This window comes from Dromiciops gliroides, chromosome 4, assembly GCF_019393635.1.
Source record: "Dromiciops gliroides isolate mDroGli1 chromosome 4, mDroGli1.pri, whole genome shotgun sequence".
NCBI lineage: Eukaryota > Metazoa > Chordata > Mammalia > Microbiotheria > Microbiotheriidae > Dromiciops > Dromiciops gliroides.
In genome coordinates this window covers 304504745-304576833 of record NC_057864.1, presented here as the reverse complement: position 1 = coordinate 304576833, position 72089 = coordinate 304504745, and positions in this window count along the sequence as shown.

Below are 72089 nucleotides of genomic sequence, written 5' to 3'. Positions count from 1 at the left end.
TCTTATGTTGTATTGTACATGGCAATTTTTTTCTTTTCTCATTTTGTATTTAAGTATAAAATAAATTTTAATATTTATAAAAACAATGAATTTATATTCTGTAGTCTTCAGCCTGACATTGTTAATAAGTGTAGAGGGAAAGGGGCAGCTAGGTGGCGCAGTGGATAAAGCACCGGCCCTGGATTCAGGAGGACCTGAGTTCAAATCCGGCCTCAGACACTTGATACTTACTAGCTGTTTGACCCTGGGCAAGTCACTTAACCCTCATTCCCCTATTGCCCTGAAAAAAAAATAAAAAAAGGACAAACAAAATACGTGTAGTGGGGCTTGGGGAATAGGGCTGGGCAATTATTAAGCATTTACTATGTGCCAGACACTGGGCTAAATGCTTTTACAAGTATTATCTCATTAGATTCTCACAACTTTGTCTGGCAAGTGCTATTATTAACTTTTTAAAAAAAATAATTGATGAGACTGAGGTTAAATGACTTGTCCAAGGTCACAGTGATAATAAATGTCTGAAGCTAGATTTGAATTTTAGTTTTTCTGACTCCAGGGCTAGTACTCTATCCAGCATGCCATATACTTGCCTCAATGAACCTTTTATTTTTCGATTGTATTTTTACATGAATTTTCAAATGTAAGCCAAGTTTCTTATTCTTTTCCTTTCTCTTTTCATCTTCCCTACTCCCTCATATAGCCATCTCTGAAAACAGGCATTGAGGGGTGCTGAGTCAGTGAACAAGGTTTTATTAAGTGCTCATTATATACCTGGGGCTATGCTAAATTCTGGCAAAAACAGTCCCTTACCCTCAGGGAGTTCTAGTGGGGGAGACAATATACAAATAACTGTGTTTATTTTTTAATTATGTCTATATAAATATATGCAAATAAAACCATATATGTATGTGTGTATAGGTATAAAGGCATGTCATTTCAGTCATTTCCAACTCTTCATGATCCTTTTTTGGGGTTTTCTTGGCAAAGATACAGGAGTGGTTTGCCATTTCCATCTCCAGCTCATTTTACATATGAAGAAACTGAAGCAAACAGGGTCAAGTGACCCCTACAGTGACACAGGTAGTAAGTGTATAAGGCTGGATTTGAACTCAGGGAAGTGAAGCTTCCTGACTTCAGGTCTGACACTATCCACTGTGCTACCTAGCTTCCCATTATACACACATATATGTACAACATACATATATACACATATATGTATGTGTATATACATACACATATATGTATGTGTGTATAGATACACATATACTATATGTGTATGTATACAAAATATGCACATATGCACACATGCATAAATATGTACAAATATACAGGTATTGTATAGATTATATTGTAGAAATTTATTTTGATTTGGGGATCCTACCTTTGGGCTGAGATTGGAAAGCCTTAGACCCTCAGGGTCTCTTCTGTGTGGAAGGGGCTGGTGCCCTTCCCCCTCGGCTTCAGCTGAACCAAAGAGCCCCGTGGGCTGTACAAGATGCCAGGTCAGACAGCTGGGGGAAAAAAAAAGCCCCCAGCTCCCTCCAACCTGAGCGGAGCTATCCAAAAGATCCTGGATAGCCTGTGCTGAGAGATGGGATGCTTGAGCACCCCTTCCCCCCCCAACCAGCCACAGCCCTGGCTGGAGGATTAGCTTGGTCTGTGGGGGCGCAGGAACCCCCGGGATTTGAGTGGAGAGAAGAAAAGGTATATATAGACCTGGGAGTTAGACAGCAAGGGGGGCGATTTGGTCTGACGAGACAGGGTGGAGAAGAGGTCAAGCGACAGACTAGAGACAGGGCTACAAGGATGCAGGACAAGACTAGGAGCAGGGAAAAGAGAGGATGAAAGGCAGACTGATGGAGCAGACAGACAGAAGGTCGGTGAGAGAGAAACACAGGGGTTCAGCGGTGGCAGTAAGGAGAGGAAAGTTAAAAGCAGGGGGATTTACAAAGTGAAAGGGGCTCGGAGTGCCCCCTTTAGAATAAAGGACCTGAGTGCCCTGAGGCGAGGCGTGGCTAAGGCCCTTATTGTATTAAAAAGGTTACAGGCCTTATTACAAACAAGGGAAAGTGTAACGTGCCCTGAGGCAGGTGGCAGCTAAGGCCCTTATTAAAAAGTTCTAAGTGATGCAGGTGGGAAAGAGACACACCACAATGCAGTCAGGTTGTACGTTTTATTTCCCTGTATTCATAATTTTAAATAGTATCCCATAAATAAACTCTGCTTTGATTATTTAGTTAAGAGGCTTCTTAATCTTTAGTTTATCAATTTGGGAGCAGTGTGGTGGAACTTTATAAACTGCTCACATTAAATTAATAGCAGTCAGATAGCCAGTTAGTCAAGAGTCCCCAGATTAGTCCCCCAGTCAGATTAGCCCCCCCAAATTAGGCTAGTCAAGATATATAGATAGATAGATAGATAGATAGATAGATAGATAGATAGATAGATAGATAGATAGATAGATAGATAGATAGATATGAAATGTAACATAATCTTGGGGCAGCTAGGAGGTACAGTGGATAGAGTGTTGGACCTGGAATCAAGAAGACCTGAGTTCAAATCCTCCTTCAGATACTTACTAGCTATGTGACCTTGGGCAAATCGCTTAACCTTTTGCTGCAGTTTCCTCATTTTTTTTTAAAAGCTAGAGAAGGAAATGGCAAACTACTCCAGTATCTTCGCCAACAAAACCCCAAATGGGGTCACAAAGAGGCAGATACATATGAAAAAGAACTGAAAAAAACATTATCTTAGGAGGAAGGGAAGGAGGGTAGCAGAACAGGAAAGTTCTCTTACATATATCAATATTTGAGCTGAGTCTTGATGGACACCAGAGGCATGACTTTTGGGCAAGAAAGGAGAACATTCCCAACATGAGGAATAGCCAGTATAAATACATTGACTGGGAAGATTGAGTGCCATGTGTGAGGAACAATAAGATGGCTATTGGAGCTGAATTGTAGAGTGTGTGGATGAGAATAAAGTATAAGAAGACTAGAAAGATAGGAAGGGACAGGTTGTTAAAGGCTTCCAGTATCAAAGAATAATTGTATATTTGACCTTGATGGTAATTGGAAGAACTATTGAGTCTTGGGGGTGACAGCCAGAACTGTGCTGTTTGTCACCTCAATGGAGGTTGGAGATGGAAGTAAGGAAAGATTTAAGGTAGGGATACCAATGAGAATGCTATTGCAATAGTACATGTGTGGGGAAGCTTTGTGGCACAGTGGATAAAGCATGGGGCCTGGATTCAGGAAGACCTGAGTTCAAATCCGACCTTAGACACTTGACACTTACTTGCTGTGTGACCCATGGCAAGTCATTTAACCCTCATTGCCCTGCAAAAAAACCAATAGTACATGTGAAGGATGATTAGGGCCTGAACTAGAGTGGTGGCTATGTGAATTATGTCAATGGAGGGAAGGTAATATAAATCAGAGTTGCTGAAAAGTCAAATTAATCATGTTGTTTTTTGCTTGATCTGAGAAAGACCTGAACTTGAACTGTAAGAATGTTATTACTAGAGGTTAAATATATCAGAGTTCCTTCTCAAGGCTCTTATTACCTTGACTATGATTTTTGGTTCACAACCTCAGCGTTAGACTTGACTCTTCAACTATCTCCCACAGATCCAACCAGGTGCTACACCATTCCATTTCTATCTCCATAATATGTGTTTACTCTGTTTGAATATAACTATTTTCCTTTGTAATCCTATGTATTTTACTTCATGCAAGTAAAAACATTATTTTGAGAAGAGGTCCATTGGCTTTTCCAGATCATCAATGGTATCCATGCCACACAAAAAAGGCTAAAACCCCCTGCTCTTGAGATACTTGTATTTTATCCTAAGACATGAATATATAAGATTTCTTATTTTCTTTGGTGAGGCAATTGGGGTTAAGCGACTTGCCCAGGATCACAGAGCTAGTAAGTGTCAAGTGTCTGAGGCCGGATTTGAACTCAGGTCCTCCTGAACCCAGGGCCAGTGCTCTATCCATTGCGCCACCTAGCTGCCCCTATATAAGATCTTAAGACAAAGCCAATCTTAGGTCTTGTTGGTAGAGTTTCAGAAGCAGAAGAAGAGATATTATTTTGGGTTAAAGAGGTCTTGGGTACATCTGTTGGCTTGTACCATATGGTAGTCACAGTGTTTGTGGACAGATTTGAATTCAGGTCTTCCTGACTCTAGGAATATGTATGTATAAAACATAATATATATGTGAATTTATGTAGACATGTATATGCATATATCACACATGTACATACTCACATATAAACATATGTGTATATATGCATATATTAGTTTGGCAAGGTAGTACCAGGCTGCTCTATTTTGACTCTTCTTGTACTTCTCCTTCTTTCATTTGTGCAACTTTTAAAATACTTTATTGATGCTATTCCCTCCCCCATCTACCATTCTCTATTTTTTTTTTTTTGCGGGGCAATGGGGGTTAAGTGACTTGCCCAGGGTCACACAGCTAGTAAGTGTCAAGTGTCTGAGACTGGATGTGAACTCAGGTACTCCTGAATCCAGGGTCAGTGCTTTATCCACTGCACCATCTAGCCACCCCCCCCATCTACCATTCTCAATCAATCCCTCCTCCTAAGAATAAGCCTTCCTGTATAACAAATATAAAGAGTCAAGCAAAACAGATCAAGATATTGCTCATAGATTAGAATGAATCTCTACAAATATGTATATTCTCTTTTTGCTATTTTTGGATGGAATGACACTTAACTAAACACGATGAATATGGTGCTTAGCATTTTTTTTTTTTAAAGTTGGCATGCCTAGTGAGGAATTGCATAGAGAAGTCTGCTCTCACATCATAGGTCACATTCCCCACATTTTACTTTAAGTGGATTTCAGCCTAGCTAGTCTGTCTGAGTATTTTGCTTGACATGAACCATACTCTATTCCTTGACAAAAAGCAAAGTGCCAGCTGGAATTAACTTCTTCTTTGTCCATTAGAAAATCATCAGCAATATGATCTGATCTTGCATTCACATTGTAGGGAGGTACAAAGAAATACTGGCTCTAGGGTCAGAGGATGGTGAAATGAATCCTGCCTTGGGTGCTTACTCCCTGTGTGAATCATTCAGATCATTTAAACTCTCTGGGCTTCAGTTTCCTCATGTGCAAAAGGGGTGACTTGGACAAGATGATCTCTGGAGAGCTCAATCATGGGATAGCTAGGTGGCACAGTGGATGCAGCACTTGGCTTGAAGTCAGAAAGACCAGAGTTCTAATCTGACCTCAGATACTGGCTGTGTGAGCTGGGCAAGTGACTTAACTTAAATTGAGTTACCTCAATTTTCTCATCTGTAAAATGAGCTGGAGAAGAAGATATAGCAAACCACTCTAGTATCTTTGCCAAGAAAACCCCAAATGAGGTCATGAAGAGGTGGACACAACAACAACAAAGAGATCTGGATGGAACCTAGAGATTAATTTCAGCTCTAGATTGATGATATGAAGAACCACACTTTATTCCTAAACAAATAAGAAAACACTGGACCATTTTTTGCTAGAGTAATCTTTCAGCATATGATATGGTGCTGGATATGTACTGTAGAAAAAGAGGTAGAATGACATTGTGGAAGGAATGTCAGCTCTGGCATGAGAAAACAGGGATTAAAACACTATCTCTGACATAACCTTTGTGACTTTGGGCAAATGCCCTATTTATACCTGGACCTCATATTCCCCATCTGTAAAATGAAGGTGTTTTTTTAAGGAGTTCTTCACCTTTTCTTTTGGCAATCTGAGAATATGGACTCCTCAGAATAATTTATTAAGTTCAGAAAATAAAATATGTAACACAACAAAAGAATAAAGTATATTAAATTACTTTTAATATATTTAAATTTCATGGATGTCAGGTTAGGAACTCCTAGACTAGATGATCATGGGGGAAACTAATTCTAAATCCTATGACTATTATATTCAGAGTAAAAGTTCATCTCCTAGAAGACAAGGTAAAGGGGGTTGAAGCATGTCTCTCCATTCTTTAGGTTGTCAGGGAGAACGACATGTTTCCACCCACCCACCACTACCACTACCACCACCACAACAACCCACAATCACAATAAAAATAAAAACAGAAGAGCTTTGATATAAAAATTAAAAAGAAAAATGAAAGGATCTGAAAATCTAGAGGGGAATCTTGTTCTTTGTTACCTGGATGGAATGTCAGAAGAAAATGTGAAGAGGGAGAAAAAACCCAAACTACTGCACAGTTGGAATTAAGCTGCACATAACAGGGTCTTCTCTAAGAGGAGGGAGCTGAGTCCACTGAAGAAGAGGCAAATGGCAGCTTATCTTTCAAAGAAGTTATGTGGATACATATGTGCTTTTAGGTGAGAGGTAGTTCAGTAAGCAACATAGATAAGTAGTGGTGGGTGGTAACTCTGCTGAGGGCTTCTTGGGATAGCAATTTGTCAGCCTGATTGAGTTTCACTGTCTCTATGACATGGCCCAGGAATTTGAGCAATAATTTATTTGGATCCTTACTTTATTCTAATGAGTATTAATAACTTTGACATGCCTCCATAGAGGTAGTGATTATAAGTTCTATATATTAGGCCCCAGAGCTGCGAACTACAGGTTGTAAATTCACTTGCTTCATCATAGGAAGCTAACTAAAAGTCGTATACCCTTGCTTTTCCTTGTAATGGTGAACAAGCCCAATGTGGCAGAGGTGACTGAATTACATAGAAAGTCCTCCAGCTTATTTTTGTACCTCCTGTCCACTCTCTTTTGTCCAACATGAGCAAGTGATCATCTCATGACCATCTAGTCAGCAGAGATACTCCCTGCTTCACCAAACCCATGACCCTGCTGACATTTTTGCTTATTTTAGGTTTTGCATCATATGTCAATCAATGGAATTCTGTACTTAATATAGCCACTTAAGCAATCCAGGTAACAGATCTGGTATCAAGCCTTAGAAAGATAAGGCCCTGGAAGAAGGGGGTATTTCAGATCATGAGGAGGATCTGAGGTCCACTTCATTAGAAGGGACCATGGACCCTTTAATAAAGTGCCATTGGCTCAGAGGTCTGCATCAATCTCTTTTATTGTAGGGTAGGCGATTTTAATTCCCCCAGGACTTCTTAAGACTTGTCAAACTGGAATAATACCCCTTATTTCTGATGATTCATGTGGTCAAAAAATGGTGCTAAGAAGAACCTAGAAAGCAATATTAAAATCATTAATTTGAGGGTGGGAAGGGATTAGAGTTGTTCGTTTGGTTTCTCAGGACAGAATAAGGGTAGAAGGTGGATATAGAAAAGAATTAAATTTAGGATTGATATGATTTAAGAAAGAAATAAACAATTTAAAAGTGTCAACAGGGGCAGCTAGGTGGCACAGTGGATAAAGCACCGGCCCTGAATTCAGGAGGACCTGAGTTCAAATCCGGCCTCAGACACTTGCTAGCTGTGTGACTCTGGGCAAGTCACTTAACCCTAATTGCCTCACAAAACAAAAACAAACAAACAAACAAAAAGTGTAAACAGATATCATGAAGGCACCCCATTGTAGTTCTTCAGGCACAAAGATAGATTGATAGATAGATAGATGAGGAAAGCTGGGAGCTTTACTGTCTGAAGTCCAGCTAGATTACCATAATTCTGGCTTTGGAATTGAACCTAAAAAAATCTATACCAGGATTCATAATTTTTCTTTCAACCCAGACGAAGGTAGTTCTGGGGGTTTAAATACCTTTCCTTTCTTTTCTCTTTGTCTTACCTCTCAGGATAATAGTACTAGGCTAATCATAATAATAATTATTATTACCTAGAGACCTTATATTAGTTTCTATGGTTTTCCTTTCAGATTAAAAAAAAAGAACATTCTCAGATTCTAAATGCCCTTCTACAGATTTTCTCTATGTAGCAAGTTTTAGTTACAGAAAACTTCCAAGCCTTTTTGTGTTCTCTTGTTGTGTTCATGGTGATACCACTTATTTTTTCTGTGTGAGGGAGACAAGAAGAATGAGGATTTGGGCAAACAGTTAATTTGACTAATGGGAAATATTTCAAGAAACAACTCCTCCCTTATTGCCTAATATAATTTCCTATTGAGGTTTTTCTTATTTTTCTTGAGGATATAGAGACCCATATCATATGAGAAAAAAAGTATTAATCTCATACATGGGTTGACAAGTCATGGTACATTAGATATATGTTTTAGTTATAGTGCATGTGGATTTCAGTAAGGCATTTAAGGAAATTTTTCATGATATCTTTAGGGACAATAAAGAAATGAGAGCTAGATGACAGTTCAGTTGTTAGTTCAGACTTGGTTAAGTAACTCACCCCAGAGCATAATAGATTTATGTTAACGTGGAAGGAGGTGTAGAGTATGATATAGTGCATAGAATGAGAGATTTGCTACCAGGAAACCCTTGGTTCAAATCCTGCCTCAGATATTCATAGCTTTTTGCAACTCATTTTACTTCTCAGACTCAGTTTCCTCTATATTATTATCTTTAAGATAGCAATATTAATATTTACAGAAATTGTCTCACAAGATTATTAAGGCCAAATAAATTAATGGATGCAATGCATGTTCCAAAATTTAAACCACTTTACAAATGTGAATGATTATTTTGTTTTAGAGCTCTGCAGTAGATCCTATTCTAGTCAACATTTTGATAAACATTTAGGTGGTGCAGTGGATATAATGCTGGATCTGGAGTTAGGAAGACCTGAGTTTAAATCTCCCCTCAGATACTTGCTATGTAGACTTGGGCGATCCACTTCCTTAGTTTCCACATGTGTAAAATGGAAATAACAATATTATCTACCTCTTAGTCCTAAGAAAAAAATGAGATAATACATTGTGTCCCAAAAGTCCTAGTGCAATTTAAGTGCTTTGCAAACCATAAAGTGTTATATATAAATGCTTGCTACTATAATTATTGGATAAAGAACCAGTTGGAACACTGATCACATTTGCAAATGACTGACAGGAAACCAGAAGCAAGCTTGGCTGGTACAATTTAGATAGGCCATCCTAGCCTGGAGTTAGCAACTTTCATGAGCATTTCTTTCTTCTCCTGTTTTAGTTATCACTGCACTGGGGAGCTAGAGCAGCATACATCATGACTTCATAATGAAATAGTCACCTGTGAAGAGATCCCATTTACCTTAATGACTTCAGTACTGAAGGGAAGAAGACAATAGACTACTTCTGTAGGCAATTTACTTCAATGCCTCAGCCTTTTAACCACCCTTTTTCAAGCAATTTTCTGACACTTAGGCCTAGTAGCAATTTACACCCACTCCATACTAACAGAAAAAAACCATTTTTTTCATGTACCAAGTCTTTTTGTACAACATCTCCTTTTCTGCTATTTACAACATTTAAATTCCCTAATATAAGTAACAGCACAATCCCTCACTCCTTACAACTTATTTTATGGTGAAGTCAGATAGTTGTAACTCTCTATTCTCCCTCACCAAAATTCTTCATAGAACCACACCTGCACTTACCTCTATTTCCCAAATCCACAGTCTCACATCATCCTGAAAACTGGGAGAAATAGTTAATCTTTTGGACAACAGAATAAGAATTCCCAAAGATCTGAATTGACTGGAATAATAGTCTAAACTAAAGATGAAATTTAATAGGCATAAATGCTAAATCATGCATGCAGGTTTGAAAATTAATTGCACAAGTACTAGATGGGAAAACGTGAAAAAAGACTTGGGATTTTAATTGATTGCATGCTTACTATGAGTCAACAGTGTGATATTACTGCCAAAAAGCTAATGCTAATGCAATTTTAGTCTCTGTTAATAGAAGCATAGTGTCCAGAACAATGGAAGTAATAGTCCCATTGGACTCTACCCTGGTCAGATGACATCTGGAGTACTGTGTTCAGTTCTGGGCATCACATCTAAAGAGGGAAATTGACAAGCCAGAACACATCCAGAGAACAATGACCTGAACCTTAAGAGAATTTTAAAATATGTTATAGGGGGGAAGATAGAAAGAACTGGGGTTATATACCATGGAAGATGGAAGACATCAGGGAGGCAGAGTAGTAGAAGAAGGACTGGATTTGAAATCGTAGTAGATAGGTTCAGGTGCTGGTTCTGTTTTTTACTGTGTATGACTTTGAGAGATTAATCATCTCACTTTTGTATGCCTCAGTTTCCTCATATATGAAATAAATGAGTTGGACTGAATGGATTTTAAAGTCCCTTTCAATTTTAAATCTCTAATGTTATTATTATAGTTCTTTTCAAAATTTGAAGGGTCATAAAATCAAAGAGAGACTGACCTTATTGTGTTTGATTTCAAAGGGCCCTCATGGTATTGTAAGAAAGGTAAGGGACTGAAAATCAGGAAACTTTAGTTTAAATCCTAGCCTAGAAAAGTTGCTTAACCTTAGCTTCTTCAACTGAAAAATGAGTGAGGTTGTCTGATCAAAGTTTTCCAAATGGGAGCATATGTCCCACTTGGTAGTTTGGCAGATTCTTTAAGGGTAGGAGTAGGAATATGGTTCACAGATATAATCAAAATTATTGGAACTTTTCTAATCTAATTAGTGCTTAAATTTATTCATTTTAATAAAAAGAAAGTTACATTGAAATCAATAAAAATAAGATTAATACAATGAATTCTCTTTGACAGGAAATTCATTATAGTCATTAAACATGATGCACACACCATCTGTCATCAAAGAGAATTGGTAGTGACTCATAACAAAGAAGAGTTGTAATATCATCTCATTTAATGCACTTAAATGTGAGATATATAAACCCAAAGTTAAACAATCTTTGGAAGTTAAAAGTAACATAATATGTGTTGAGTTTTTAATCTTATTCATTTAGCTTAGTACAACATAATTTTCTGATTTCAAAAAAAACCCTGTGACTTTGAAAATATTGAAATAACTTGAGACTAGTAATATATACCTGCTCAAAATTTAAGAGAATTAAAATGAAATGTAATTTTCTTGATTATTTTTGTCTCTCTCTTTTTTTTTTATGGGGCAATGAGTGTTAAGTGACTTGCCCAGGGCCACACAGCCTGTAAGTGTCAAGTGTCCGAGGCTGGATTTGAACTCAGGTCCTCCTGAATCCAGGGCTGGTGCTTTATCCACTGCACCACCTAGCTGCCTCTGCCTCTAATTTTTTTAAAGGTGAGATGATATTCATTCATTATGGATAACTATGCAATTGTTTTGAAAAAAAATCCACTGAAATAATCAGTCATTAAATATTTATTAATAACCTATTCTATGCCAGGTATCATGCTAAGTACTAGTGAAGCTATTACTAGCAGAACAAGTTAGTACAAAGGCAATAGAAATAGTTTAAGTAGCAGAAGTAGAAAAACACAAATTTAAAATGAACAAATCCAGAAAATGTAATCTACTGTATTTATTATTTGATTTCATAAGCTCTGTTGGTCTTGTAGAAGAAAGATCACTATGTTGTTTTATGAATGTTTTACCTGCAGATAGCATAAAACCTTAAGAAATTATAGTACATAGAATATATTGGCAAGACAAATTTTCCAAACAAAACTAAATGCTTTTGATAAATAAAAATGAGCTTTCCAAAACATGGTGTCTATGACATCAAAAAGAATTCCTGAAACATAAAAGGTTGCTATAATACTAAGTGTAAAAACCTTTTTTGCTTAGAAGAAATGGTGCCAGATCATGATGATGAATGATTGGTAAATAGTATGAAAAACAATTTTAAATCTTACCCCAAGAAGATAATGAATTTCATTGTTTGGTTGTTTCAGTCGTATCCAGCTCTTTGTGATTTCATTTGGAGTTTTCTTGGCAAAGACACTGGGGTGCTTTGCCATTTCCTTCTCAATATAATTTTAAAGGTGAGGAAACAGGCAAACAGAGTTAGGTGATTTGCCCAAGGTCACACAGCTAGCAAGTGTCTGAGGCCAGATTTGTACTCAGGAAGATGAGTCTTTCTGACTCCAGGCCTGGAACTCTGTACATTGTAAATAGATGTGTCCATATGTTGGAAGAAAATTGCAATCAGTTGAAAAATTAAAATCTTCCTATTTTGCATTTCAAGGGGATGAAGCAACAGATGTCATTAAAATGCTCTTTTGATGATATGTATGGTATATGGTTGAAACTGGTAGGGAATGGAAATGTGATTTCATTGGTATAGGAATCTCCTAGATAAGGAAATTTCTTCTTGCTGCAGGTTGGTGATTTCTCTGCAATTTATAATCTCAGAGACTTGCTTAGATAAATCAGGGATGGAATGACTTGCTCAGGGTCACATGAACAATATGTGTTAGAGGTAGAACTTTTGCCTCAGTCTTCTTTTAGCTCTGTTTTCTATGCTATGCTGCCTCTGTTAAAACAGATGCTAGGGAAAAATTGTTACTTTCTTAATCTATTGATGGAAATGCCAAATCAAGTAAAATTTTCAATATAATTGATGGATTTAAAAAAATTGAAAATTCATGTGAAAATTCCATATGACTATACATACAGAACTGAATCTCAATTATTAAACAGGAACAAATGAAGATATATAGATACTAGGTTAAAATGTGTCTGTCCCCTTGTCAAATTTATACCCATACTCTTCCTAGATAGTTACATATTGAGAAGCATGAATAAGGAGTTAAATATAATTTTTCAGATCATTCGAAGAGTAATTAACTTTAAAAATCTAAGCTTAAAATACATTGTAAAAATCCTTTATAAACCGTATCTAAAAAGAAAACTGTACAATCTCATGACAATATAGCTGCATACTACAGGATATTTTTGTACTATTGTGACACCCACTGACTCTCTATTGCCAAGTACTTCCAAAGGTGTTTTAGTGAAAAGAAGAAATGGCTACTTTTCATTCTGATAGTAATAAATATGAAAGAAATTTATTTTAATAAAAATTTCCTCCTGAAGCTTGCATATGTGATAGATTTTTTTTGGGGGGGAGGGGCAAAATTGAGCACTTTAAATCAATCAATATATGCTTCTCAAATACATGGGGAGTTCTGATTCAGACAGGTCAAATGACTACATACATACATGAAAAAGTTAGAACTATGGAATATATATACCTCCAAAATATTTTTATATGTTTCCCAATTTAAAAAAGAAAAATTTGCTGAGCAAATGAAATAAAAGGTGAAAGAAAGTGAATAAGAATTTGTAAAGGGACTACTATGTGCCAGGCACTATGCTAAGTGCTACTGATACCTCATTTGATTGTCCCAACAATTCTGTATGGTAGGTGCTATGATTATCCCTGTTTTACAGTTTATGAAAATGTGGCAAACAGAAGTTCAATATTTTGTCCAGTGTCACATAGTTAGTACATATTTGCAGCCATCTTTAAACTTAGGTCTTCTTGACTCCAGAGCTAGCACTCTACTGTGCCATCTAGCTACCTAGAGAGAGTGAAGGTTTGATTATTAATTATGTAACTGGTCTACAAAATAATTTTTTATTTCATTTCAGGAACTATTGTAAAAACTCAGATATTTCTTTTTTTTTTTTTTTTTTTAGTGAGGCAATTGGGGTTAAGTGACTTGCCCAGGGTCACACAGCTAGTAAGTGTTAAGTGTCTGAGGCCGGATTTGAACTCAGGTACTCCTGACTCCAGGGCCGGTGCTCTATCCACTGCGCCATCTAGCTGCCCCAGATATTTCTAAATATGAATGGATGAGGATCCAATTGGCTATGGATAAGTAGAATATATTCAACTTTACTCCTTTTGAATAGGAATGGTGAATTATACCGTTTTTTTTTTGTTTGTTTATTTGTTTGTTTTGGCAGGGTAATGAGGGTTAAGCAACTTGCTTGTGACACAGCTAGTAGGTGTCAAGTGTTTGAGGTCAGATTTGAACTCAGGTCCTCCTGAATCCAGGGCTGGTGCTTTATCCATTGTGCCACCTAGCTGCCCCGAATTATATTGTTTTTAATAGTACATTGCAATGTATATTTGAACCTGAAAGTCATATCATGTTTTGACTCTGAGTGAATTAGGATTTTTCTGGTTTGTGAAATAAAATTATAATAATTTTGCAACTATTCATAGCATATTTTTGAAAATGTGGTTTTCTTAGGTATTATAAAAACAAAAATATTAATTGAATAGTATCTGAAAAAGAATTATATGCAGCAATAGCATCAATAACAACCCATCTTGAGATACTTCACATTTAGAAACAAGCTTATTTATTATTATTATTGATGATGATTATGATGAAACCATAAGTGATTCCACAAATTAACAAATTGTTCCATACATGCTAGTCTATTTCTGTTTATTTTTAAGCTTTGTTTGTGAGATGTAATGAAATTATAATTATATTTTAATAAAATATGAGAGGCAGCTGTTGTCTGTTAGAGAGCAGGCCTTAGAACTGGGAAGATATGGGTTCAAGTCCCATTTCCGATATATTATTGCTTTTTGTAGGAAGACAGATTTGGGCTCAATATTAAAAAGCCATTTAATTATTAAAGCTGTTAAGAAATTAAATGGGCCTTTTCAGGAGTTGTGAATTTCCTACCACTAGAGTTAGTTAAAACAGGTGCTGAAATTATTATGTAGACATTACAAATATAGTTTATAAAAATCTGTTAACATGGACTGCTCTTTTGTCATCAGGCAGGCTGTGCTCAGCTGATCATCTTGCTTCCTTTGGCTTTGGCCCACTATCCTTCTAGCCTTTATGGTTAGCAACAAGTGTTAAATCATTTCCCATTGGCTTCTTTATTCATTTTTCTCCTTTTCAATTTAGATCTTTGAATTTTCCTTTTTATTCAATTGTTACTTATCCCAGGACCCTATCCAGAGTACTTCTGAATCTTATACATAGCTCCCTGAGTGTCCCTGAGGACACTCCCTGTCCTCAGCTTTCCAAATGTCTAACTTTTACCTTTTGAAAAATGCAAACTATAGAATCATATATTCATGGACATAAAAGGAAACCTAGAAATCAATTAGTAGGACATTTATTCAAAATATAGTCATGCCCACATCCTTAGGAAGTGGTCATCCATAAGACCTTTAATGTGGGACATTCACTGCACTCTGAGCCAACTCATTCCATTTTTGGACAGTTCAAATGTTAGTTCATATAGTAATTTTATGGACTTTAAAACCCCCTATAAGAGATTGTATTTTTGATAGGCAGTCTATGTTGAGGTGCCATTCTATATTAGGCTACATTATACACATTTTTAAGAACTTGGGAGAATTCACTCCTGTGAATAAAGACAGGCATCTGTTCTCATAGAATCGTATGGCAATCATTGATGGAAGTCAGAATTTCCTTCTCACAAACTGAATGAAAAGGAGTCAGTCTTGCCAAAGGCACAGTAGAAAATCAGAGTCTGTTCTTGATATAAACTGAAATCCTGTGATTCTGGTGACAAACTGTAGTCTTTCTCCAACCTGGACATAATTATGGAGCTGGATTTTGGTCATAACGTGCAAACAGAACTTTTCGCATTCATTTCCAGTTGCTTGTAACAGCTGTGTTAAGTGCCATTTGTACTCAAAGCCCCAGAACTGTCCTTATCCTTTATCCTCCAAGTGAAAATAGGAATTTATTGGGAATTTGGACTTGGGGATGCTATTGTGCAAGTCATCCTCCAAACCCACTTAGCAAAACATGCAGAATCTGAGAGAACCCATGAGAGTTGCCTTTGAGGAGAAAGCACTAGAGAGTTTTAAACAGCACCTGCATTCATGGTCAGTAATGTTATTCTCTTATTTCTGCCTTGCCCACTGCATACTTCAGGTTCTCATCCATAAATCTTCTGTATGGAACCAATAAACAACTCCTTTCATTGAAGGAGTGAAGACTGGCTCCGCTGGTTACATTGCTGTGAGGGTTTGAGGCATGTACTGATAGAAAGACCTACGAAAAAGAGCTGAATGAGGGCTTGTGCCTGAGAGGAAGTGAGGCTATTAAGGCAAGACTCAAATTAGATTTGGAATGATGACAAAAGGCAAAACTCAAGTTCAGGGAGTCTTAAATATGTTTACATTTAATTACTAATTATTTAAGAAGACCACTGATGAATGCCAGCCAGAAATTTCAGACAGTGACTAACTGTAGAGGAATATGAATAAACTGCTAAATATTTAAGAACAGACATCAAAGTCAGAGTGGGAAATGACCTAAGGAAAACAGTAATAGGAATGCTAATTAACAGTCTGATATTTGAGGTGAGAAAATACTCATTTTTCAGCAATTAGCAGAGCATATTATTTGCTAAGAGACTTGAAGCCTCTATGTTGTTTTGCAACAGAAGTAGAATGTGGTGCCTATGCAAGGAAAAGGATAATGAGAGTTTATTTAGATGATTATCAGGATAACTTGAGGTGCCCCAATAAATCTATCAACATCATTTGATCTAACTCCTCCAAAAAGGGCTTCTTTATCAATGGGATCACCAATCCATTCTCCACTTGATTTTGTTCAAGCAAACACATGAAGGCAGGATCAATTCTCAAGTCTAGAGAATAACAATAACTAACAACTCATATGCTTATTATCCCTGCTGTATATATTATGAGAATTATCTATGCATACAGTGAGAGAATACTTGGTGGTAGCAATGGAAAGGTAGAGAAAGGCTTTCAGAAACTATAATCCAACAGATCACATCTTTACAATCACACAATTGATTGAAAGGTATAGCAGATTGAAAATTCCGCTGTACTTAATTTGTTGATTATAAAAAAATAATTTGATACAGTAAAATACTGTCTTAAAGGCTTTCCTCCAACAAAGTACCTTCCATCAATATGCTGTACTCATATAGATACCTTGAAAGAAATAATAATGTAGATAATTCTGTCTTATGACCCTCAGATAATTAATATTGAAATCATAATAAAACCAGAAATCATATACTTTCCCCAAGTCTTCACAAACTGTCATGGAAGAAGTCTAAGACAGAGTCCTAGTTGAAGAGGAAATCCCTGTATGGGGAAAGGTCCTCCAAATGCATCTATTTATATAGCTTTCTAAGTTACCTCTGTAATTTTCTAATAGTTTCATACAAAACAAAACAAGTAGATGATGAATTCCCATTTTTCTGTTAGAGGGGAACCCCATACTGATTTTCTGAGTCCATACCACTCAGTCACATACTTTAAATGGACAGTGACCTGAGCAGAATATTGAATAAGACAAGATGAGTGATTTAAAGACCCCTAAGTCTTTGCTTGAAACAAAGGCCCTGATTTTTTTTTAATGCTAATATTCATTCAGTGATAATGTATGACTTCAAGACATGGGATATTTTAATTTCTAAAGAATTGAAATTGAGGGGGGCAGCTAGAGGGTGGCACAGTGGACAAAGCACTGGCCCTGGATTCAGGACAATCTGAGTTCAAATCCAGCCTCTAACCCTCACTGCCCCACCAAAAAAAAAAAAAAGAAAGAAAGAAAGAAAAAAAGAAAAAGAAAAAGAAAAAAAAAAGAATTGAAGTTGAGGACTATCCAAAAGTAAATGGTAACATAAAGTGAGTGCAAGTAGTTTATAACACATTAATAGTGAGGAATTAGGCTGGAGAAGTTCCATAAAGAATTTCATTAGGTGTATGATTAGAAATGCATTATACATATTTGTAGGAAGGGAGCTTCTACTTAGGCAGATGATAAAGAGAAGGTGGTGATAGTGGGTAGTGATGGATGCAAAACAGAATATCAATAGAACTTTGATTTAAAATGAAGAAGAAACAAAAAGGCACTTAGAAAGTGGCATACCGCAACTGAAGAATTTTTTCCTACCTCACTGAATTATAGTGTATCTAAATATATATGCATATATAGGCATACATATATAAACTTCTTAAAAACAATCTAAACATAGTAGAATTTTATAATAATTTCTAATATAGTCCTTTTGGGGGGATATTTTTAGACGTTTGTGTTTTCTGATAATCATTAAATTAATGGAAAAAATTCTGATTATTATGGGAAAAAAGTTTAGTTGCTAATTTAGTGAGACTGAGAGAGGAGAAAAAAACAATGGATAGCATATTTGCTCCACTGGAATATATGAGTTATTAAGAAAATATGAGGATGGCGTTTATAATAATGGATGAATCCTCTGTGGTGATTTTATGGGGAGACATGAATGAGAGTTTCATGGGATAGGCAATTGTGAATGTATTGTAATATGCAGCATTGGAGAGAATGCCTATATTGAGAATAGATTCCATATCCATTGGACTATTGGGGTATTGTAGAATCATAGCCTGTGACATGGAGATTATTGATAAAAGCTCACATTTCTATTGTGTTTTAAGATTTTTTTCAAAGTACTTTCCTTATAACAACCTTGTCAAGATATCAAAAGACAGTAATGATGACTATTTGAGGAATAATGGAAAGATAGGCACAGTAATTCACTATTGGTGAAACCATAGATTGCTCTAGACATAAATTTGGAATTTTGCTGAAAGTGACATTGACCCAGAGATTCTACCACTTGGCATATTCTTCAAGGATATCATGATTTAAAAAATGTTCTATATGCACCAAAATATGGAAGCACTTTATTTTTGGTATCAAAAAACTGGAAACTAACTGGAAACTTTGGGAAGTGACTAAATGTAGTTACATGTCTAGAATTCATGTGCATTAAGGACTCTTGTGTTATCTTTCACCTTTGTGTGGAAGTTTCTGCTCTTTCTCAGATTTTACTTTCTTTTTAGAACATTCTAGTGTCTGTTTCCTTTGTGGATGGTTTTCCTTCGGGACCTGTATCAGGGAAACACACACATACATACACACACTCCCACACATATACAATGGTAAAAGGAAACTGCTTAAAGAAAAGTGGGAACAAGCATTTTTAAGCACCTACTAAGTACCAAGAACTGTGATAAGCACTTTATAAATATTTCATTTGATTGTCTTGATCCAGTCACCTCATAAATTCAATTCTTAGCTTGATCTTAATCTCACCAAACTTTTAATCTCACTAATAGGAGTCCAAAACTGAGTTGTTTTCCTCTGTTTTTGAGCTTCTATTTCAGAAGCTCTTAGCAGTTATAAAAACCTCTTCCATTCTCATCCCTGAGTCAATTCTCTCTTGTCTGTCCCCCTACAAGCTCTTCAAAATAGGGGTTGGAAAACAAGCTCATTTCCTTCTCGATGGAGAGAAAGTAGAAATGAAACAAAAGAAGAGAAATTGAAAATTCACCATTCCTCATTCTAAGGACAGAAGCATTCCAGGTACTCCATATCTGTTACATGTGGCTTCCACATAGATTTACTAAAATCTTTGTCATATTATTTCAGGTATTTGTCTCTTGATGGTTTACTTGAGGTCTTGGTGACATTAGCAGTGGCAGAAATTACATGCCCAAATCATATCCTGCTTCCATTACAGCTCTCTTTCTTGCTATGTCTCAAATAGTTTCCTTGTCTGGTATATTATACTACATATCTTGTTCTCACTTCATCTCTACTATATGTGGAGTCTTACTCCTTCTGTGGGGTCTCTTGTCTTTCCATTAGGATAGGCTAAATGTTAATCTGTTAGTCACAATTTCACAGTTCTTCAAGGCCTCAATTATATAAATATTGGGGAATTTCTGTCTTCCAGTAGACATAGGTCTCTAATGTCCTTGAACACACGAATGTAATGGAATTTTACTATGCTGTAAACAATGATAGATATGATGGGTACCACTAGAAGACTCATGAGCTAATAAAAAGTGAAGTCAAAAGAAAGATTAAAACGATCTATACTAATGCCATAAGGACAGAAGTTGCAAAAGTAATGAAGTTGAATGCTGTGAAGTTGAAATGATGAAGTGAGAGTCCTTGGAAGAGTTCTGAGAATATATTTCTCTCATTTCTTTACATAGGATTATGGATATATATATATAATTTAGTCAATGTGTTGCTTAATTTTGCAGAATATTTTTCTTTTTATTCTTTGTTGTAAGTAATGGCTCTCTTGGAGAAAAAAAGGAGAGGAACATATTAGGAAATACAAAAACAAATAATAAAATGTTTTAAAAAATACTGTAGAATCATGTGAACAAAAGACTGAAGGAGATAAGATCTTGAAGGAGCTGACTAGCTACAGTTATAATACAAATGAGAATTTAGCAAAGTGAAAAATTAAATTTAATATTAATTTAATTATATTACAATATCAATGTATTGATAAAGATATTATTTTACATCTATAAATATAATCACTACCATGTTAAATTTGTTCTCTGATTATCATAGTTTTGAATAACAGAGAGGCATTACATAATTATGCTACAAAAATGCATACTTTTAAAAATGCCAAGTATTCATTCATTTTTAAACAAACATATTAAAACCATAGTAGTCTTTAGTGAAGGCCCAAAACTAAATAACACAGTGGTTAAAAAAATTATAGCTCTACAGTGGATGTGTCACATATTTACAAAATATATTATTTATCTTAATAAAATATTTTAAAAATTAATCTCATCAGAAATCTAGTTGAAGCAACATTATCCTTTTTATAAAGGTAAGAAAACAGAGGGTGAGAAGCAAAATAATACTATTCTGGAAAATGATAAGTGTCAGAAAAGGGAATGGAATCTGTCTAATGGCACCAAATCTAGCACATATTTTCCTCTGCCATTTTGGTAAATTCATTATAACATTACATCTACCTTTGACAATAACAGTAACACAGGTGGATTTTACACAATTGTAAAATTCATTAATAAAATCCACAGAAGCTACATAACTCTAACCATGTGCATGAAGTGATCTTTACAAATTTTCAAATTCTTATTTGGCATCATGTAGAACAACAACAAAAAAGATGTCTAATTGAAAGTTTGGACTGCTTTGCCTACATGAACAGGTGTTGTGTATACTAAGCCTGGGTCAGATCCAGGATCAAAATTCTGAATTGTGGCATTATTTGCTAGTTTTGAAAGAATTTCACTGTTTTACATTGTGCATTTAACTTTTATACTGTAGATCCACCCCATGATGAGGGGGGAAAAACAACATTGAATGATGAAGTGATCCCATGAAGATTGGGAAGAAAAAAGCAAGTAAACAAAACCCCCTTTTCATTGTAATGAAGGAAGACTGCACATGACTTTCCACATAGCCTGGGAGGATAATAATTCTTTAAAAGTTGAAGAGGACTTATAACTGCACAATATCATATATAGATTTAATATTTAGCATCTGAGTGGTCACTGACCAGGTTGCTGCCAAAAGAAGTCTCTTGTGTTTGTGTAGGCTCAGAAATGTTTTTTTCATTATCACACAATTTATGTTCCAATAAATGTTAAACTAATTGAAATCCCCATGATCAATGTCAGAGCCTTTCACAAGACTTCCTTTGGTACATAAACACTTCCTGTTCTATCTCTTAATCCTGCCCTAGAGATCTCTAACCACTTCCTATGATTGTTGATTTTTCCACTATTTCCATTTCTCTGTCCATCCCAAGCTATCCCAGCTGTGGTTAGAAGGCTCTACTCATAAAGTTTTTCTCCTCAGAGATAAGACCCTGTTTTACTTTTTTTTCTTTTGGACTTGAATCTTACTAAAATACAGCATCCCAGTGTTTCATAATGTTTTAAAACTTTTTCTAAAAATGTTTTCAATTAATAAGGATAAGAAATAAGGAATGGGCTGGTGATTTCATTAATATAGGGAACTGTTGAATGAGGGAACTCCTTCTACCAATGCAGGTAAACACCTTCTCTAAAACTTAGATGTTCTGGGTTTTGAGGTTAAATTTTTATCTACTATCTCATAATGTCTTTCAATTATTTTAAATAATGAGTTTATTATCTTCACTTAATAACTCTATAGCCCCATTTTGACAGCACAGTAAATCAAAAGTATAACAAAGTAAGGGGGAATGTATATGCCTTAAACTTCAAGGAATATTCTTTTCAAAGCCCAAATCACGTATTTCTCTCTCTCTCTCTCTGTCTCTGCACATATGTCTATATTGATATATATGTACACATATATGTATCTATATATACGGATATTTATATATATGTACATATATACCTATATGTAGTCAACTTGAAAATTTTTTAAACAATCATTATAACAAAATTAACATCTTTAATTGCAGCAGAGAAACTATAACTCAGAGTATAGAATAGCAGATTCTAGGAATTACCCAAAGATGGGAACTAGGGACAGGGTATATATATTGTTAACAGAACAGAGAGACCAACAGATTGCCTTTAAGTTTCTCATAGTTTCTGATAGCTTCATTTTGCATAACAAGCTGAAGATCAGGAAGAAATGAGGAATCTGAGGAAGAAGAGAATTTTGGGGGCGATTTACAAAATAATCAGAAGCTTGGATCGGCAAACACTGGTCACCCCAAGGCAATTCATTGGCCTGAGAGTGAAACTAGATAAAGTCAGTCAGTTCTCAGTCTTTTGTGTATCTATGTATATATTTACAGTATAATATGCAAATGAGAAAACTGAGGTTCTCACAGAGGTAAAATGATTAATCTTAAAATCAAAACCAGCTCCATTAACAAATTAGTTCCAAATTGTGAGAAAGGAGAAAGATTGACAGCATATAGAGGATGTTGGGTATATAATAGGATTCTTCCTGAAAAAGATAGAAGATTCTGTTCTAGAGTTGAATGAAAGATAGGGTCAGAAGACCTGTATTTGAATCCAAAGTTGTGCCACTTCCTAGGTGTATGATCTTAAGTCAATTATTTAACCTCTCTAATACTTCTAATCTAATCTAATCTGTCATATATCTCCCTGTCAAAATTGGTGTAAATATCAGTGTACACATACACACAAATATAGACATATACACATTTATACCAAAAAATGTATCTACATCTTGATGTGTATATGCAAGCACATACATATTTTTATGATGAATGTATGGAGCTGTCTTATTATCCAAAAGGATTTTCACAAAACCCTAGATTAGTAAGAGAAAAATGCCCTCCAACTGAATTCTAAAATGAACCCAGATAGCTAGCAGATAAGTCTACTGACTTCTTTCCCAAGGATCATATGTCTATCTTGTAAAAACATCTGGGCAGGGGCAGCTAGGTGGCACAGTGGATAGAGCACTGGCCCTGGAGTCAGGAGTACCTGAGTTCAAGTCTGGCCTCAGACACTTAACACTTACTAGCTGTGTGACCCTGGGCAAGTCACTTAATCTCGATTGCCTCACTAAAAACAAAAACAAACAAAAACAAACAAAAAAACCAAAAACATATAGGCATCTGTATCCTTGACAACCCCCTTTCAGAATCATATAATCGTATCATAATTTTTCCTTTAAGTAAAACTTTCAAACTGATTGGCATTTCATGTGTTCTTGTTATAGCTGAAATTGTTAAACTGATTCATATTTCATAGATCCTTGTCATAATGTTTGCTTTTAAGTTGATTTGTATCATGCCGATGAAACCAATAACACCTTGTTTATATACCTTCACTAAAAGGTGTCTTTGAGCTCCTTCTTTGGAAGGGGTCTCCAGATGATTCATGTCTGTTTGTTCTTTGGAAAAATGAACTGGCATTTGTTCCCCTGTCTGTCTCTGATCTGCTTTTTCCTGGAGAAGTTATGAAAATAATAATTTCTCTTATCTGTTTTCTATAAGAGACAGGTATGAAAAACAAAATGTTATTGCCATACACATAAATCTATATTTATCTACATATATATATATATATATATATATATATATATATATATATATATATATATATATATATATATATATCTCTGTAAACTTTAAAATACTATGAATGAACTATCATTATATTATTCTGCATTTATATAGTACCTAATATGCATATTCTCATTTGCTACATAGAATAGAATTATGATTTAATCAAGGCAATGTCACAATCCTTATTTTGTAGGAAAAATAACTAAGATTAAGATCAAGAGATATCCCCAAGGTAACAGGTGACAAAACATAACACTGTACTTTTTTTTTTTTTTTTGCAGGGCAATGGGAGTTAAGTGACTTGCCCAGGGTCACCCAGCTAGTAAGTGTCAAGTGTCTGAGACTGGATTTGAACTCAGGTACTCCTGAATCCAGGGCCAGTGCTTTATCCACTTCGCCACCTAGCCTCCCCAACACTGTACTTTTAACAAAAGTCTTCTAGCTTTAATTTTATGCTGTCTTTTGGAAGAATGTAAGAGAAATACATGACAAAGAAAGGGTAAGTTAAGAATACTTGTTGAAAGATCCATGGATTGCTATATACTTCTCACAATGATGACTCCATTGCTCAAGATGAACTATTATTTACTTTTTCAGAATTCCATCTAGACTTATTTGATCAGCTACATAAGAAAACCAAAATCCTTTTTAAAAAATGGGGACACTTAAATACAATCCAAAGTATTCAGCATAATCACCTAAAATAGTATCCAGATTTGGTTCCAAGAGCCTCCAAAAAGGGCATAGAATTGTCATGATTCAAGATGCTAACCTGAGAGTTTCTGAAGACAATTATAAAATGGTTCTTGGTTTTTTTTGAACAATGACAATATGGTCTGCTGGTTCAGGCTTCAGATTGGAACTAAATGAGAAAAATAATAGATATCTAAAATTTAACAAAAAAGGCTTTATGTAAAAAAATTATGGAAAGGGCCTTAAAAAAACACCATGGTGGGGCAGCTAGGTGGCACAGTGGATAGAGCACTGGCCCTGGAGTCAGGAGTACCTGAGTTCAAATCCAGCCTCAGACACTTAACACTTACTAGCTGTGTGACCCTGGGCAAGTCATTTAACCCCAATTGCCTCACTTAAAAAACAAAACAAAAAATAAAACACCCCACCATGGCACTGATTCAGTGGAACTTTTCTTCCTCATCTTCATGCAACAGGTCAGGTATTTTGATATCGAGGACTATACTTGTGGGCCAGGATTTTTATGCTTTATGTTAGAAGGAAGCTATTTCAATGCTTTTTTTAGGGGAAAAACTAGCCTAACTTAGAAGGAGGAGATATTACTTTCTGCATCATTTGTAATAAGTGTGTATGTGGTGGGATGTGGGACCCGAAGAAACCAGAAGACCCTAACCCCTGAGGAATCCCTAAGCTTTAGACACTAAAACCAAAGAATCCAGAAGTAAAACTCATCTTTGCCTCCCACCTGAGGAATGCAATGGCTGGAGCACAAAGACCCTGGTATGGTATAAACATTGGTAAGCATACCAAGATCTGAGAGGAACAAAGATGCTATGCAAGTTTCATACATTTGAGATATGGGCCCCTTGTATACCAGCAGGATGAGTGCTGCATACCTTACTGTTAACCCATTACTCAAACTCCAGGCACCCCTTCCCCAGTTGTTTTGTAATACCTTTACTCAGCAGATATTGTTCTTTGTCTGTAAATGTATTTAAGGTCAGTTCTTTTTCTACTCTGGGAGTCAGTCAACATTGTGACTCTATCTCCTGGCCATATATTCCTTTCTCCTAACAAATCTTTTTTTATTTTACAAACTTTGGGAGCCTCTAATTTTCTGGGTGAGTTAGCCCTCTCCAACCAGGTGGATATCCCCCCCCTCTGCCACAACATTCAGACTGTAGGGGAGTGCTGGAGCTAGCTCAGCTGGGCTCATGAGAATGTAAGCATTTATATCTTAGAAATTGGCAAATAATACAAATCAAGTCTTGATGTATTATTTTCATGATTGCCTCAATGTAAGAAAATAATGGAGAAAAAGTTACTAATGAAGATTGAATTTCAACATGTGCAGTGCATACATTTCTCCCCTGAAAGCTGATTCTGAAACATTTACCAGCATTCTGCCAAGCTTCTCAAGTATAAAGCACTATCAAGGCGACTAGACTTGAAAGGGCAATATTCATTTGGAAGAAAAGTCTGATTTGTTTATTTTTTAATCAGTCATATGACTTTATGACAGTCACACCTTAGACCTCCCCCCTAACATCATTTATTTAACAAGCATTAATTATTTACTATGTACTGTGCTAGAGACTGAGGGTTGGGTAAAGGTGAACACCAAAGGTGGATGAGCAGCCCTGAAAAGGGCTCAACAAGCCCTTTACAATGATGGAAATGAGCTTCTGCCCTGAATATATTTTGATTATCTGGTACTAAGAAACAGAAAGTTATATCAATGGAACAGAGTAGATATACAATTTACTACAGCAAATAAATATAATATCCTTATATTTGACAAATGTACAGAGAAAATTTTTGGATAAGAATTCATTATTTGGTAAAAATTATTGGGAAAACTGGAAAGCAGTATGGCAGAAATGGAATAGACTAGTATCTTACCCCATTTACCAATATAAGGCCAAAATGGATGCATAACCTAGATATAAAGACATTTTATAAGAAAATGCGAAGAACATGGAACACATTATTTATGGATAGGTAAACAAATTATGAACAAAAAAGAGATAGAGTTAGGTGTAAAATGAATAATTTTTATTATATCAAATTAAATGTACATATAGTATAAATATGCATACATGCTATATGTATACATATATACATACATGTACATGTGTATGTATGTTTCTGTGAAGTTTATGAAATATTGAAGGTGTTTATAACATATTAGAACCTGGGTAACATGTAATATAGAAAATTATATTGCCCATATCTTCCCAAAGGTATATTTGATCCAATGTTTTTAGTTGATAAAATATTTTGAAAATAGTAAAGCCATGGAAATACCTCATTTTCATTTATTTTCTCACCCTCTGCCACTACTTGCAATAAGACTTCAGCATTCCTTTCTTATCCCATTGGGTATTTAAGATACGGGGCCTTTATTTTAGTATTATTAAGGGAAATTCTAAAGGTGTAGAAAGAATGACATTGAATAGAAGGTGTTTATTTAACAAAATTCTCATTACAAAAGGGACAAATTGGACCCAGATGAGTTATAATTTTCTGTTAAGGAACAAGCAGTGTTCACTCCCTTGAGTTCATGGCACTTTAACTGAATTGGCATAACATGTGTTTTGAGTGACATCAGTGAAAGCAGACTTGCATGGTTTTTCTTTCTGCCCCAGAGATTTTGAACACACCATCTGCCAGGGAGCCACACATGTGCAGCATGTGAGCAGGTGAAAATGTGATTGCATGACTGTTTCTTTGCCTCTGCTCTATTTCTCTCATTGTACACCGGAACATATGTTTAAAGATTTATTTTTTTAATTACATTTACATAGTACCAAATAGACACATAAACCTATGATTCCGATTATGGGCTCCATCAGTCATAGAGTTATAATAACTATATCTTTTTCAGATCTAAAATAAATAAAGCTACTTTTATCAATGCAGCCAGTTTGGTTAGGGAAACCTCTTGGAGTGCACCCAGTCATCTTGATGAGTTTATAGGACATGGACCTTTGTCAAAAGGGGGCACATTCCATTGAGCTAGAAGTGTAATACCCTAGCTCCTTAATGAGAAGCATGCACCCTAGCTCCCTGCCAGTAAGACAGAGAGGTCATCTCTGATTGTTCACCAGTGATTGAGTCTGCTTCAAAGATGATTGGTAAATTAGAGTCAGGGGGGAATGGAATCTGGGGAAGAATAACCTCTATTACCAAGAAGAATGAACATGGGTCTACCCCATTTTTACTCTAGAATTCTAAGGGGTTAAAGGGGCAAAAAAAGGGAGATGGAACTATTTTATTATTCCCACTTATAGAACAAAGGGAATGTTTCTCCTCTGACAATAGTCCATCGACTCTGATTCTTAGTATTCAATCATTTTTGAGGCAGCCCTATTCATTAGGGACCAATAAAAGGACTTCCCTGTATACTTCCATCAAGGGGCTATGGCTTATTTTAGCAAGTCTTAGGGCACATACCTAGCTCCATGTAAAGTGCTTCCTTCTCCTTAATCTCATATTGTTTGGGGAGAATTCATCAGACTGATCATAAACTCACTTGATCAGTCCTGCATAATGTCATATTCATCAAGGGCATCATATTGATTTAAATTTAATACAATAGTTATAGTAGACATAAAACAAAATGTATATATGAGAGATGGGGCAGTTGGGGGTTCAGTAGATAGAGCACTAGACCAAAAGTCATTTTCTTGAGTTCAAATCTGGTCTCAGAGTAGACGCCACAGACAAGTCACTTAACTCTGTTTTAGTTCCTCATATGTAAAAATGAACTGGAGAAGGAAATGGCAAACAAGTTCAGGTATCTTTGCCAAGAAAACTCCAAATGGGGTTACAGAATCTGACATGAGGGAACAACAATTTTGGATGCACATGTACTACCTTCTCTATGGAGCTCTAAGCTCCTTTTAGTGAAGAGATTGTTTTCCCCATCTTTGCATGTTCTCAAGGGATCACAGTGCTTGTATGTAATATCCACTTTAAAATATTTTTTGAATGTCATGGAATTCAATTAGAAATTGATTTGATTCTTGACAACCATGGATAGATTTTGGTTCCTAAAATAAAGTTCAAGCTTTCTTCTAGGTCACTGAGGTTCTGCTTGACTAAGAATGTGTATTTTCCTTCTTTCCCCAAGTTGCTTCAGCTTTCTGACTCTGTTTCCTCATGTGAAGCATGACTCTTCTAACTCTAAATATTAAGACCTTCGATTTTGTCGGTAGAGGACAACAATGGTAATACTGAAGCTTTTTGTTTACAGATGGGGACAAGGGCATAAATTTTTTCACTTTAAAAAAAAAAGTTATTGGGGGCAGCTAGGTGGTGCAGTGGATAGAGCAATTGGCCCTGGATTCAGGAGTACCTGAGTTCAAATCCTGCCTCAGACACTTAACACTTACTAGCTGTGTGACCCTGGGCAAGTCACTTAACCCCAATTGCCTCACTAAAAAAAAAAATAAAATAAAAAAAAAAATAAATAAAAATAAATAAAAAAAGTTATTGCTATTCTGAGAATTAGGAGTAGAACTCAGGTAACTCAATTCTGTTTTGTTGTGTCTTTATGTATAATATTCTCTTTGGTTTGATAATTTTTATAGGATTATCCAGATGGTTACTATTATAGTATAATTATCAAGTCAATATGGGTATTTACTGTGTATTCAGCACTGTGCTGGGCACTGTAGGGGCATCCAAAATTGGAGATGTCTGCTGTTGAGAGGGGTTATTTGTTGAGGAATCTGCTTGGGCCCAATCAGGTTTAAGATAATCTAAACAAAAATAAATCTTGGGAGAAAATGAAACAACTCATCAATAATAAATTAGAAAATAAATGACAATGGAAGTGCCAAGTTCAAATGCCAGAAATGTGCTAACTCACTTATTAGGAGAAAGATCTGAAAAGAGAGCAGTGTTTATAGAGGGTCCCAAATGACTGCATGTCCTAGCTTATTCCATCCAGAACTTAGGCTGGGATTCATTATCATCCAGCCTTGACTTCATTAAAAGAGCTCTTCCATGAAAGTCCATTGGTTCTCTTTAGTTGGAGCTAGCTCTTCCTCAAAGGATTTGGCAACTTCAATTTAATTCCTGTGTGGTTATTATTTGAGGCTCTTGGATAGCCACTGTGGTGTTCTCCCTGGCCTTGTTCCCCTCACCTACCCCTAAGCAATACTTGGTTATTAAGCAAGAGTCCTTTAAATCCTAGAGATATTTGTGGGATATATCTAATTCCATCCCAATCCCTGTACACGGTCAAGAAAAGAAAATAAATTATTTAATTCTTAAATCAGCTAAGTAGTATACTGTATAAGTACTGGCCCTCAGAGAGACCTGAATTGTAATCCTTAGATATTTACTACCCACATGACCATAGTGAAGTCATCTAATTTCTTTCAGCCTTTGTTTCCACACCTGCACAATAATGATACTAAACAGTTCCAAACAGCTTCAATAGCTGAAAACAACTCTGTGAGAAATGGCACTATTGCTATTGTTCCCATTTTATAGATGAGGAAAATGATGCTTAGTTTTTCCATGTTTACATAGCTAGTGTCACAAAAAAGATTCAGACTCAGTTCTCTCCAGACTCCATATCCCTAACTTTTTCTATTAAATAATCCTACCTCCCTGTAATTGTATATGCCATAATGTCTTTGTTTTTATTTTATTTTATTTTTTTACTTTTGGAGGGGATTAGGGGCATGATCATTATCCAGCTGCCAGGCAATAACTGTTATGCTAATATATTTAATCATCATCTGGTTTCTATTAGAGACTTTGGTTTTCTATTATAGTCAATGCAAAGAAAACATCTTTACCTTAAGAAATATCAAAGATGATTCTGTTTCTTACTGATCTAGCACTTAGCATATTGCTTGCCACATAACATTCAATAAATGTTTATTGACTTATTATTGGTTGTTTGATGCCAATCTGAGAGAATTACAACTCATGCTTTATTAGGATTCCAACTAAATTTTTCTGGTGCTATAAGGTACATTAAAAAAAAAGTATTGGATTTGGAATTGAAGGACCTGTATTGGAGTCTTAGCCATTTTGCTTATTACCCTGTGACCTTGAATAAGCACTTAACCTTCCTGTGCCTCTGTTTCCTGATGTGTAAAATGAGGTAATTAGATTAGATAACCTCAGAGATCCATTCTAGCTCTAAATCTATGAACCTATGAATTCCCCCTTACTTGCACAAGCATCCCAGCTTTATTCCTCAGGTTAAAAAAATCCTGATATTGTAATAAGACATTTTTTCTCTTTTCCTTTTTTAATCAAGCCTTCAAATAGGAAAAAAAATACTTAGATGTTACATGTGTCTTTGGGACCTGAGAGCTGGTAGGAGTGGTGGTGAAATTTGAAGACCTGTGATTATAAATATCTAGGAACTTCCTGATGTGGAAGATACTTTCACAAATAGAAAAGATCAACAACTCATATATGAGTTAGAGTTTTAGAGAGTTGTTTGGGAGGTTCTGAGAGGTTTTGACTTGATTTTCTATGTATCACATTCAGGTCTTGAACTAAGACCTTCTTGACTATAGCCCTTCTTCTGTCTACTGTGTCACATTGTTTCTGGATCTCTCTCTCTCTCTCTCTCTCTCTCTCTCTCTCTCTCTCTCTCTCTCTCTCTCTCTCTCTCTCTCCCCCCACATCCACATCCTCACATCCTCACATCCTCACATCCACACATCCACATCCACATCCACATCCACATCCACATCCACATCCACATCCATATCCACATCCATATCCATATCCATATCCATATCCATATCCATATCCATATCCATATCCATATCCATATCCATATCCATATCCATATCCATATCCATATACAAATAAACACACATACATACATAATATACATGTATTGTATGCCTATATGTACACAAACATATATATTTGGGTATATGTGTATTCATATACACACATATATTGATACATATACAATATAATTAAGTTTTCCTACCAGACTGGTTCTCTGGGCTTTTTTGGGGGGGGGGGGGCTCTATTAGCATTTGTTGGTTTGACATTGGACAAATAAGTAAGCAAATGTTTCTTCTCTTCTGCTTTGTTAAGCATAAAGGGAAATAAGAAAATGTATCCTCAGTGCTGTTAAGTCAATAAGTAATGTCCTCAGGCATAAGAACACAATTTTGAGATATTTAATTATATGATTAAATCTGGAAGAAAGTGGGAAAAGCACTCAAGGAAAGGCTCGGGGAGGGCTAAGCATTATCAAGTTATCTCCACCTACTCATGACCTTCTAGTTTTATACTAAAGTTAGGACACCAGCTGAAGGGGCACAGACTCAAAATTCTCCCATTATCTTTTGCAGTTCTCAAGGAAATGACTTGAGAACAAAAGATTTTGGCAGAGGAAAAAATGTCTGCGTGCGAAAGCCAACACATACTTCCGTGCCTTTGGTCCACAGAGAGTTTTAAGATTCCAGGAGGATTAACTGAGAGAAGTTCTAAGTATGCTTGATAATTCTGTACCTAGTTCAAGTATTTGAGTACATAATCAGAGCCCTTGAATTAGACATGGTTTAAGATGACAATCCAGTTTAGTGGATAAATCACTCTTCCTTGGAATCCTCTTGTAAACTGTATAACATATGAATTGTGAAAGATGAATACAACTTTATGATGCTGAATGAGAATTTGAAGGACCCTATCATATAAGGACAGTTAAGTGGTGTAGAGGCCTGGAGTCAGAAAGACTCCTCTTACTGAGTTCAAATCTGGCCTCAGATACTTACTAGTTATGTGACCCTGGACAAGTTACAACTTTATTTGCCTCAGTTTCCTCATCTGTAACATGAGTTAGAGAAAAATGAAAGGCAAATCATCCCAGTATCTTTGCCAAGAAAATCTCAAATGGGGTCATGAAGAGTTGGGCATGACTCAAAAAATGACTGAACATGATAAAAATTGAATAAAGCTAGCTAGAAAACATTCTAGATGACTCATTTTCCTAATTTGGTACATTAGTACAAAATTGCTTTTAAGTTAAGCAAAGATTCAGATTACACAATTAGCAAAATATTCAATTTTCTGGTTTTGAAAGAGAAGGAAAAGGAAAGTGAAGATGATCCTCCATGTAGGTGCCAGATTATCTCTCTGTATTTTAGGAAAGCTACTTTATCTCACAGGTAGTTTCTTTGGTCATGCCATTTGGTTTGGAAAGTACAGCTATGACATGTTATGTTGGCACAAGAAAGCTAACAAGGAAGAAAATTAGGGCAAAGGAATATTTTTTAAATTAGAGGTGGTGAGAATGGCAGAGTTGTTGGTTGGATGGATGGTGTTTTAATTGAGTTTCAGAGAGAAATGAAGAATTTTAGAGAATCTTAGCTTTATATTCATTGGTATTATCTAAACATTCTGGATGTTATATTTCATAATATACAAAAGAAGACAGAGAGTGAATGCCAGAAAACAAAGGTTGAGAATTTATGTGAGTAAAATGAAGCAGAGAACTGAGCTATACTTTAGCAAATATACATAGTCTAATTCAGATATACAATTCAGACTATGGTATTCTTCTAATGTACTATTCTCAAGCCCCCATTTTTGTGTATGACCCTAAGATCAATCATTGAATAATTGGTGCCCCAAATTATTTTTAACTAGTGCTAATGTCTCCTTAACATAATTTATCACAATAATAATAGCTAGCAGTTATATATCACTTTAAGGTTTGTAAGTCTCTGTATATGTCATTTTGTGTGATTTTCAACTCAACTCTGTGAAGTAGATGCTATTGTCTACCCATTTTAAAGATGAGGAAACTAAGACTGAGAGTGGTTAGGTGACCAGCCTAGGGACAGTCAGTGTGGAGACGGTATTTCAATTCAGGCCTTCATGATTCAAAATCCATCACTGTATTCTTTGTGCCACAGCTAATATCTTCCTCAATATCACAGATAAGCTCTCTCTCTGTCTCTCTGTTTCTTTTTCCATTTCTTTCTCTGTGTCCAAAAAATAAAGCTTTTTGCCTTTGTTTGGGAAGCTTTTTTTGCTTGGTCCTATAACTCTAGACCCAGTACATTTTTTTCACTGCATGAAGCTGTTCCTTTATAAGTTTGGCTTGATTTTCTTCCCCAAAATTAATTTTATTTTTGTTCAGTTGTTTCAGTTATGCACAACTCTATGTGACCCCATTTGGGGTTTTCTTGGTAAAGATACTGGAGTGGTTCACCATTTCCTTCTCCAGCACATTTTACAGATGAGGAAACTGAGGCAAACAGGATTAAGTGATTTGTCCATAGGGTCAATAGCTAGAAGGTGTCTGAGGCTGGAACTGAACTCAGGAAGAAGTCTCCCTGACTCCAGGGCCAGTGCTCTATCTGCTGCACCACTCGGATTATTAAATGGGGTCACAAAGAATCAGACATGACTGAACAACAATAGATTATTAAAAAGAAGTGGAAATGGAGTGTCGTATATTGCAATTAGAAGTGTCATGGGATCCCTCCTCCTGACCTCTTAATTCTGGGCATGTCACCTAATTGGTCTCAGTTTCCTTATGTGTAAAATAAGTGGGTTGGACTAGATCACGTTTAAGGTCTTTTTCGGCTCTCAATTTTTTTTAATGATCTTGTGATCTTATGAAATTGTATGATGTTGGGCCTGTTACCTAAAGTTTCCTGGCTTCACTTTCTTCACCTAAAAAAAAATAAGGAATTTGCCTTAGACAATGTCTAAGACTCTGTACAACTCCTCTTTCTCTCTTAGATTGCAATGTCATTGAAGTCAGGAAACATATTTCACTTATCTGTTTCCTACCTTCATTACTTACCACAGTGCATTGTCCACAGATCTGCTTAATAAATGCTTTTTTTTTTTTGTGGGGCAATGAGGGTTAAGTGACTTACCCAGAGTCACACAGCTAGTAAGTATCAAGTGTCTGAGGCCAGCTTTGAACTCAGGTCCTCCTGAATCCAGGGCTAGTGCTTTATCCACTGTGCCACCTAGCTGCCCCCAATAAATGCTTTTTAATTGCATGACTTGATTAATAACATTTGCTGTTTAGCATAAAAGAACAACCAATGATGGAAATTCAATTACTGTATATCCGATATCACTCCCATGCTCATTATACTGCCATGTCTCCTGAAGACTAAATACAAAGATGACCATCATGTTCAGTGAAGAAGTCACTCTTTTTCCTAGTCCTATAAAGTATGTGTCATAAGAGTTATGGAAGAAGGATAAATCTTTATTTTATATGAATGAGAGTTTAAGAAATCATGTGACTCATAGAATAAGCCTGACCAGAAAATATTCTTTATGACTCAGTTGGCTAATTGGTACATTTGTTAAAATTGCCTTTAAGATAAGGAAAGATTCAGGTGACTCATTTAATGAAATAATAAAATTTTCTGTTTCTCATCCAGGCTGCAAGTTACTTTTTCCAGGCTTATTAAACATTACTCTCTCTTATATATTTTGTGGTTTGGTTTTGGTTTTTCAAGCTATTGACTTTTTTCTCATGACTCTCCTTCATTGCTCTCAGTTCTCTTCCCATTCTTTCCTCCACCTCTCTAAGTCTTCCTTCTATCTCTCCTACTTTCTTTTCAAAGTCCCTTTTGAGTGCCTCCATGGCCTGAGACCAATTAATATTTTTCTTGGAAGCTTTGAATGTTGGAGCTTTGATTTTGTTATTATCTTTTTCTCAGGGTGTATTCTGATCTACCTTACCCCCAAAGAAGTTTTTGATGGTCTGTTGCTTTCTCTGCCTGCTCATCCTGGCTGCCTATTTCTTCGCTTTTAGCTCCTTCTTAAAGTGTAGTGCTGCTTCCAGGACACACTATTCTGAGTTACAGTGTGACCCAGGGGATGATTGGGCTTCTTCTCAGCCTGCCTGGCCTGGGAGTAACCACAGCTGTATTCTCTTTGCCCTGGAAACAGAAGTCTGATTGAAATCTGATTCTCTATGGTTGGAAGCTTGGTGTGCCTATGATCCTCTCCCACTGGGCCACCACCACTTGATTCAACCCACCAGTTCAGAACCAGGCCGCTTTGCCCCAACTCCAGCAGAGACTGCCTACCCCCTCACTGGTCCACAAACAGAGCCTCAGAAAAAGCCTCTGGTGCCGAAGACTCCGAGGCTCACTGCAAGTACCATCTGCTCCTGCCTGGGTCCACACCATGCTGAGCTGCCCAGCTCAATAAGCAGGTGATTGCAATTGTCTTCTTTTGCTGAAAAATAGTCTCACTCTGTTCTTATGTGCATTAGGCTGCTCTGTTTTTTTTTACAGCATTATTTGGGAGTGAGTGGACGGGTTAATCTGGAGCTTGTGGAAGTCACAGCCTCTCCTCCTTCATCTTGGCTTCACCCCCCCCATCTATCTCTATTTCTATTTGGTTTTATGGCTTACTAAGGGCTTCTCTGTATTTTGTATTATTGGAGCATCAAGAAAACAAACAAATAAATATACAAGGTATATAGAATGGTTGTAATCAACCCCATTCTATAAGGGAGAAAACTCTAGCCCCAAACATCAAATGAACTAGTCATTCAATACACATTTATTAAATAGCCACTATTTCCTAAGCACGGGGTACATGAATATGAAAAAGAATCTTTCTGTCCTCAAGAAGCTTACAAGCTAATGAAGGAACACAACACACAAAACAAAGATGAAAAGGAGGGGTGGAGAAGAAGGGAAGGTATCAAGCATGGGGAAATCCAAAAGATGTGGAAATCCAAAAGAGTGCAGTCAGGCAGGAAATAAAGAGATAACCTACTTACTTGTCTCCTCTAAATGGATGTTTAGAAAGGAATTCTCTGCTCTATTATCTAATCAGAAAGGTTCTAGGGCCGAGAGTATTTATGGTGTGTGTATCTAGGTTGATATTATCTTTCAGGCTGATGAAGTTCTTAGTAAAGATATTAAATGACTCACACAAAGTTAATAATCTAATAAATGGCTGATACAGAATTTGAAAATAGGCTTTCTAGATTGTAAATTTAGAACCTTTTATGGTAGAACATATCATTTAGGTTGTGTAGGAGAAAAATTTTAATTGGGGAGTGTTAGGTGGCTCGCAGCAATATTGGGGAAAGGAAGGAGATTAACAACCTCTTTCAAAAACAGAACAGGGTTTATTAACAAGGATGAACTTAAAAACACAAGTAAGATTAGTAGAATTAAGGGAAAGGAAAAAAAAAAGGAATGGGGAAGGAAAACAATACAACCTGAATCATACCACTGCCCAGGGCTCAGCAGAACACACGGCTGTGTCCTGTCCCTTTCCGACTCCAAGCCAGAATGGTGGAACTCCTCCCTTCTCCTTACCAGCAACCCCTGGGTTTCCAGGAAACAGGGCGGAAAGACACAGAGCCCCAAGGTAATTCACTGGCAGCCCTGATTGACAGAATTAACAAGCTGCTCTACAACTGCCAGCCCCCCTTCAGCTTCTAGACACCGGAGGTCACCTGACTGCCCTCACCTGGCTTCCAGTCATGGCAGGTCTGCCCTCATTATCATTTGGCCAGGCCACGCAGGTGCATGGGTGCATACTGGAGCAAGGTCAGGGTAATGGCATACACCAGGGTCAGAGTGCAGGGGATTTCTAATTTTAGGCAAAGATGGGGTCATAGAAACCTCAAATCACAATTAATTCTTTTTTTCTTTTTTTGTTGGGCAATAAGGGCTAAGTGACTTGCCCAGAGTCACACAGCTAGTAAGTGTCAAGTGTCTGAGGCCAGATTTGAACTCAGGTCCTCATGAATCCTGGGCCAGTGCTTTATCCACTGGACCACCTAGCTGTCCCACAATTAATAGCCTGGAGGGAGAGAGTTTCCTTGGTTTCTGTGAAATCACTATCAGATTCACTAGTAGGTCTTCTTGCTCCAAAAGTAGAAAAAAGTGGGGTTCTTCTTGTTCTATCACATTATTCCTTTGTTTTTAATAGGAGCTCTTTGAGGAACCTTATAAGAAAAATTTTATCTGACTTTATACACTATGAAGTGGCTGCTGTAGACAGAATTATAGTATTGCTAAATCTAGCTAGAGAATGGGTTATCTTGGAGAAATAGGCCAGAATGAAAACAAGGAGGAATCTGAGGAAGATGCTGGTGGAAGTGATAAGTTAGCATCCAGCTCTCTCCTCACCACTTCAGCTAAAACAGAACTGCACCACGAAAACAGCACAAGCATCAATGATCCCAGGATTTGTTTCATAACACCAAATAGTAGCCTAAGAAAATGAGTCAAAGTCCCCTGAGGAAGGTGAAGATATTATTTTAAAAAAATTGATGACTCCCCCCCCAAAGAATTTAGCAATTCTCCATACCAAAAGAATGGTTATCAAAAAATTAGATGAAAATGTCAAAGAAGTAAAGAAGAAAAGAAATGTCTTGGGGAAGAAATCAACAAGTTTAACAAGAGGGTATTCAAGTTAGCACAAAAGACAAAAACACTCTCCAAAAAGGTAGATTCTCTAGGGGTTGGGGGGAGAGAATGGCAGAAATAGAATACAAGAAGAAAAGACATCTATAGTCAGAAGGAAAACGAATAGAAAAAAATCAACAAGATTGGAAGGATATATGAGATCTCTATAAAATAAGAGTACTAGACTTGAAGAAAGGATGTGAAAGGATAATCTAAGGATTATAAATCTTCAAGAAAAAAAATCGTGCTCTAAATTTCTCCAAAGTTCTTGTTAAAATGAGAGTCCTCTCATAGCAATTTATGTTCTTGGGTTTATTAAAACAAAACAAAACAAAAACCTGGGCTATTGCTGTAATTGTTTCTGGCTCTATCCTATTCCATTGATTTATTTTCATTTTCCTTAACATTTTTAAATATTCTGATTATTGCTCTTTTATATTATATTTTATTATCTGATAATGTTATGCTTACAACATCTCCTCTGCTACCCTTTCTCCTTCTCTCCTCCCCTCATTTATTCTCTGAACACCAGGAAGGTTATTGTCATCTACTCTCTAGGGACTCAACCTGCAAGTATAACTGAGTTGGGAGGGTGAACCCAGAAGAGATGCTACATGAATTTAATAGAAGAAAATGCAAAATTCATGATTATATACATGATTTATATTAAAAATTATATCCTTTAATTATACTTATACCTTTTTCTTTTGATGTTATTTAACATAGCAATAATTTACTTTCTCAATATCTCTTACAGCATTAGTTTTATTTTTTCCTGAGAAAATGAAAAACAACAAAAAACACTTCTCCATCCCCATTTGCATGACCTTATATAGCCCTATCTGAAGGAAATACTGATTTCTTTGTAGTACATTGCTATCTAAACATGTTGAACTTTCATCTGTTTGGTTAGTTTATGTGGTGAGTGCCCTGTCCACCTCTGGGTTCTCTGAAACAATGAGTCAATATTATTTTTTTTCCCTTTTTATGAACATCCAATTACTTTCTTTGATAGGTACAGTTTTTGCCATATCTGTCTGTATGTCTATACATACATACCCACCAAGCTTCATATATATATATATACACACACAGAGATATATAATAAATATGCACAAGAACACACATACACAGGTACACATATACATGTGTGTATAAACACATGTATGTGCATACACGCATGTGTGCATGTACATGAAGTTTAAAGCCATTACTACCTGTATAATGTGAAATACCTTCAACTTCTCTGGATCTCAGTGTTCTCATCTTTAAAAGCAGTTAGTAGGCCTATATGGCCTTTAAGTTCACTTGAAGCTCTAAATTTATGATCCTATTATGCAAAGTGAAATAAGCAAGCCCAAAGCATATGGAATGACTACAATAATCTCTTATTAAGAAAAAAATCATCAAAAGAAGGTGAAGTCTGAGTAAGTGAGAGACCTATAATTGTCCTACAGACTTTGTAACCATTTAATGAAACATGCCTCTCTCCTTACTTAAGAGAGAAAAGAGACTGATCAGGCAAATGTTCTATGTATTATCAGGTGGGGTTAGATGGAATATTAATTATTCTTCTTAGTTAATAAAGATGGTTTGCTTTGAAAGAGGGAATGGGGAAGAGGATATTTTTAGAAATCACAGTTATATAAAAAATGTCATCATTTTTAACAGATTGAGAAGGAAATTAAAGCAAGTTAACTAAATATCCAGAAATTCTGCCCCTTTGATAAAATGTCATATGTGGGGGCAAAGGATAAAATTAAACAGATTTTATTGTCATTATAAAAAATAAATAAAGAAAAAAACATACTAGAATGTCGGGGGACACCAAAGAATGACCATTTTAAGCCCTCCCTCATCATCTTTCTACATAAACCTTAATCTATACTACTAAGTCATTTAAAGAAGGGAGGAAATAAAAAAGGTCATATCCAGTTCAGAACCTGGGAACAGAAACTGCTTTTTTTTGAATCAGTAACAAAAAAGTTAAAACATGATTGAAAGAGAAAAGAGGCCAATATTAATTAATTCTGATAAAAAAATAATCCCTAAAAAGAATGGAAAATGTGACATTATAATGCTTGTTGTATTTGAACTATCTATACCCATTGTAGTGCCATACCACTGACATAGGTGTATAGATATCTACTTACCCTTTAGGCTGTGTCATTCATTACAACTTGCCCTCTCACTGGGAGGTATAGGTTTTAAGAGGAGGTTTACCACCATTCAAATATACTCGAATTCTTTTAGGCTCCTAGCAGTAAACCTGTTATAGGAGAATACATTTTTTCTACTCACCAATCTCTAGATCAAAGTTTTTTAAAACTTTTTCACCTATGACCCCTTTTCACCTTAGAAATTTTTATGGAGGGGGGTGGAGTTAAGGTAGCAGAAGAAAGGCTGTGACTCCCCCAAGCTCCAGACAACCCATCCACACACTTCGAAAAATAATGCCATATGACAACACCTGGAGCAGCCTAACACACAAAAGAACAGAGTGAGACTATTTTCCAGTGCAAGATGGCTTAATTAGATGACTATGACCACCTGCTGTTTTGGCTGAGAGAAGAGCTCAGTGCGCCCTGTGGAGGCAACCAGGAACAGACCATGCCTCCAGGGCCTCAGAGTCTTTGGCACGAGAGACTTTTTCTGAGGTTCTGTTCCCGTACCAGAGAGGGGGTTTGGTGGTTGGCTGGGGTGAAGTAGCTGCAGTCTCTGCTGGAATTGGGGTGAAGCACCCAGGACCTGAAGCAGTGGGCTGACTTCTGTGGCAAAGGCCCAGTGGGGGAGGAGCACAAGCACTCCAAACTTCTGACCATAGAGAATCAGATTTCAATCAGATATCTGCTTCCTGGTTTAGATGAGTAAGCAGAGAAAGCAGCAGATGATAGAATGTTTCTTTAGAGGAAAGGTAGACCAGAATACACCCTCAGAAGGAGATAATAAGAAAAAGCTCCAACATCCAAAGCTTCCAAGAAAAATATGAATGAATGAATGAATCTCAGGCCAAGGAAACACTCAAAAGGGACTTTGAAGAGAAAGCAGGAGAGATAGAAGGAAGATTTAGAGGGGTGGAGGAAAGAATGGAAAGAGAAATGAGAGGGATGAAGGAAAGTTGTGAGAAAAAAAGTCAATAGCTTGAAACACCAAATGGCAAAGGAGATACAAAAGCTCTCTGAAGAAAATAATTGCCTAAGAATTAGGATTGAACAAATGGAAGCTAGTGACTATGAGAAATCAAGACACAGTAAAGCAAGTCCAAATGAATAAAAAAAATAGAGGGTGATATGAAATATCTCATTGGAAAAACAGCTGACTGAAGAAGAGATCTAGGAGAGATAATTTGAAAATCATTGGATGACCTGAAAACCATGATCAAAATAAGATTTTAGATATCATCTTCCAAGAAATTGTATGGGAAAATTGTCCTGATATTCTAGAAGCAGAAGGTAAAATAGAAATTAAAAGAATCCACCAATCACCTCCTGAAAGAGATCTCAAAAGAAAAACCTCCAGGAATATTATAGCCAAATTCCAGAGCTCCCAGGTCAATAAGGAAATATTTTAAGCAGCTAGAAAAAAGGAATTCAAATACTGTGGAACTACAGTCAGGATAACACAAGATCTAGCAGCTTCTATATTAAAGGACCAAAGGACATGGAATATGATATTCCAGAGGGCAAAGGATCTGGGTGTTAAGGGCTAAAATTCTAGCTAAACTGTCTAAAATATCCAATGAGTGGTCGCCAATAAATTATAAGCTTTAGCAAGAGTTAGACTTTTAAGCATTTATTAAGGAGAATAAGAATTTGGTAAAGAGAGAGAGAAAGGCCTAGATTCCTATCTATTAAAGGGATAGCACATTTCTAGCTCCGCTCTCCACCAGAGTCCAAAAAAAAGAGAGCGAGACTGAGCGCCAGTCTCTTCCTTCCTCCTCCCACTAGCCTGTGTCACTTCCTGACGCCAAAGAAAAGAGTCCTGGTCTTGCCCTCAAAGACCTTCGCTTCATGGGCAGAACTCTCCTACAGTAAGTCTCCAGCAGGTGGTGTTTTTCCAATCGTTACAGTTCCCCGCTTTGTTTCCTCAAGAAACGGTACGTTTCCTTGATGAAACAGTCAAAAATAACAGAATATAATAACCTATGCTAACTAACAATATGATAATATCAATATAGAAAAAGGAGAAAGGAAAGTTTTGTCCAGAGGGGAGATTTTTTGTCCTCATGAACCGACGCTTTGACATTGGTCTTGCAAACGGAGGGCCTCTGCAGAGAATACATGTTATAGGTGGTGTATATTATAACAGAACGAGAAAAGAGAAAAAAAAAACCAACAAAACAAAACTGTTCATTTAAAGTCTCTGAAAGTCTTTTTTCAGATGTCCTCTAGGTGTAGTCGTGGAATGGAAGTCTTTTCAGGGGTTGATGTGTGGATGCTGGTAATCATCCAGGAAAATTTCCTACAAAATTGAGCTTAATACAACTTTAAAATAGCTTTGTCAATAATCAAATCAAACAATGAAAGTTCTCAAAAACATGTCTAAGGGAATTCAGAATCTTGGTTGTTACACATGAAACATATAATAAAACAAAAATTGAAACATTCTTTAAAATTAATATTACTATAGTCCCCCCTTATGGAGGGTAATTGAGAAGACAATTGCTGTGATATTAATTTTTAAAAAATAATTTTTATCTTTGTCTCATCACTTTTTGCATCATCTGCCTAATTATCCTCATGCCATTATGAGAAATTAAAAAATTTAATATAATTGGTAACAGGTGTCAAGGCCAAATTCAACACTGTTATTTATCATGACACCTGAGATAATTATGGGGGTTACTATGAAAGAACAGAGACATGATGGGATATGAGCATTCCCACACTTGAGCAATATGTACATACAGTATGCCAGACTTAAAATAGGTAGATGGAATATATGTCCATGCCACCGAATATATTGGAGGAAACTGAGTCAGACTTAATCAGATGCATGGGATTCAGATGTCCATGGCATCAGGCATATAGGAGGGGGCATAGAAGCCAGTTGTAGAATGAGATGGGTGGGATGAATACTTCCAGCCATCTGTACGATATTGTGGGGAAAAAGAAAATATTAAACCAAGAGAATCCAACCTCAACATTTGTCAAAAGCCGTTCCCTCAGCCATACCTTGACTTCATGCATGTCTCCCCTCATGTGACAGTTCAATGTCTGCTCTTGCATGTATTCCTCTTGTGATTGGATGGCATCTTGGTCAACTGGCATCTGATAACTCAGAATAAAGGCAATTAATGTCTTAAATGATAAGTTCCCATAATCCAAGTCTCATATGGATTTAAAAATTGAGGATAATAAATGATTGCAAAAAATGTGAATACATCTTGACTCAAAATACAATATATAATTATGCAACAATTTCAAATGATATCCCTTTTTTTACTTAGTATACAATTACTTTTGTGAAAAATCAGAACATATTTAAATACAAGTTAAAGCACAACACAATCTCAATGAAAACTTTTTTTTTTAAAAAAGAAAAATTTTTACAAACATTCCCCTCTTTTTTTTTTTTTTGGAATATGCTTATCAAAAATGATACTTCTAGAATCAATTTACACTTGCCATGGAAACCAATTTGCCAGGGAAATGCTTTAAAGAGTTTGATCAAATAATCAGTAGAGAAAAAATAGCAAAAACAAACAACTCAGAATATGGGAGCGCAATACTCCTAGAATTAATATTGTATTATGAAATCAAAACCATCTTGCAATTTTTTCAAAATTAGATAAATGAATAGAAGAAAATACACATGGAAAAATAAAAGACAGTGAAATTCAAACTAAGGAAATCTAAATGAACATGAACTTAATATTAATAAGAGTATTATAAAATATAAACTTGATCACATGACTAAAAAGCTTTTACAAATATTCTCCTTGTTTTAAAAACTAAGTATAAGACACAATCTCAAAAGCATGAAAATCTCTATGAAAATAAACCCATACCATTAATTCCAAAATGTATATGTAATAGCATAGAAATCCTATGTAACCTCTGAACTGACATTAATACTCTGAGTAAAGTTAGAACACTTTTGATTCCAATATCTAAAATCCCCAATACTCATATCAATACCTTGCTGTTTACTTCTACATTTCTGTAAAATATATACCCTTCCATAGCAAAAGAAGCAGAGTCTTGAACTGTGTTGATGATTGTCATTCTTATTCAGCTTAAGTTTTTCTTCTTTAACCCCTCTATATTGTCTGTTGGTCTTTTCATAATACAAATGCTTTAGAAGGTTACTAATTAAAGACAAAAGCAGATTGGCAAAACTATGAACAAAACAAGCATATCTGGAATTTAAAGGGTTTTCTAAGGTAGTCTCAGAAGCACAGCCAGGCTGGGGAAGGGCTGAGCCTGAATCTGCAAATGTAGTTAGAGAAAGTTGTGCATGAGCATTAGATCTCTAGACTTCCCAGGCAGGGGAAGCAATGGGCTTGGCCATGGGAGGAGTAGAAGGTGGGGTCTGGAGAGGAGGGGAGGGACCAGGGCAATTTGAATCAGACTTGATTTTGAACTCAGGCCTGGATTCCTCTTCCCTCACTTTGCCTCCAGGTGCTAGGGGATTAAAAGCTTCTAGAGGGTGGGTCATTGCCTCCAGGCATGCAAAATTAGTGTTAGAACTGGGAAAAGCTGCAGGAATCTCTTCAGGTTTCTCTGAAAAAGCATGGTTGGGAGAGGGGGAGCTATTTCCTTGTGTGAGTACGTTGCTGGCTCTTTTAACAAAAATAAAAAGAAAAATAGAAAATCCACAAAAACAAAACATTAACATGATCTTATCTCCCATTTGTCTGGTTAAACAGACTAAAATAAAAAATAGGGTAATTAGGGAGTTTAAAAGGTCCATTCGAAAGAATTTAAAGGGAAAACACAGCCAGTAAGCCAGTACTTAGCAGTTAAAGGGAGAGGGTAGGGGAAATTTCTTACCCAACCAAAAGATCAGAAGTGAGGTTCAGCTTTCCTCTTCGTGGTCGCCATCTGTTAAGGGCTAAAATTCTAGCTAAACTCTCTAAAATATCTAATGAGTGGTTGCCAATAAATTATAAGCTTTAGCAAGAGTTAGACTTTTAAACATTTATTAAGGAGAATAAGAATTTGGTAAAGAGAGAGAGAAAGGCCTAGATTCCTATCTATTAAAGGGAGAGCACATTTCTAGCTCTGCTCTCCACCAGAGTCCAAAAAAAAGAGAGCGAGACCAAGCGCCAGTCCCTTCCTTCCTCCTCCCACTAGCCCGCGTCACTTCCTGATGCCAAAGAAAAGAGTCCTGGTCTTGCCCTCAAAGACCTTTGCTTCATGGGCAGAACTCTCCTACAGTAAGTCTCCAGCAGGTGGCGTTATTCCAATCGTTACATGGGATTACAATAAAAAATCATGTTCCCAGCAAAACTGATTATATAATCTTTCAGGGAAAATAATGGGACTTCAATGAAAAAGAGGACTTTTAGGCATTCATGATAAAAAGACCTGAACTGAATAGGAAATTTGACTTTCAAATACCAGACCCTAGAGAAGCATAAAAAGGTAAACAGATAAAAGAAATCATGAGAGATATTAAATGATTATACTCTTTACATTCCTACATGGAAAGATAATATTTCTAAGTCATAAGAACTTTCTCAGAAACAGGGCATCTGAAAGGAATATGCTAAGACAGAGGGCACAGGTATGAATTGAACATGAAAGGATGAAATCTGTAAAGCATTTATTTTTTGTTTATCCTTGTTTTGTTGTGGAGCAGACAGGGTGGGGTGGCTTATGCCTGGGGCCAGATTTGGGGTTGGGGCCTCCTGGGTTGAGGGCTGGTGCTTTGTCCACTGTGTCACCTAACTGACCCATGAAGACATCTTTAAAATAAAGTTAAGGGGTAAGAGGAATGCAATTGAAGAAAGGGAAAGAGAGAGGTGCCATGTGGTAAAGTAGCTCACATAAAAGAAACAAGAAAAAGCTTATGAAGTAGCAGGGAAGATGAGGAAGGAGCTCTTATCAGAATTGGCTCAAAGAGGGAATAACATACACACTCAAGTGGTTATAAAAGTATATTTTGCCCTGAGGGAAGTGGGAGGGGAAGGGGGTGGGGGGCAGGCAGAGAGGCAAAGGAAGGGAGGGCAGATTGGGGCAGAGGGGGCAGTAAAAAGCAAAACCATTTTGAGGAGGGATAGGGTGAATGAATATAGAAAATAGAGTAAATATCAAGGGAAGGGAATAGGATGGAGGGTAATACAGTTAGCAATAGTAATTGTGAAGCAAATGATGATCAGGATGATATCAGAAGGATGTATGAAAAAATGGAAACTATCAACAGAAGAAGAACTGATGGTATTTGAATACAGATTGAAGTATAATTTTATTTTCTAGCTCCTCTTTCTAAAGTTATTTTGTTTATTTTCTTTCACAACCTGAATAATGTCAAGATGTTTTGCATAACTGCACATGTATGATTTATATTGAATTGCTTGATTTCTTAGAGAGCATTGAGGAGGGAGGGAGGAAGAAAATTTAGAATACAAAGTTTTAAAAAATCAATGTGAAAAAAATTGTTTTACATGTAACTTGGGGAGAATTCTAAATAAAATAAAAAAAATAAAAAGAGAAATTTTTATGTAACCCCATTTATAGAGTCATATAAAATAGGTATAATCTTTTACTGTTGCCAACTTTTTTTATGACCCCCCACATTCAGTTGTGGGAGTTCTCACCCACAGTTTAAGAAGCTAGGCTGGATAAATCAAATCCTCTTCTCTTTTCTTGAATTTACAAAGCATTCATGAGTTATTTCAAATTAAAATTATGCTTAAAAGGAAATTGAAAAAAAAGTATTGTACTATTGAATTGATTAGCAGCAACTTTTAAACCAGAGAACTGCAGAGCTCATCTTGGTAGATCTCTCTGGGCCTTTCAGAATAGCCCAACAATCTATTCCTTCTCCAGAATTCTGTGTCATTTAGTGATATCACAGCAAATAGTAAAAAAAACAACAAAAAACAAACAAACAATTTGACTCTTTGGGCAAGGTAAATCAGCCTAACCATCCATTCATTAATTAAGATTCTGTGCCATCCAATTCTTATAGAGTAAAACAGCTGTAAAACCATTCTCTTCCTTCTTTTCTCTCAGACTAGAGAGACAACAAAGAGCCACAGGTACTTTTGAACAGTTTTGCCTCTCTGAATCTCTAGATGATACTGAAGAGCTTGGACCTGAAGTTATCTTCCAATGAGCTTACATATTTATTCAGCCAATAAAATATAAGGAGAAACCTTCTTGTCAGTTAACTGCTCCTACCTTTGGCTAATTCAAATAGCTCCACAAACTAGCTCTTTGCCGCTGTGATGAGTCGTTTACTCCTACCAGGTATTAAATCTTTTAACCGCATACACAACCTCAGATTCCTGCTTCTAGTCTACTTTCTATGGCTTAAATCAAAGCTTCCTTGTACTCAGTGACTTACCTCTCACTTATGAGGTAACAACTCACCAAGCTCCTCCTGTGAAATCAATTATCCTTTTCTAATCATCTTTTAGTTTCCAAACAGATATATGACTTTTCACTTAAAAAATACCCTCAAGTCTTGAAAGAGTGACATGGGAATGAGCTGAGGCCTTAATGCTCTGTACCTCTGGTCATTAATCAGTTCTCAAAATGGTCCTCCATCACATTCTATGCCCTTGAAACAGTGTTTCTTCATGCTAACATTTTATCAGTTTTTAATAAGAGAATGTTATTTCCCTGAAGCTTTAAAGGACATAGTTATTCACATAAATTTGATCCTACTTTTCATCTTTTACCAGATGATTTAAGCTTTCACATTTTTATTACAGTTCATTGTCTGTCCTCAACTCCTCAAATTTCATTTGAACATATGTATACACACATATATGGACTTTTTAATTAAAACAAGGTCTTCTCTTACTTTTTTTAGGCATCATATTGTTTATCTATGATTGATGTGTTATATATATATATATATATATATATATATATATATATATATATATATATATATATATATATATATATATATATATATATATATATATGTTTTTTAACCAGTTTTTCAAAGTATTACAGTCTGAACTATGTTCATATCCAGACAAAACTTTGCCTATACACATAGAGTTAGGAGGACATTCAATCCTTCTGGAAAATCCATTCTATCTTCTAGCCCTCTATGACACCATACTCACCAATCCCAAGCACTTTATTGCTTCTGAAAGAACAAGTCAAATATGTCCTCCCTTCCCTATGTTCTCACCCATATTCTTTTGAAGATTATAAAATGCTACAAAAAAATCTAACATGTAGATATAAATTGTCTGTAATTTCTATACCATTGTGTTATGACATTGAAAATCACATTTTAAAATACAGATGGAACAGTACATTAAGTTATTAGCAATCATTAGTCTATTTGGCTTTCTCAGCAGGCCCACAATATTCATACTTTCAGACCTTGGGATGGGATACAAGAGATGAAAGGGAGTTAAAATCATTTAAAAATAATGCTTTCAATTCCCCTTTGAATTCTATGACAACATGAAGGAATTGCTAGTCAAAATTACTAACACTGACACTGCCTTTGGAATTGTCCTTGTGTTAAACTGGGCTGTGATGAAAACTGGCATTATGGTAGTCATGCATCACTCTTTGGGCTAGAAGATTGGTCATTTCACCCTTGAGTTAAGTCTCTGAAAAGATCCAGTGTAGCTCATGAGACCAATGACTCCAAGACCCAAAGACTGACATTTTGTTGTGGATTTGTTGTTGGCACACTAGTTGAATGAGTCAACTCTCTCATTTTGTATCATCGTGGCTCAATTTCTACATTTGTAAAGTTGAAATGCTATAAAGATATCTATAGATTGGCTAGATTTCAGTAACAAATGAAGCATCCTTTGCTATTTAATAACACTCTCATTCTAAGTCATTTTGATTCAGGGACAATATACTATAGACTATTAGATTCATCAAAAATTGGGTGACTATAGGCACTGGAGAGTATTATTAAGAAATGAAGGAACAATTTATTAAGATTTTTCAATGCCATATGAAAAATATGTTTCTTTTTATAATATTTTGCCCCTCTTGGCTTTATGGCCATTGTGTCATTGGTAGACACATAGAGTGGAAATTGTATGTACATTATCATTCAACAAACTTTATTTTTTAACCTACTCTGTGTTCTTTTTAACATTTGGAATATACAAAGTTGTGCTTTTTGTTTTGGGAGGTATGGAGACTTAGAAGAGAAGAGTTCCTTTTTTAAAAATCCCATCTTTTACCTGAAGTCTTCCCTAACCCCTGCTAATTCTAGCATCTTCCCTCCATCAATCATTTATTATTTATCCTATATAAAATCTATTTGCATATATTGCTTGTTATTTCTAAAAGTAGATTATGAGTTACTTGAGGGTAGGAACTAACTTTTGTCTCTTTTTATCCACCTAGGCACAGTGCCTAGCACATAGAAGATGCTTAATAAATGTTTATTGATTGATTAAAATCAATCTAACATAATTAATTTTATTTTAAAAACCAGATGACTGATGATCATTCAAAAATAGTATTTAAACTACAAGAACATTAGAGTTAGAAGGGACCTCATAGGCTACCTAATCTAACCCCCTTATTTTACAAATAAGAAAACTCTCAGTTTCCCAGGCAGGTTCATTGAATTGACCAAAGTGACTCAGATGTAAGCTTCAAAGGTGGAATTTGAAAGTTGATCTTTAGATTACAGAGGCCATGGTCTTTTCATAGAACTACCCTGCCCCATGGTAAGTTTATTTCAGAGATGAGAATAGAAGCCACTTTCAGTCCAGTTTTCTTTCTATTCAATTATATATTTATTCTATTCCAGTGACTTCTAATGGAGTATACATTGTCTTTCAAACTAATTTGCAATGAGGAACACTTCATTCAAAGCAGAGTACTCTCAATTTCATCTAAATTCATTCTGTTGAGTGGTACAATTGACTCTAATATCTTAGCTCTCCAGAGTTCTGTTACAATTAAAACACAGGGTCAAATTTCTTGGAAGAAAGAGTTCAAAACAAACAATAAGGTCAAGTTTTATATTATAGAATTATAAATCTATAATTGGAGGGGAATTGGGATATCATCTAGTCCAACCTCTTCATTCCCTATCATTTTAGGAAACTGAGATAGGAAACACAATGAGATGAAGGGACATGTCCAAAGTTACAAAGGTAGTAAATATAACATGTAAGATCTGAAACCAGATCCTCCAGCTCCTACTATCAAGAGGCCTTGAGTCAAGATTCAGTCTAAGACACATTTACCAGCTGTGTATCCTTAAGCAAGTCACTTAACTTCTGTTTGCCTCAGTTTCTCCACCTGTAAAATGAGCATAATATTAGCACCTACCTCCCTGAGTTAGTGTAAGGATAAAATGAAATATTTATTAAGCACTTTTCAAATCTTAAAGTACTATATTTAGAACATGAGACATATTACCCATCCGACTTATGGATAGGAGAAGAATTTATGAAGAAACAAAAGATAAAAAGAGTTGTGAGATATAAAAACGGGCAATTTTTGATTACATTAAATTGAAAAGGTTTTGCACAAATAAAACCAATGTAGCCAAAATTAGAAGGAAAAAAGAAAGTTGAGAAAAAGACAATTTCTCAGATTAAAGTCTCATATCTCAAACATAAAACTTTGTCAAATTTATAGGAATGCATCATTCCCCAATTGATAAATGGTCAAAAGATATGAATAGGCATTTTTTTGATGAAGAAATCAAAGTTATACATAGTCATATGGAAAAAATGCTCTAAATCATTATTGATTGGAGAAATGTGGACTAGAACAATGTTGAGATATCAGATGGGCTAAAGTGACAGAAGTGGAAAATGGCAAATGTTGGAGGGGATGTAGCAAAATTGAGACACTAATTCACTGTTATTGGAACTGTCAACTGATCCAGACATTTTGGAGAGCAATCCAGGATTATGCACAAAGTTTATAAAACTGTGTATATTCTTTGACCCAGCAATACTGTTATTAAGGTTTGTTTCTCAAGCTGATCAAGGAAAAGAACTTAAATGTTCTAAAATATTTGTAGCAGTTTTCTTTTTGGTGGTAAAGAACTGGAAATTGAAGCTCTGACCATTAATTAGGGCGTGACTAAACAAGTTGTGGTATATGATTGTGATGGGAAACCACTATGCTGTAAGAAATGGTGAGCAGGTTGAGTTATGAAAACATTTGCATGAAATAATGAAGAGTGAAATGAGCAGAACCAAGAGAATGTTGTATGCAATAATAACAATATTGTTTTAAGAATTGTAAATGATGAAGTTATTCTAGATATTACAAAAACTCCAATCAACTACAAAGGGCCTATGAAAAAAGTAACTGAAGTTTTCCTGGAAATAGCTCATTGTGGTAGAAGCAACACTGACTTTGGAAGCAGAAGGTTTCATTTTGAATCCTGCCTATTTAGTCACTCCAATTTTCTGGGCCTCAGCTTTAGATGATGGCAACTATTCCTTGTAAAGTATTCAACAAAATAATCTGATGAGTACATCATCTGGAGGATGGAAGAGAGCCTTTCTGTTTCCCCTAACACATTTTCCTTACCCTTAAATAGGTAGGCCTTTACAAGAGAATGAATAAATGAAAAAAAATTACTAAGCTCTTACTAAATGTCAAAAATAACAGCTAGGTGATCTAGTAGATAGATTTCCAGGAACAATTCAGTTACTAAAGTCATCCTGATTGTCATTTCTTATTGCACAATAATATTCCATCACAATCATATACCAATGTTTGTTTAGCCATTCTCCAATTGATGGGAATTCCTTTGATTTCCAATTCTTAGACACCACAAAAAGAGCAGATAAAAATATTTTTGTACAAATAGGTCTTTTTCTCTTTTTTGGGGATGTCTTTGGGATATAAACATAGTAATGGTATTGCTGGATCAAAAGGTATGCACATTTCTATAGCCCTTTGGGCATAATTCCAAATTGCTCCAGAATGGTTGAATCTTTTCACAAGTCCACCAACAGTGAATTAGCTTCCCAGCTTTCCCATATCCCCTCCAACAACCAATATTTTCCATTTTTTGTTATATTTGCCACTCTGATAGGTTTGAGGTGATACCTCAGAGTTGTTTTCATTTGCATTTCTCTGATCAATAATGAATTAGAGCATTTTTTCATATGATTATTGATAGTTTTGATTTCTTTGTCTGAAAACTACCTGTTCAAATCCTTTGACCATTTTTCAATTGGGGAATGACTTGTATTTTTATAAATTTGAGGCAATTCTTTATATATTTGAGATATGAGGCCTTTATCAGAGATATATGTTTCAAAAATTCTTTCCCAGTTTTCTCCTTCCCTTGTAATCTTGGTTACATTAGTTTTGTTTTTGCAAAAGCTTTTTAATTTTATAAAATCAAAATGATCTATTTTACATTTAATTTTATTCTCTTTATCTTCTTTGGTCCTAAATCCTTCTCCTGTCCATAAACCTGACAGATAAACACTTCCATACTCCCTTGATTTTCTTATGGTATCATTCTTTATCTGTAAATCGTGTACCCATTTTGACCTTATTTTAGTATATGGTATGAGATGTTGGTCTATATCTAGTTTCTGCCATACTGTTTTCCAGTGTTCCCAGCAGTTTTTGTTAAATAATGAGGTTTTTTTCCCAAAAGATTGGATCTTTAGGTTTATCATATATTAGGTTACAATAGATTAACTATAGTGTAGTTTCTATCTATTCTATTCCAGTGATCTACCTCTCAATGAGAGAAAGAAAAAAGACATATAAAAGTGGAGGCAGTTAGGTGACTCATTAGACAGAGCACTGGACTCAAGGTCAAGAAGACCTGACTTCAAATAATGCCTCATCCTTTTTTTAGCTTCATTGCTCTAGGGAAGCCATTTAATTTCTGTCTTCCTCAGTTTACCAATCTGTAAAAATGGTGATCATAAGGACACCTCTCTCTCAGGGTTATTGCGAGAGTTAAAGGAGTTGCTACTAATAAAGCTGTTTTCAAACTTTAAAGTACTAAGTAAATGGTAGCTTTTGTAATTAAATACAAAGTAATTAAAGATATAAAGTATTGGGGAAGTAAGTAGTTGGAGAAATCACAAAAGTGTTCATAAAGAAGGTCGTACTTGAGCTGCATCTTGAGAGAGTCAGCAGATTCTTTGAGGCAGAGGTTAAGAGGGAGGATATTCCAGGAATAGCAGACAGCTCTAAATTTATTGTTCTATGAAGCATAACTTAGCAGACTATCATGAAATAGTCCAGAGAATTTGGTCTCTTTTCCTTGTTTACATTTATTTTAAAAAATACAAAATATTTTACTCCAATGTAAAATGACCACAGGGTTATATTTTATAATTTTGTATTATATCCTTTTATATTAATAAAGATCAAATTATACTTTGTCATATACGTGTGTATAAAAATTTTGTCTATACACACATGTATACAAATAGACAGATCCTTAGAGCAACTTTTTCTTAGAAGTTGTCAGCCTTCTTTTACATGAAGTCTTTAAAATATGCCTGAAGGAGGGAGGTAGTTTTGCCACCTACCTCAATTTCAGGAGGAACTAATTATATACCTCTGGCAACTTCCTAATTTTGAGTATTGTACCAATAACTCCTTTGAAAAACAACATCTTGGGATTTTAGGACTGCATGATAGTATCATGAAAGCTTGTTTATGGAGATCTATCCAATTTAGTTATTTCCATGGCTGGTAATCTCTATAATGCAACACAATGACTAATAATGATATGTGGTTGTTGCACAAGGATGGCTAATGCACACACTAAGCCTCCCTGTTTCTGAACTCAGCCAAAAAGCCATGCATGATTCTAACCAGATGTTTCTCTTGTTTAGGTCAATAGCGTGCATGTTTATCTTTCAAGAGAGAATGTGATGAGTTCATGCATCCTCACAACTCACCAATCTTACTGCTTAGGTAGATTGGAACACAAACTGGATGAGCATACAAGTATATCCTTGTATGCTCCCTCCACTTTGCACCTGCTGCCCTGGCTCATTTCAACTCTGCAAAATGCCCCTCTCAGAATAAGCTCACCACTTCTGAAATCACCACCATGCTGCTAACTTAAGCCTTGATTGACAACACTCCCCTCAGTCTCATCTCCCTCTGACTAGAAGCCTGGAAGGTTATGTATCAAACCCCTCCCTATACCCTCCTTTATAGAGGGCAAAAATTCAACTTGACTTAGCTCACCCTATTTTGCGCTAGTTGTCTGGCCTAGTTTCAAATCTATAAACAAGTTACCTCCTGGTATCTTGTCCTTCCCTCTCCCTGCCTGCTTTCCTGCCTCCTTTTGTTTGTTATTTTACCCTTTAGATTATAAATTCCTTAAGGGCAGGAAATATCTTTCTTTTAATTAATTGTATCTCCAGCACTTAGCAAAGTTACTGGCACATAGTGGGTACTTAGTAAGTGTTGTTTTTAATGGATTGTTTGGAAACATTTAGAAGATATTGCCTTTCTCCATCTGAAAGGAAGGAAGGTTGGGTGAAATTGACTGCCTGTAAATTGGTTGCTGTTTAAAAGGACTATGGACAATACATTTCATTTATCAAAAACAAAACAAAACAAAACAAAAATCCTATTTCTCAGTAATGCTTAAGCACTTAATACTTAGATAAATTTTGTCCATATCAGGTGCAAACTGGCCCTTCCTGCCTTTCCAGTCTTATTGCACCTTATTCTTCCCTATGTACTCTGTAATCCAATGACAGTGACCTCCCTGTTATTCCTTTCATGACAGAGTGTTCTACATAAAGTTACCACCTAGTAAATATTTGTTGAATGAATGAATGAATTTGGACTCTCTCCCTGGATTACCAGAGTAATGAACTATCTTGGATTTTAAAGAGAATAAAATTGTAATGATCCCAACAAGTTTCTTTAATTACTAAAAGTACACAATTCAAGAATAGCAAATGATGATCTAATACAACACAAAGCTGTTACAAAGTAGTGTTTAATAGATCACAAAAGAAACAGCATAGATAGTAAGGGCTCTCAGATTGCAGTGGAAGAGGAGCTCATTGTAGAATGGACAGATTATCATGATCTACTCTAGGAAACGGAAATCCAATCCTTCTTTTTCCTGAGATAAATCTACCCTGTAAGAACTGCTGTACCACTGTGTCATCTGGATGGAAGCACCTTAATAATTAGTGGGCCTTAAGATTTGTCTTGTCCCTGCATACAAAGACTACTAGGACTTTTCAATTTACCCTACAGCTGAAACCTAGTACAGGTAATCTTCTCCCCTCCCTTCACCTCCTTCTCCATTATAATGAAAGCATTTTGAGTGTAAGGACCATCTCATTTTCCTCTTTGTATTCTTAGCACTTAGCATAGCACATGATATACTGTTAGTGCTTCATGAATACTTTTTCATAAATTCATTCAAATCTGCAAAGTGCTTTAGATATATCATCTCATTTGAGCCATATTACCCTGTGAGAACAGTTAAAAACAACAACGATAATAAACAAAACCCTCCAGAATTATTTTCATTTACAGATGTAGAAACTGAGGCTTAGGCCAACTAGTCTAGTTACTGTTCCCTATACATGCCATTGCATCTCTTGCCTCTATACTTTTGCTAGAGCTGTCTCCCCATGCCTGGATTTCTTTCTCTCCTCATCTCCTCTAGGATTCACTAGCTTCCTTGAAACTTCAGCTTAAGTGACCCCCTCCTAGAGGAAGCCTTCCTTGTACCAATAAACTTCTAGTTCCCTCCCTCCCAAAGTACCTAATATTTAACTACTTTGTACTTAGTCTCTTTATATTTATTTGATATTTACTCATATATGCATGTGCTGTGTTCCCAGTGATAATGTAAGCTCCTTATGAACTTATAATTATTTAATGATATATTTGTATTGCCAACACCTAGAACATTGCCTGGCATATGTTAGACACTTAATAGATGCCTGTTGATTGGCTGATTGAGCTGTGCACATGTTGTGTCTCCTCAATAGAATCACTTAATGACGGCAAAGAGTATGGAATATGGAATCACAAGATTTGAGAGTTGTTACTAAAGTTCTACAGAAGGAAATCTCTGAAAAAGTCTGAGAACCACTGCTCTAGACAATTCAGACTATGTGGTCCTTCCTTTTCTAAATCTATTAATCCATGACATCACACAAGGCATACATACCTGGGCAAATGCACATGTACACACATTAAGAAGACTTGGATAAGGGGCAGCTAGATGGCGCACTGGATAGAGCACCAGCCCTGGATTCAGGAGTACCTGAGCTCAAATCCAGCCTCAGACACTTAACACTTACGAGCTGTGTGACCCTGGGCAAGTCACTAAACCCCAATTGCCTTACTAAAAATAAAAAACAAAACAAGAAGACTTGGATAGCTTATCATCTACCCCAGTTGAAGAAGGGCCACTGATCCATCAATGTTGTCAAGAATCTACTCTGCAGAAGGAAATCTTAACCAATCAATTCAATGTAACAAGAATTTATTAAGCACCAACTATATGCTAGGCATTAAATATATGGACTAGACCTGAAATGTTATTAGTGTAGGAAACTCTCAGGCAAGAGAACTTCTTTTGCTAAGTAAGGTCTCTGAAGTAAGTTTCTTTGAAACTCATAGTCTGAAATACCTACAGCAGGGGTTCTCAGACATTTTCAGAGTAGTTTAGGTTTAAATGAACTTTAGCAGGATTGTTTTAGTAAAATCCTAAATTATTACTTTAATGCCTATTAAAATCAATCTAAAGTTCATAGAAAAAATAAAATATTGTTCTTGTTTTTATCACCCCAAGATTCCTTGCAGCACAGTTTGAGATACACTGTGCTAGAGCAAAGCTCTTAAATTGTGGGTCTCAACCCAATACTGGGTGGTGCAATTGAATGTAGAAGTTGTGAAAAATTTGGCAATAAATGTTTTATTTGTATACCTATTTTATATACCTATATACCCAGGGTTGCATAATAATTTCTCATGTGAAAAAGGGTTACAAGTGAAAAAAGTTCAAGAAGCCCTGATCCAGAGCACTGAGAAGTTAAATGATATACCCTGGTTCACACAAAAAGTAAGCATCAGAGGAAGACCTTGAACCCAACAACTCCTGGCTCTACAGTGGCACTCTATTCATTCTGTATAGATTCTGCCAATGGTCCCAAGGATACAAAAACAAGAATGAAACTTTTCCTGTTCCTAAAGAGCTTATTTTCTATCAGGAGTTTATATCCTATCATGAGCTTGTAGTACATTTTATCTATCAGAACAAGAGAATAAAGCTTCTAGTATTTAATTGTTATATGATTACCCTGGGTACCAGTGGTATTGAAAAGAGAATTTTGTGGTTAGCCAGGTGAGATCAAGTCTGAATTCAGGAATAAAATAAATGTCATCCATTTGCTGAAGAAAAGTTTATAGACAATTATCACAGGCATTTTATAATACTTTAGGCTTATAAAATATAACTTATAAATATTTTCTCATTTGATCTTTTCGACAATCCTTGAAAATAAATACATGCTATTATTCCCAATTTTATAGACAAGGAAACCAAGTCTGAGAGAGAGATTAAGTGATTTTTCCCAAAGTCATATAACTAGTAAGTATCTGAGGTGAGATTTTAACTCAGGTTTCTTTTATGCTAAATCAGGTTTTATGACTCTAAATCCCAACACTCTATCCACTATACCACTATTGTTTGAGATAACAAACCCCCAAACCTGAACTAGTTTTAGATAGAGATATTTTAGGGCCTTTATTAAACACATTTAGTTAAGCAGAGACAATCTCATGCATCCCTTAAAAAGGGGTTTTATAGGTATACTTTCACATTATATTTAGAGGGTTCACAATGGAAACCTTGGTGCCAGGATGTTCCTCCTTTACATATTTAGCTAGGGTAGCTGACAAATGACTAAATCACTTTAGGAAACTCAAACTTCTCTTTCTTGGTCAATATTATTATTCCATAAGTTAAATGGTAAGGTACTCTTTCTATCTTTACCAGAATCCTATACCTAATATGGATAGTGCCATCAATAGGCTGAAGGAATAACTTTAAGAAAGGATCTATGAAGGCCTGACATAAAATGAACTCTTTTGTCTTTTGATATTATCAGAGAGACATCAAAATATGAAAAAAAGTTAAATTTATTTACATTTTAAATGAAATTGCATATGTAAAATAATTAATCTAATTTTGAGAGCTTATTAATTCATTGACTAAAACAAACCTGAAATTTGTATATCCCATTAGAAATATCTGGATGCTATCTATATCAATGTATCTATGTATCTTTGTATACATGTTTCCTAGTTCTTAGAGAAAATAGTCTAATTTTGTTGCTTTTTCAAAGTTTATTACTCCATTAAATTTAAAAACTTTTACAACTTTATCTTAGCCCCCCTCTCTTGATGATATATATTAATCATATTATATATATATATATATATATATATATATATATATATATATAATCATATGGAAAGGAGATACTTTAAGGACCTAACCATTATCAAGGAAATTGCAAGCCTAAAAATTGAATTAACTAATTGCTTAGAACATGGAGTTGGCCACAAATTCAAATTAAAAATAGTAAGATCTTGGGCAGCTAGGTGGAACCCTAGCTGGACCCTAGATTCAGGAGGATCTGAGTTCAAATCCGACTTCAGAGACTTGATACTTACTAGCTGTATGACTCTGGGCTAGTCATTTAATCCTAATTGCCCCACAAAAAAGAAAAACAAAAACAAAATAAAAAACAAAGAAAAAAACCCAAAGTAATATCTTTCACACTTGCATACTACTATAGTAACTCAGGGATAATTTAGTATCAATCTATTAATTAATAGACTTAGTATTGTAACAACAAAACCTCTACTGTTTACCTTCCCTGATTATAGCAATTTGATAACAAAAATGAGACACACTGTCCTTTCAACAGCACAGACTAAACTGACATAAGCATAAGAGGAAAAACAAAAACAAACCAAAAAACCCCAACTCCCTTTAGCTCTGTTTGATTCCAGGTGAGAGTCATAGAAAACAGTGAAACATGTAGAAAAGTTCCATACTATTCACAAGTTATCAAACCTATGATCAGAATTAACCAGGTGGGAAATGTCCTGTTGAGGAAGAAAATAGCACAAAGGGAAAGCTAAATCAATAAGAGCCTACCTTTACATACACAAGGTCATCCCCTGAATTTTTCTTGTCACCAACACCCACCTGTAGCAGTTCTGAGATGATACTCCCTTTGGGAAGCCCATGTCATTCCTTTTGAATGATGTACTATTGACTTAATTACAATCAGACATCCACACCTGAAAATCAAAATTCAGAACAATTTCAAATTATAGACCCCAAAGATTTTACCTCAAATAGAACATTTTCACTAATTCCAGATTAGGGCTAGGTTATTATTATTTTTCTCATGTTGCAATAACTATTTTTTTCAATAAACATTTATTTTATTTTTTCCATTTACATGTAAGGGTAGTTTTAAACATTCATTTTCATAAGACTTAGAGTTCCAAATTTTTCTACCTCCCTCCCTTTCCTCCCCCCTCCACAAGACATCAACCAATCTGGTATAGGTTATATATGTTCAATCCACAAGTGCTCTTTTTATCAGTTCTTTCTATGGGGGTGGATAGTATGCTTTGTCATTAGTCCCTTGGGATTGTCTTGGATCATTGTATTGCTGAGAATAGTTAAGTCATTCACAATTGTTCATTGAAGAATACTGCTGTCACTATGCACAGTGTCCTCCCAGTTCTGCTCATTTCACTATACATCAGTTCATAAGTCTTTCCAGGTTTTTCTGGGGTCATCCTGTTTGTCATTTCCTATAGCACAATACCATTCCACCACAATCATATACCAACACATCTTCTTCAATCATTCCTCAATTGATGGACATTCCCTTGATTCCCAATTCTTAGCCACCACAAAGAGTTGCTATAAATATTTTTATACACTTTCCCCCCTTTTCTCTTTTTTATGATTACTATTATTAACTGTTTCCCTCCATCCTATTCCCTTCCCCATGGTATTTATTCAATTATCTATCTTCTTTCACCCTATCCCTCTTCAAAAGGGATTTTCTTATGGCTGGCCCCTCTCCCAATCTGCCCTCCTTTCTTTGGCCTCTCTCTCTTTATCCCCTTCCCCTCTTATTTTCCTGCAGGGTTAGATAGATTACTCTACCCAATTGAGTGTGTATGTTATTCCCTCCGTGAGCCAATTCTGATGATATTAAGGTGTTTGAGCCAATTCTGATGAGTGTTAGGCTCATTTACTGCCCAGATTAAATAGATTACTCCACCCAATTGGATATGTGTGTGTGTGTGTGTGTGTGTGTGTGTGTGTGTGTGTGTTAATCACTCCTTGAGCCAATTCTGATGAAATTAAGGTCTTTGAGCCTATTCTAATGAGTGTACAATTAATTTACTGCCCAGCTCCTCCCCCATCTCTTCCCCCACTCCATAAGCCTTGTCCTGTTTCTTTCATGTAGGATTTCACCTCATGCTACCTCTGACCTTCCCCCTCCCCCCGTGCATTCCTTCCACTCCTCAATTTTACCCTAAAGATGTCATCATGGGGCAGCTAGGTGACACAGTGGACAAAGCATCTACCCTGGACCCATGGGGACCCCAACCAAAACCCAGCCTCAGACAGAAGACAGTCACCTACTACACGACCTGAGGTATGTCCCCCAATTCCAATTTTTATGGTTCTCTAGGGTCTTGTATTTGAAAGTCAAATTTGCCATTCAGTTCAGGTCTTTTCACCATGAATACCTGAAAGTCCTCTTTTTCCTCTGAAAGATTATGCTGAGTTTTTCTGGGTAGGTGATTCTTGGTTGTAATCCAAATTCCTTTGCCCTATGGGATATCATATTCTATGCCCTCTTGTCCTTTAATGTAGAAGCTGCTAGATCTTTTGCTATCCTGACAGGGGCTCCACAGTACTTGAATTCTTTCTTTTTGGCAGCTTGCAGTATTTTCTCCTTGACCTGGGAGCTTTGGAATTTGGCTGTAATATTCCTGGGAGTTTTCCTTTTTGGATCTCTTTCTGGAGGTGATTGGTGGATTCTTTCAATTTCTATTGTACCTTCTGCTTTTAGAATATAGGGGCATTTTCCCCCGACAATTTCTTGGAACATGATGTCTAAGTTCTTTCCTTTATCATGTCTTTCAGGTAGACCAATAATTTTCAAATTATCTCTCCTGGATCTATTTTTCATGTCAGCAGTTATTCCAAGAAATTATTTCACATTTCCCTCTATTTTTGTATTCATTTGGATTTGCTTTATTGTGTCTTGGTTTCTCATAAAGTCACTGGCTTCCATTTGTTCAATCCTAATTCTTAGGCAATTATTTTCATCAGAGAGCTTTTCCATTTGGCTTTTCAAGCTGTTGACTTTTTTCTCATGGCTTTCCTCCATCACCCCCATTTCTCTTTCTATTTTTTCCTCTGCTTCTCTAATTTTATCTTCAAAATCCTTTTTAAGTGTCTCTATGGCTTGAGACCAATTTATATTTTTCCCAGAAGCTTTAGATATCGGGGCCCTGACATTGACATCTTACTCTGAGGGTGCAGCCCAATCTTCTTTGTCACTAAAGAAACTTTCTATGGTCCTCACCTTTCTCTGTCTGCTCATCTTGCCTTTCTTTTACTTGACTTTTAGTTCCTTAAAGTGGGGAACTGTTTCCAGGCTTTGCTATTCTGAGCTTCAGGAGGTCCCAGGTGGTATAATTTAAGGAGGAGCAGGTTCTTCACTCACCTGACCTGTTCCCTGGTCCATCAATGACCCCAGAAAAACTTGCTAATCAACCAGCTTTGTGTGTTGTGGTTGTCAGCTCCAACGAGGCTGTGCCCCTCTCTCACCTGTGCCACTGCTACTCAAGCCTACCTCTTGGTTCCCAGCAGGGGTGAAAAACCCAAGTTTTGTCTCAGCACCAGCAGAGACTCCTGTAATCTACCCCCTGCCAAGGGCTCAGTCCTCTCACCACATTATGAGCTTAGTTCCAAATGACACTGACACTGCAGCTGATTCAGAAGTTCTGGGGGTCTCTTTCTCTGGAAAGGCCTTCCTGGAACTGTATCTGTGTCAGTGTGACTGTGGGGTTGGGCTCCACTCCTGTATCAGCACAGCAGCTCCCTCCTTTTGACCTTTCAAGTTGTCCTTGGTTGGAAAATGATCTCAGCACATTCTTCTCTGTATTTTGCTGCTCCAGAAATTGTTCTATGGCATTATGTGAATGTTTTGTTGGAGCAATCGTGTAGTGAGTTTGAGAGCTCATTTCCTTTCCTTCACCATCTTCTCTTTGCCCTGGAAGCCTCCTACAATAACTATTAACAATAAGCACATATAAGGATATATAAACCCATATGGTGTATTATCTTATTCATCTTTTCCATCTTGGAGCAGAAATCATTAGAAATAGAGAATTATTAAACTCTGAAATTTCATTCAGATAAAGAATACCTGAAAATTCACTCAAAATCCCCAGAAAATTGCTGTCTACAATAAGCCTCAAGACTATCAGATATTACTTTTTAACCCATAAGGCAAAAATGAAATCTTCAAATCTAAGGTGTATTGTTATTAAGTTGGCTCAAAGAGGTAATTTCAATTTATACTACTTATTAATAGGTAAAATTTCATGATTTTCATAAGCAATTGTCAATCTATCCATTGAAGTCACTCTTTACTGTAAGCAAACTTGTAACATCTTTACAACTTCACAACCTATTGTCAACAGCTTCTTTCAGAGTTGGTAAGATCTTACAACCCTGCCAAAAAGAAAGTTCTAAGGAACCTCACAGATTAGGACAACTTGAGAGGTCTGAGATACTTCACCTCACTTGCCAACAGTAGATTATTATTATTCATTTTAAGGCAAAATATATGCAATTAAATACTTAACAGTTTTAAATTTGTGACCACATTTTTTTAATCTACTTAATTTATATTTTAAAAGCATCCAGACAAAAAGAAATATAAATTTTCTAATGACACAATTGTAGCACCCTCTGGATATCATTTTTCAAATTAAAAACGTCTTTTAAAATAATTTCCCAAAATTCATAATATACAATAGTTAGGAGACTGACAATAACATAAGCAATATTATGTATTTTAAAAACATAACACAAAACTTTTCACCAAATATTATCGATTCAAGTTTTCCTTATTCATTCAGTTTCCAAAGATATCACCTTAATATGACATATGAAATATATTTGGCATTACATTCTGAATTACCACAATAATCCTAAAAGAACACATATCACTTTAAATAAGGCCACATTTGGTGCAGCTAGGTGGCACAGTGGATAAAGCACCGGCCCTGGGTTCAGGACTACCTAAGTTCAAATCCAGCCTCAGACACTTGACACTTACCAGCTGTGTGACCCTCGGCAAGTCGCTTAACCCTCATTGCCCTGAAAAAAAAAATAAGGCCACATTATACATTAGTTTCAGGACAAATTTCAACCAAAACAAATCTGGATTTACAATTACAAAAGGTAACACTGAGAACCTCAATTTTTGCAAGGACCAGAAGGCGCCAGCATCTCAAAGTATAGACCCCACTGCTTTTGTTTACCTCACTTTCCCATCTTCCTCTTTTTGCAGCCCAGGAGGCTTTAAGGATTGAAAAATGTCTTCCTAATTATCCTTCAAAGACAATGTTAATATGCTATACTCAAATAATTCCATGCTGCAAATTTATTTTTATACTTTCTATTTGGTATATTATATAACCTAGTATAATATCATCTATCTGAAATTGCTTAATAGGAATTTCTCCAAAAAGTTTCACAAATCCTTTTTATCTCAGTGAGATTAAAAAAAAAACAACCTTCTCAAACTTTTTTGTCTAAACCCTTAACTTTTAAACCCTCTAATTCCACTGTTAGTGCAGACTCGACCTTTAACTTTCCAAAACTGACCTTTCTTCTTACACTTGGGTTTCTCACTTCTCTTCACGTTTGCTATTTTGCTTCCGTCCATCTCATCCTATTTCCCATTCATATTCTATTCTAACATTCCTCAGAATCTCTCCTGTACAGATTTTCTTAGACAACATCAATTAATTGCTATACTTTTCTTCTTGAGTTGCATAGTCTATTTCAATTTAGGCAATTTTGCTATTAATTTACACAAGCAATTACATTCTATTGAATCATTGGAAGCTGGCTTCTGTCCAGTCAGGCAAGCCAAGGTTTTCAATGTTACCATTTGTGATTGTAAATCCAGATTTGATTTGGTTGAAGTTTGTTCTGAAACTAAGCCATAATATAGGCTCATTCAAAGTGAGATATGTTCGCCTATTAAAATAATTATGATGTCAGAATTTAATGCAACATACACTTGATATTCAATGCAAAATAAATTTCTAGTTCTACTAGAACAAAATGCATCTATCACCCTCCAGGAAGGGTAGAGAGTAATAGAGGTGTGTGTCATTTTCTGTAATCTTGATCCTAGTGCCAACCTACAAAAATCCACTAAGATATTTTAGCAGTTACAAAAATCTTTAAACCATGATTTCAAAATTTACAGTAAAGATATGACATTTCAATTATAATTTTTAGTCTCTAATTAGTTTAACATGACATAAATTTCTACAAACCAGGAAAAACCTTTCCTTCCTTTTCCTATCTGTCTGTATTTCTGTCATTTTCAACTGAGCTAGGGCTGTGAAGGCAGAAAGAAATAATCGCTCAGTTTTCTCTCCTTTTCTCACACTGAAAGTCTAATGAAAAAAAAAAACTCAAAGAATGTCAGTCCTGGCTTAATGTTACAGATCACTGGGAGAGCTGTTTTTAGATTTCATTGTCTTTTCCACCCTTCTAATTTCCCTTTCTTCACTGTCTTACAACAGTTTTTATAGGTGACAAGGTATTCCCCTTCAAAGTTCTCCAAGGTAAACAAGACCTTGGGCTCACTAGAGAACTTTTGAAGCGGAAGCCCTAGTCAAAGTCCACGTAACTGCCTACCAAATAAAATTTCCCTCACTAATTTAGGGTCACACTAAGTGAATGAGTATAGAACAAATGCCCATGTTAACCAGGATGTCCATGTAACTACTGGACAGTCATTGACCAAGTATCAAAGGAGAATTAAGGAGAAAAGCAGGAAGAGAAAGAAAAAAAGAAAACAAAAAAGGTCTAATAAAGGACCTCCAGACTAATTGTAGTGATTTTTGTTGTTGTCCTTGTTTCTATCAGCTGCTTTACTAGGCTTTAGTGAATGATCAAGTCAAGGGGATTATTTGTTTGCTGTTTAGGGTGATCCAAACTCATTCTAACCCTCCTGGAGTCTTTCCCTGGCCTAAGGCCAAGCAAAGCTCCTTAATTTATTGGACACTTTAAGTTAGGACCTGGACTATGTCTGACTTGGACCCCAGGAGACACACTAGGTTTTCAATGTGTTTGATTTTATTCTGTGTTGATCAGTCCCGCCTATGTTCATTCCTAGAAACACAAAGACTTACTTAGCTTCCATGGCCTCAGATAGCCTTCAGGCTTATTTAGGCAACCACCAGGAATCCCATTTTAGATGCTATTTTGTTGCTCATGAGAACAACTCTCTAAACCTAAAATAGTTTTAGAAAGAAATATATTAAGTTGTTTCAAGAGAGGTAGGGAGAAAGGAAGTGGGGGGTGGGGAGCAGGGACAGCCAGAAAGAAGGGGTGGTTGTCTTCCCCAGATTCTGTTTTACATGATAAAGGATATTGACAAGTTTATTCACACACCAATCACATGTATACTCTTAAGCCTTTTTGACAAGAGGGCAATGTGAAAGCAAGGTAGATTGTGATGGATATTATTAAATATAAACATTGAATGAAATTTGAGCAAAGTCAAAACACAAGGGAATCATGTGAACTTCTGAGTACAGATCACATAAAGTTGGATTTAAACAGTATAATTGTTTTTTTTTTCTCCCCACACCACCTAGATGTCTTATATACTCAGTTGCAAGACTGACCCTACAGGAACACAATCAGAATCTAGTGTGCTAACAGAAAATTATGTGGTTCTTCTTTAAAAAAACATAACCTGAAAACAGCCTACATATACCTTCTTCCACACTAATGCTACTTATGCCTTAGGACAATAAAGCCATAAAAGAGTAGAGACCTAGTTCAGCTTTGCTTTTTCAGAAAGATCATTACTTACTGGGTTCCTAAAGACAACATAGAAACAAAGGAAGATGAAAATTCCAGCTTCTCAATATCAAACTATGGCCTTATCTTGTTTGGTTACAAACACCAAGGGAGAACAACACATTCCTGCATCTGCATAGCTTGCACTATGAGGCAGCATAGTATTGCTTAAAGGGTTTTTGATTTGGCATCAGAGTACTTCAGATCAAATTCTTGACTTTGCCACTTTTGAGTCCTTGGACAAGTTGTTAGGACTCTTTACACCTTAGCTCCTTATCTGTAAAAGGCAGGAGGGAGATCTTCTTGGTCTCTTCTATTTCTAAATCTCTGATCTTATTTTTAAAATTTTCAATAATTTAGGATCTCACATATTCTAAGAGCAGAATATTTTTGCTGCTTACTAATTATTGCTTTATTTCATTAAATCTTGGGCTATTTAAAATACCCAACCCATTTTGACAGAATGCTTCTTTTAAAGATCTTTCTAGTGTAAGATAAGTATTAATATATATTTTTTTTAATTTTTTTTTTTTAGTGAGGCAATTGGGGTTAAGTGACTTGCCCAGGGTCACACAGCTAGTAAGTGTGTGTTAAGTGTCTGAGGCCAGATTTGAACTCAGGTACTCCTGACTGCAGGGCCGGTGCTCTATCTACTGTGCCACCTAGCTGCCCCACAGTATTAATATATTTTTAACTCAGTTGGGGGTGGGTGGCAGAGAGACAAGATGGCTTAGAAAAGGCAGGGGACTCACCTGACTTCTGGAGGGACAGAATCCACAAAAGGATAGGTTGAAATAATTTTTTAGCCCAAGACAACTTAGGTCAGCATGAGATGTCTGTCACACCAGGATTAGAGTGAAGTGCAGTCCAGTCAATGTTATGTATAGTAATATAAAAAAAGATCCAAATCACTACTGATTAGAGAAATTCAAGTTAAAATAACTCTGAGGTCCTACCTATCAAATTAGCTAATATTAAAGAAAATGAAAATGACAAATGTTAGATGGGATATGGGAAACTTGAGATAATGACTTGGTGGAGTTGTGAACTGATTGAACTGTTGAATCTATGCTTAAAGGACAATAAAAATTTTTGCATCTCCTTTGACCCATCAATACCACAACTAGGTTTATATCCCAAAGAGATTTTAAAAAAAGGAAAGGGAACCATGTATGTATGCATGTATATATATGTGTTTGTGTATTCTTTGCCTTTATAAAAAGAACTGATATATATGCCATCTTGCCTTTATATATGTGTGTGTGTGTGTGTGTACCAGCTCTTTTTATACTGGCAAAGAATTGGAACTTGAGGGGATGGCCATTAATTGGGGAATGGCTGAACAAGATGTGATATATAATTGTGAAGAAATGCTATTGTCCTATAAGAAATTATAAACAGGATGTTCTCAGAAAATCTTGGAAAGACTTACATGAGCTGATCAAATTGAAATGAGCAGAACCAGAACATTTTACATGGTAACAGCAATATTGTATGACTTAGCTATTCTCAGCTAAGTGATCCAAGTGATCCAAGAGAATTCCAAAGAACTTATGATGAAAAAAGCTATTTACATCTGCAGAAAGAACTAATGGAATCTGAGTATAGATTAAAACATCCTTTTAAAAGCTTGTTTGTTTTGATCTGTGTTTTCTTTTACAACATGAATAATATAGAAATATGTTTTACATGATTGCACACTCATAGCTTATATTAAACTGCTTGCCTTCTCAATGAGAGAATACAGGAGGGAGGGAAAGGAATTTGGGATTAAATTTTGTTTAAAAATGAATTTTAACTTTTCAGCAGTGCAATGGTCCAAAATAATCTCAAAGAACTAATCATAGAAAATGTTCTAAACATCCAGAAAAAAAAAAGAACTGTGGATTCTGAATACAGATTAAACCATACTGTTTCTACTTTTGGGCCGTTTCCCTCCCCCCTTCTTTTTTGAGGTTTTTCCCTTGTGCTCTGATTCTTCTTTCACAATATGACTAATGCAGAAATATGTTTAATGTGATTGTAAATATATAACTTATATCAGATTGCTTTCCATCTTGGGGAGGAGGGAGAGAAGGGAGGGTGGGAGAAAAATTTGGAACTAAAAATCCTATGAAAATAAATGTTGAAAATATCCTTACATGTAACTGGAAAATAATAAAATACTTTTATTAAGAAATGAATGCTAAAAGTATTTTTACCTGTAATTGGGAAAAATAAAATATTAAAAAAAAAGTTTGTTAGCCTTTAAGGTGTAGTGGGTTCTTTCCAGAGAGAAGAAAATCTACTCTCTTTTCCTCCCAGACAGACAACTTCTAAATACGTAGGGTGTGGAAAGACAATGAGGAATTTAAGAGGGAGTGTTTTAAATTTAATGCATTCTTAATTTAGATTATTTACTAGACCAGAGGACCAGTTTTAAACCTGGGAAAAATGTCAACCAGTGACCTTTAAAATATAGGCCAAGATTTTGATTACATTTATTTTTTCTTTGACTTTGTATTATCAGTCTTTTAGAGTTATATTATGCTAATGACTATTAATTTCCCAAACATGGATAGGGATATGGAAAAACAACAACAGATACCAATTTGTCTTGCACTGAAATTGCTCCTCTGACTTGACTCAATTGCCTATTTTAAATAGATTTTATTTCTCTTCAAAATTATTAAACTATTCCTTTGGAACATTTTCCAGTAATGCATATGTGCTAAAAACTCAATGTTGGGCCTCCATTATTCTATTTACCCTCTTAATTTCAACCCTACATCTAAACAAACAGGATCTATACATGTTTCCCAATGAAAAGAAAGAGAGATCAGAAATAAGTATCCTAATGTAAACTGGTCCTGGATTAAATCCTGAAGTAACCTGCAAAGACTTGCAAATCCTAAACTGCAAGATGTGTGATAATTGATATGTTAGAGCTGCCCTCAAGAGCATTGGTTAGATTGAAGAGATTTATTCATGAATTGAATCAGTTGTTTAGAATGACTCTACAGTCATTCATGATGTTACCTATACTGGAGGCATGGAATTTGGGCAGGAAAGATTCTATGTTTTTCCATTTTCAAGAAAATAACAATCTAACTTTAAAACTACATGGCCGGAGGCAGCTAGGTGGTGCAATGGATAGAGCACTGGTCCTAGATTCAGGAGGACTTGAGTTCAAATCCGGCCTCAGACACTTAACACTTACTAGCTGTGTGACCCTGGGCAAGTCACTTAACCCCCATTGTGTCACCAAAACAAAATAAAACAAAAACTACATGGCCACAAAAGTGTTTCTTTCCCCTGGTTTTATGATCTCTTTAGGATATAGTCCTAGTAGTGGTATTGCTGGGTCAAAGGGTATGTAGAGTTTTATAGCTTTTTGGGCATGGTTCCAAATTTCTCTCCAGAATGGTTGGATAAGTTCTCAACTCCACTAACAGTGCATTAGTATTCCAATTTCCCCACATTTCCTCCAACATTTATCATTTTCCTTTTTTGTCATATTAGCCAATCTGATAGGTGTGAGGTGGTACCTCAGAGTAGTTTGGGGATCTCTTTCAGGAAGTTATTGATGGATTCTTTCAATTTCTAACTTACCTTCTGTTTCTAGAATATTGGGGCAATTTTCCCTGACAACCTCTTGAAAGATGATGTCTAAGTTCTTGTTTTGATCATGGTTTTCAGGTAGTACAATAATTTTCAAATTTTCTTTCCTGGATCTATTTTCCAGGTCAGCTGTTTTTTCAAGAAGATATTTCCCATTGCCCCCTACTTTTTTATTCATTTGGGTTTGCATTATTGTGTCTTGGTTTCTCATAAAGTCATTAGCTTTCATTTGTTTGATCCTAATTCCTAGGCAATAATTTTCTTTAGAGAGCCTTTCCATTTGGCTTTTCAAGCTGTTGACTTTTTTTCTTATCACTTTCCTGCATTACTTTCATTTCTCTTTCCATTTTTTCCTCTACCTATCTTACTTTATCTTCACAGTACTTTTTGAGTGCCTCTATGGCCTGAGACCAATTCATATTTTTCGTTGAAGCTTTGGATATAGGAGCTTTGACATTGCTATCCTTTTCTGAGGGTGCACCTTGATCTTCCTTGTCACTAAAGAAACTTTCTATGGTTCACATCTTACTCTGTCTCCTCATATTGTCTGCCTATTTCTTGACTTTTAATTCCTTCTTAAAGTGGGGCACTGCTTCCAGGCTGCATTGTCCCAAGCTTAAGGGGGTCCAAGATGGTGCAATTTAAGGAGTGGCAGGTTCTTCACTCACCTGGCTTTTGCACTGGTCTGTAAATAACCCCACACCTACTTGCTCTTCAACCAGAAAAGAAAATTTTTTCTTTGCTGGGTTGATAGTTCTGGCAAGCCTTCACTCCTCTCTCACCTGGGCTACCACCACTCAAGGCTGCTTCCTGGTTCCCAGATGGGGTAAAACAACTGAGCTCTGCCTCAGCAACAGCAGAGACCCCTGTAATCTCCCCCTAGCCATCCACTAAGCCCTCTCATCAGACCAGGACCTTAGTTCCAGAAGAAGCCAGCATTGCAGCCAATTCAGAGTCTCTGGAGGTCTCTTTCTCTGGTGCAGCCTGTGGGGCTGGATCTGTGTCAGTGTGACCTTGGGGTTGGGTTCCACTCCCACCCTAGCATAGCAGACCCCTCATGCTGACCTTATAACCCATCTTTGACTGGGAAATAATCTCACCCCATCCTTTTGTGGGTTCAGCTTCTCTAGATATTATTTTATGGCATTATTTGAAGGGATTTGGGGGAAAGATCCCAGGAGTCACTGCACTGCCTCTCCTCTGCCATTTTGGCTCTGCCCAGGAACTACCTCAAAATAGTTTTAATTTGCATTTCTTTAATCAGTAGTGATTGAAATTTTTTTTTTCACATGGCTATAGCTAGCTTTAATTTCTTCATCTGAAAACTTCCTGTTCATATCCCTTGACCAACTTTCAATTGGGAAATGACTTGTAGTGTTATATATTTGATTCAGTTTTCTCTATATTTTAGATATGAGGCCTATATCAGAAACACTGGCTGTAAAAAAATGTTTCCCAGCTTTCTGCTTTCCTTTTAATATTGTTTGCATTGGTTTTGCTTTTGCAAAAACTTAATTTAATGTAATCAAGATGATCCATTTTGCATTTCAAAATGTTCTCTGTCTTATCTTTGGTTATAAATTCTTCCCTCATAGGTCTGACAAGTGAACTATTCCTTCTTTTTCTAAGATGCCTATGGTATCACCCTTTATATCTAGATCATGTACCCATTTTGGCTTTACCTTGGTGGTAGTTAAGTCAGGTGGAACCTCAAGCCAGGTCTTTTGACACCAGGAATAATGATCTTCCCTCTGTACCATACTATCTACAGAATATAATAAAAACTCATCTGTTTGGCATTTAAAACCTTTCATAATTTGCCTCCAACTTGTCTTTTCAAACTGATTTTACATTATATTTCTTTTAACACTCTACATTCTACCCAATCTGGCATATTTTCACCAGAAGCAGCATCCCATGTCTTCCTTTGGTGCCTTTCTATAGTCTGACCTCTTATCTAGGATATGCTTATCTTCTCTTCTGTCTCTTAGAAACTATAGCTCCATGTATACTCATATATGTATACGTATAACACATACACAGACATACAATGTTACAGAAACACTTTGTATGTAATTGATTATTTCCATCATAGGTTCTGGGTCAGTTTATATCCAGAATGCATTTGATTGGTGGTGAATCCCATGCTCAGAGCATTTTGGGAGCCTTTCTTAAGTAGTGCATAGCTCAAAGAAAACCATTAACACAGTTCTCAAACCAGCAAGACAGGACCAGCTTTCAGAATGAAAGTGGGGCAAGAGAAGGTATTTATTTGCATTTCAGTTGGTTGCTCATTGCTTAGTGTTGCTTGAGAATCACTGTATTCCACAGAAGCAGGAAGTTTCCTAAAATGGGCCATGAGTTCCCATTAAGAGCCTAGTGGAGACAAATAGGCTTTTAT